General features: G+C 36.3%; 1 protein-coding gene across 6 annotated transcripts; it reads right to left on the bottom strand.

Moving 5' to 3' along the window:
- Window positions 1-20213: 20213 nt before the first annotated feature.
- Window positions 20214-52508, bottom strand: LOC101598721 (putative P2Y purinoceptor 10). 6 transcript variants are annotated; one of them, XM_045140678.1, is made up of 3 exons: window positions 52454-52508; window positions 30156-30206; window positions 20214-21886 (listed from the first exon to the last, which is right to left on the bottom strand). In XM_045140678.1, the coding sequence occupies exon 3, from the start codon at window positions 21872-21874 to the stop codon at window positions 20822-20824; it is 1053 nt and encodes a 350-aa protein (XP_044996613.1). In that variant the 5' UTR covers window positions 21875-21886; window positions 30156-30206; window positions 52454-52508; the 3' UTR covers window positions 20214-20821. The 6 variants fall into 6 exon arrangements, with proteins under 6 accessions (XP_044996613.1, XP_044996609.1, XP_044996610.1 ...); XM_045140674.1 differs by having other exon boundaries at window positions 20214-21914; window positions 52454-52474; XM_045140675.1 differs by lacking the exon at window positions 52454-52508 and adding an exon at window positions 51956-51985 and having other exon boundaries at window positions 20214-21914.
- Between the last annotated feature and the right edge of the window lie 19581 nt (window positions 52509-72089).

Below are 72089 nucleotides of genomic sequence, written 5' to 3'. Positions count from 1 at the left end.
TGTCTTGATTTTCAGTGTTTCTTGTGTTATAATTTATATATTTTTGCATCCTGGATTATTTAATGATTGGGTTTTCTAGTTAGCTGGGTATTATTAGATGTAGCAATCGATCTGATGTTATATAACTTCAGGGTAGGAGCTTCAGGTGCTAGGTGTGGCTCTAAAGACTCTCGGAGTATCTACAGAAGTGAACCTAGGTGTTGGGTTTACCTGCTATGAGAGTATTCAAGCAGGCTGAGTGGAACCAAATACAGATAGTTTCTAAAATTTACCTAAACAATGTACACTTTCATTGAAAAACAGCTCAGAGTATTTATCCAAGAGTAGGTATTATGACAACCAGATCCTCTATCCCTTAAGCTGTGTGGTGCCTCACCCACTCCCTTAATCCTGACAACAAGGAGGTTAAGATTTCTGATCTGTTGAGGGCTCCAAGTCAGCTTGTGACCAGGTGAGACCCTTCCCTGGTGTAATCCCAGTTACCTCTGCTCCTGCTTGGGTCCCACTGTCTGTTCAAGTATGACTGGCTGGGTCCCTGGACTGCTGCTCTGTTTGCTGGAATTGGGCACTGGCGGTGGGGGAGGGAGGCTGCCGATGCTGTTCTAGTTCTCTTGCTGTTCCACATGTTCATTCTTCTGCCTTGTGATCTGCTCCTCCCTCCCTTCATGTTTCTTTAGTTTGTGGAGAGCTCTGGTGTGAGTGGAAAATCCCCTCACCTGGCTTTTCCTGTGTCTCAAGCTGAGTCTGTTTGCTGGCTAGCATGCTGCCACTGCTGCTGCTGTGTTTTGTGGACCTGCTGGAACCTCTTCTGCTGGCCTTTGTGGGCTCTGGCTTCTCTAGATCGCTCCTACTTCTCTGCTGCCATTTCAATTTCTTATGCACCTCATTTTTTAGTAAAAGTGTGTACTTTGTTTGTTTTTTTGTTTTTTGGCTTTCTCCCCCCAGGCTGCTTTGGCATGGTACCTACACCACCATCTTAACCTGTTGTAGCATTTTTTTTAATATAGATCTATATTTTATTTTGTATGAGAGAGAGAATTGGCACACCAGGGCCTTAACCACTGCAGTCAAACTCCAGATGCATACACCACCTTGTGTGCATGTGTGACATTGTGCACAAATGACATCTTGTGCATCTCGTTTATGTAGGTTCTGGGAGATGAATATGGGTCCTTGGGCTTCACAGGCAAGCACCTTAACCAGTAAGACATCTCTCCATCCCAGTGAGTGTGTTTTAAGTCTACTTTAGTATTGATCTCTCAGCAGCTTCTGGATTTTTGCTTTGGTACATTTGGAGTATCCTCAGTGTCTGTCTCCATCACCTTGGCACTGGTTGTCAGGCTCATTGTGGAAGCAACCCTCTACAAATAAGATTACTTTCACTTTTTTCTTCCTATTTGTATACATTTTATTTCCTTCTCTTCTATTATTGCTGTAGCTAATGCCAAGTATAATGCTAAAGAGGAGTGGACAGAGTGGACACCTTCGGCTTGTTCCTGATATTAGAGGTACTGCTGTTTCTCCATTTAGCCTGATAATGGGTGTAGACTTGTTAGAGGCTTTATTATATTGAGATATGTTCCCTCTATCTCAGGCTCTTATCATGAAGGAATGTTGTATTTTGTCAAAGGCCTTTTCTCCATTCATGTGATGATCTTGGAATTTCTGCCCTTGACTGCATTTATTTGATGAATTGGACTTACTGACTTACATAAATTGATCCATCTTTGCATCTCTATAATTAAGAAAACTCTGCTGAAGTGAGTAATTATTCTTTATGTTTTCATTGAATTTGGCTGGCAACTATTTTATTGAGATGTTTTGCATCTATCTTCATCAATAACATTGGTCTATGTTTTTCTTTTAGTGCTTGTGTCTCTATTTGGCTTTCCAAAAGTATAATACTGACTTCATAAAAATAACTTGAGAGTTTTCCTTCCTTTTCTATTTTTTGAAAATTTTAAGAAACATTTTTTATTTGTTCTTTAAATGTCAGTTACAAGTCTGTGGTGAATGAATCTGAACTTGGACATTATTATTTTTATTTGGGAGATACTGCTTCACTCTTATTGTTTGTAATAGGTCTGTTCAAATAATTTACTTCCTTTTGGTTTAATATTGGTAGGTCATCAGCATCTAAATTTTCAAATTTTGTGTAATATAGGTTTTAATATATGTTCTTATTTTCTGGATTTCATTGTTATCTGTTGTAAGGTCTATATTTTCATTTGTAATGTTATTAATTTGTGTCTTCTCTATTTCTTTTGATTAATTTGGCTAAACATTTGTAAATATTATTCATTTTTTGAAGAGCCAACTTTCCATTTTATTGATTCTTTGTATTTTTTAGTTTCTATTTTACTGATTTCTGTCCAGTTTTTTTTTTAATTTAGTACTTTTGGATTTGATTTGTCTTTGCTTTTCCAAAGCCATTGAGTGTATCACTAAAGTGTTTGAGATTTCTCTGAATTTGTGATGTAGGCATATATAACTATGAACTTTCCTCTTAGGGCTATTCATTGTATCCTATAGGTTTTGATATGTTGTGGTTTTCCTTTTCATTTAATTATAGGAACTTTTTGATTTCCTTCTTGATTCCTTCATTATTCAATACTACGTTGATTAATCTTTATGAGTTGGTATACTTTCTGTTTTCTTGTTTATTTTTTTTTTTTATGTTTCTTATGCTTTCTATAGGACCTGTGCATCTGGAGATAGTTAATTGGTTAAATCTTTCTAGCATACCTGTGCTGAGTAAGCATTTGGGTCTATGCTTGGTGGCCCATCCCCTCTGCTCAGTGGTACTTGAAGTTCAGTCCTATAGACACTTGATGTTTACTTGTGGATGACGTAGATGAGGTGATTACGACTTGGTTAGGGAGTCATATACATTGCTTCTGACCTCATTAACTGAGATCCAAGCAGGACAGTGTTCAAGAAGAAGGGAGTTGTATATCCTATGACCTCAGGAACAAGGGTGCATACATTGTGTTAGGGTGTGCTCGGCATGAAGCCAGAGGTTTTCTGGCCTCTGACCTCATGGGAAGAATCTGTATGGTGTGACAAGCAAAGCCTTGAAGTGAGTAAAGGGGTTGCAAAACCTCTGATATAATGTATGGTGCATACATGCTGTTTCAGGGGAGTCAGAGAGTAGTTACATGAGTTGCAATGCCTCTTTATACTTTGGCAAGTACAGGGATGGAATAGCCTCTGACTTTACTAGTGGAGTCCACATGGTGAGCTGAGGGAAGGAGCATGTGAGGAGGTTTTAGGGGATCTATCTGTATGGGCAGAGTCTGTGTAGTATGGCAGGGGCCTAGGAAGTGAACAGGGGTCATTTTTCATCTTTGTACAAAAGTAATATATGTTGATCAAGTGAATTATTCATGTAGTTATCATTCAATGAGTATTAAACTCCTATCATGTTCTATGCATAATTCTAGACATATTAGCAAGTGTCTACTGAGAGGAGCTTGGAAATTAAGGGCAGATACAAGAAATAATAAATTTATCGTCTATTGTACTTTAAAGGTATGCAAATATGTATGTAGAAAGAGCATAGAGTTTTGTTAGAGACTAATGTAAGCTAAGAGAGTAAGAAATGCCTCTACAAAACTGAGAATGACAGTGACAGTGAATTAATTACATAGAAGTTTTCAGAAAGATTATCAGATGCAAAGAGGGGAGAAAACATGGGATCTTAAAGTGAAAATATTTTTCAAGGATCCCATGCAGAACTGAGAATAGGCCAGAATGGAATGTGCTAGCAAGTAATGATTACATATAGTTTGATGCCAAATAATAGAGACTCTATCATAATGTATATTTAGTTGGGTCCAGAAAAGATAAATAGTACATGAATTTCAACCATATATGAAATCTAAAATTACTAATCATATAGAAGTTGAGAGTAAAATGGTGGTTACCGGAGACTCAAAAGAAGAGGGGATAAGAAGAAATTTATGAAGAGGTATAATGTTACAATTAGAAAAGAGGAGTAAGGTCTAGTGTTCTGTATGCAAGGGGAGCATGGTTAATGATAACTCACTGCCTATCAAAAAGTAGTTACAAGACAGGATTTTGAAAGTTAAGCTGGTCATTACTTACATATACATGAAAAGCATCATAATTGAGTACAAATATATATCAATAAAAACTAATTTTAATAAAATATTTATCTGTATTGTAAATGATAGGATCCCACTATTAGCTAATAAAAAAGAGAATTACATGACTTGAATGTATATGTTGGTCAGAATAACCTAAGATTTCTATAAAGAACAAGTTTGGTGATCAAGAAAGTAATAAGCCTGTAAGAAAGTTATATACTTTTAAAATTAGTTCTTCTCCTTCTTTTCTTCCTCCCATTCTTCCTTCTACAGATTCTCACTGTATAGCCCAAGCTGCCCTGGATCTTAGGATCTACTAGCCTCCATAGTACAGGGGTTATATGTGTGCCAAGACACCTGGCTGAGAGCTATGTTTTTGTTGTTATTGTTTTTGTTGTTGTTTTCTAGTTCAGGAAATATATAATAACAAACAAACAAGCAAACCATTTTTTTGCTCTGAGGTAATGATTACTTTTGCCCTGGTACATTTTCTTCCTATTTCTTAAATGAAAAAAAAAAACATGAAATTGCAATTTGTGCATTGATTTGCAGCCTACTCTTTTCAGTAAGGTTTTGGAGACATTTTCAACACAAACTTCTCATAAGAGAAGAGGGAAAGAATAGGCATTTTCTATTTCCAAATTTGAATGGCTTGGATTTGTTCCCTATTTCCTCCTTCCAGCCAAAGAGCTGTTCCATTTTGTCTACAGATAAACAAGGACAAGGGGGCCTAGCCCAGGAGTTAGAAGGCATAAAATATCATGATTTAATTTCACTTTTTAGAAATCCTAGCCTTTTGTAGCCTTCATTCCTCTACACCCAGAGACATTGTGATTTACTGTTTCCCCACCCCCATCACACTTGCATCATTTGCTTGGAGTTTGCTGAAAAAATCTGATATTCATTTTTAGAACAACCAAATGACAGAAATAAAACAGGAAACCAGAGACCATAAAGTTCAGCACCCTCATTTGGTAAAAGAGGAAGTTGAGGACCAGAGTTAATGATTTATGTCAGGTCCCAGCAAATGACCAGGAAAGCATAATGTAGATTTTGGGACCCCAGGCCAGTGTTCTTTATTCTACTGCAACAGTACTTCCTTTCCTAATTATCAGCTAAATCCAGCTACCAGCATATGTTATAAGCAAGAGATTCAGAGCAGTGGATGGAAAATACATGGGCCAGAAGTCAGTGTTGGTGAATTGAAAACAATTTGAATTCTCATTAATTATTGCCATTTTACAGGATTAAGATTTGCTTGGACTGAAGTATATGGTGTAAATGTTACTGATTAATTGGTTTCTTTCTACCAATTATTACCAACCATCTCAACTGGCTTTCTTTTCTTTCCTTGTTCTTTGTCCCTTTCCATTTTCTCCTTTCTTTGTCCTCCTCTCTTATTTCTCCTCTTTCCTCTTCTCATCCTACTTGTTTCCTCTATTTTCTTTCCTTGCAATCTTTCTCTCCTACCTTCCTTGTTTTCATTTCCTTCGCCTCTATAAATCTCTTCCATTCCCTGTCTTTGCCTAACAAGCCAATTTTTTTTATTATTTGTCAAAAATCAAATTTAAACAGTCAAACAAAGAAATGAATACAATGATGAAATTATTGATGGAACTCAGATACTTAAATCAGTATAAGTTACAATTTCCCAGGAAATAATTGTATCATCCAGAACTTATAAATGATCAAGATTAAATATGTTCATCAATCAGTGTCACTGGATATTGAAAAATATATTGTTATGAATGAAGCCTGCTTGCTCTTATAGTTACTCATAAAAATAGTTGTTTTACCTTTTTACTATTTGTTCTCACACTTCCATTTCATTTGTAGTCACCTCCCTGATGTACAACAATTTGTATTATGTCTCCTGTTCCTTGTATTGATTCTAAACCTGAATTGGTGTACAATTTACCAAAGAGTGAAAAATTTTCCATGATCTGTCCCTGTTCCCATCTTGTAACTTCAAAATTTATCTAAATATATATAAAAAAACTTTATTAACAACATATGGAAATATGACAAAGCATGATCTGTGGCAATACTGGTCACACATGATGTATAGTACCATCACTAAGATGTATTTTGTATGTAATAGGTACCATATGTGGTAGAAAGAGTTTTTATGTAGTTTCTCTCTGTTCCCATTGTATTGCTATAAGGGAAGATATTGTATTTTCAAATATCTGTGAGGAAATCAAATATTTAAAAAATTGACTCACAAAAAGTCAAATCATTAATGATAAAGCTGACATTAAAGCAGATTGTCACCCAACTTTAATTCCCACAGCCTCTTTTGTGACTGTATTGCTAAGAAAGGGTACGATAATGCCTCACTTTCAGAATACAAAAATAATGGAAATATTGCTAAGTTGACCTGCTTGACAGAATGAAGTTTGATTCACCATTTTGTTGTTCAATCAGCTAAACTTGATATAATAAGAACTCTGGGGTTTGTATATTGTTAGACATTTCTTTTTTGTTTTCTTTTTTGTTTTTTGAGGCAGGGTCTCACTCTAGCCAAGGCTGACCTGGAATTCACTATGGAGTCTCAGTGTGGCCTTGAACTTCCTACTTCTGCCTGCCAGTTTCTAGGATTAAGAGCATGCACAAGGCCCAGATTTGTTGGTCATTTCAGTGTCATGACTTGCACATGGGAAGTATTCTCACATGAATTAATTTTTTAAGTATTTTATTTGAAAGAGTGAGACAGAGAGAGAGAGAGAGAATAAAGAGAGAGAGAGAAATGTGCAGACCAGGGCCTCACAGCCACTTCAAGCAAACTCAAAATGCATGTGCCACCTTGTGCATCTGGCTTTATGTGGAGACTGGAGAATCAAATCTGGGTCTGTTTGCTTTGCCATCAAGTGTCTTAACTGCTAAACAATCTTCCCAGCCCTAAATTCTAAGGAAACAATGGAAACTTGAGCAGTCTTAGGAATTTAAAAATCAAGAAGGAATTATGAAAGTATGTTTGGCATGGTCATAACTTAAAAAAATGTGAGGGAATGTGACTCACAGAAGGTTTCAAAGAATGCAATTGACACCATCTATTTTATAATGCCAGCATATGTATATTGTTGATCATGCCATTGGCTGTTTAAGCCTTTATTCTGGTTCAAATTAACATGAGATGACTAATTACAAAACAATATATAAACAAATTGAGAACCTACAGAATAAATGTATTAATTAGCAAATCAGAAACCACTAATAGATTTTTATTTGGCATAAAAGTTCAGTGCTAACCTATTTTGTAAGAAATAGAGATAAATATGACTCCCTTTCTTCCATGCCTTTAGGTAACTCAGAGATCAGGTTAAAAAAAAAAACAATAAAATACACATACATACCTGAAGTAAAATAACTCAAAAGGCAGCAAAAAACAATGGAAAGAGAGCCAGAATGGAAATCAGCATATCTAAGTCTGAATCCTTATTTTAACATACAGAGTTTAGCATCACTTTCAGTGTGATTAAGGTAATCATATGGCTCTCTCTTTTTCCTCTCCTGAAATGAATTTACCAATGGCTACATTAAAAATGGCATAGGAATTTGATAACTCTCTTCATATCATTGGGTGGCTCATTCAAGTGTGTGTGTGTGAGAGAGTATAAACATTGTCCCCACTCTCTTAATGTTTAAAATACAATTTCAAGTCATATTTTCTAAGGATTTTCCCAGTATTCCCTGACCCTTTCAAATGGTATTTCCCCCATTAACTTTTTTTAATGTATAAATAGTTTATAAAATCCCTTCTCAACTTGGCTTTTAAGTCAGGTGTGTTACTGATGATAGAAAAGACATGGCAAGTTGGTTCTACTATGGCAGGCAGGAAAGAGTCATCATTGAGAATGGTCCATCAGGTGGGACATGTATAAAAGGATGCACAATTAAAATAGGATGTGGGACTTCCGGCCAAGATGTCCATCACCTAGCTGCCCTGCAAATCCCGGGGAAAGAAAGGCAAGACATTAAGGGTTTTCTGGGACTTCTTATCAGTTGGAGGGCACCGAGGGTGGGAACAGTGAATCGTGGATCCCCTCGTGGGTGGGTTGACCACCCCTAAAACCTAATAGCCTTCACACCCCTACGCTGTGGCCAGGCGACCCACTGCCACAGCCCTGGACGCCCCTCTGCTTCTTTGCGCCCACCGCCATGGCTCAGCGCCCACCACCGGGGACCTGCGCCTACCTCTGCTGACCCGCGACCTGCTGTTGTGGTCCCACACCCAGCGGCCACCGCCACACCCACTTCCGTGCCCACATCACGTGCACAGATCGATTCCTGCTTGCAGAAGCTTAAACCGCTCTGCACACTTGCCCACACTACTGTTCAGCAAGCCCAGTCCCACAGCAATTGCCACACAAGCCCAGAGTGTCTCTCACTTGCTCAGGTGCCCTCTTCTACCTGTCTGCCATGTCTGCCATCCTACATGCTCCCATGCTTCGAGGGAGTGCAGACTGTTTCCAGGACCCAGGGTTCCCAGCCAGAGTTTGGGCTGCTTCAAGGCTTTGTAACTCAGTACCCCTCCAAGCTTGAAGGCAGTCAGCTTTGGTGCATTACCACTTTAGAATTCAGGTAACTTTGGCACCCCTGTCAGGCAGTAGATAGGCAGCTTGGCAATTGGGAGCTCCGGGCTGCCTCAGATTCCCATTACCCTAGAGCCCAGGCTGATACACCCACCTACCTGCCCATACACTGTCATTGGCAGACCACAGAATAAAAGAAATAACATGAAAAATCAAATGCAAGAAAACTCAGTTAGGCCACCCAGTACTACAATGAATGCATCTAACCAAAACATAGAGGAGTTATTAGGATCAGAACATCAAACTGAAGCTATGAGCAATGCAACCCTGACCAACCTACTGAGAGAACTTGTAGGAAAGCAAGAAAGGACCGATAATCCTGTGGATGCTATCATCACTAAGCTAGAACAAATTGATAAGAGATTGGAAGGAGTTCAATCTTCCTAAAACTGTGCCCCACAATTGAAGAATAGGGAAAGCTACCCAACTCCTTTTATGAAGCAAGTATCACCCTAATCCCAAAACCAGGCAGAGATGCCACAAGAATAGAAAACTACTGGCCTATTTCCCTAATGAACTTAGATGCAAAGATCCTGAACAAAATCCTCACAAACCAAATCCAACAACACATCAAAAGCATCACTCACCTTGACCAAGTGGTATTCATCCCAGGAACACAAGGGTGGTTCAACATACGGAAATCTGTCAATGTAATACACCACATAAACAAGGTTAAACATAAAAACCACATGATTATTTCAATAGATGCAGAAAAGGCCTTTGACAAGATACAACATCACTTCATGATCAAAACATTGGAGAGAATTGGCATATTTAGTAATATCTTAACATAATAAAGGCAATATACAAAGCTCCAAAGGCCCAAATAATACTTAATGGAGAGAGACTGGAGGAATTCCCATTAAGATCAGGAACAAGACAGAGTTGTCCTCTCTCACCTCTGCTTTTCAATATAGTACTGGAAGTCCTAGCTCAAGCAATAAGACAGGCAAAGAAACTAAAAGGGATACAATTTGAAAAGGAAGAAGTTAAGTGAGCCCTATTTGCTGATGACAAGATTATATATGTAAGATACCCGAGAGAACAGGCAGTTCGCAGAGGAAGAAACATAAATGGCAAGCACACATTTAAGAAAATGTTCATCATCTCTAATCATCAGAGAAATGAAAATTAAAACAACTATGAGATTCCATCTTACCCCAATAAGGATAGCAAACATCAAATAATCAAACGAAAATAAATGCTGGCGAGGATGTGGAGAAGCAGGAACACTCATCCACTGTTGGTGGGAATGTAGGATGGTACAACCACTTTGGAAAGCAATATGGAGACTCCTGAAAAAGCTGACTATGGAGATACCAACAGACCCAGTTATTCCCTTACTGGCCATCTACCCTAAAACCTTCAAACCACAGGCCAGAGAGATTTGCTCAACGATGTTTGTAGCGGCTCAATTCTTTATAGCTAAGAGCAGGAATCAACCCCGATGTCCATCACTAGAAGAATGGATAACTAAGATGTGGTATATCTACACAATGGAATTCTACACAGCTGTAAGAAAAAAATGACACAAAGAAATTTGTGAGAAAGTGAACTTACCCAATGACAGAAAAATCGCGATATAGTCTCACTCATCTACAGCACATAACCTGAATCTACCCAAGATACCTTACACAGCCAGAAAGCATCTCACGGACTAGACACTAGGGGGAATGGGGAGGGAGGGAAGGGCATTGAAGGGTTGGAAACACTAATCTAGACCCAAACAGCAATGGTACCATAAAATTCTACTTCCTAAAAGGCAGACCAAATGGCTGAACCTTCACCAGGACCTTACAGGAAACACCTGAACCATAAGACACTGGAGAGGGTAGGATCAAGTCTAACCTAAATCCTCTACATCTTCCCTCCCTCCCTCTCCCTCTCTCTCTCTCCTCTCTAGCTCCTATATATTAGTTACCTCTTTTCCTCATTTTCTTAGGGGACACTGACCTGTAACTCCCAGTACCAGCATGGGGCTATCACCCACAATGAGCTTTTGATCAGAGAAACCTACAAGGTTTTCTAAAAGAATGACAGATTTCTGTCAGAGTACTTGATGACCCACCAAAGGTTAGTGGTAAGACCCTATTGCTGAAGACACTATATGCAGCTGACACCTAAAATGGCTGGAAGCCAGGAGAGAATCAGTCCCCAGACAGTCAGTGTACCTAGTGCCAGAAGGTGCTACATGGGTGACTGGGGGAAATGACCAATATCTGTCCAAGCAACTCATGATCTAAACTACTTAGCAACAAATAACCTGATGTGATGCACACACAAGTGCAATAGTGGCACACAGCCATGGTGGGGAACCAACTCCCCTTGATTCAGCTAACTGATCCCCTCAGTGGTGTGGGATCCATAGCTGGTTCTGGGAAACAAGTCAGAACCATATCCAAACATAAGACCACTCTCCAATATCAAGCTACCATCAATCATGGGCTACAAGAGGGCCTATACCTATTAAACTCTCTATAAAATGTAAGCGCTGTCTCATTTGTCCTGTTGCTAACTTACTCTCTGTTGGAGAATCTGCTTTTCTTTTTCAGATAGATGCAGATCCAAAGGACAGAGCCACCCCATCATATCTCAAAAAGGCCCCAGCCGAAACTAAGGAACATTGGCGAAACAAGCAAGGGTGCTGTTTTCTTGATGAACCGGATACCAACACAAGGGGGAAGGAGACCAACACAGAGAAAAATCAATGCCTCCCAAATCAGAGAGCCAGAGCCCCGAGGCCCCCAATACCTCATCACTGAAGCTGACCAAAAATCAACCTAACATGGCTCAGGGAAATTTTGCAGAAGAGGGAGTGGAAAGAATGTCAGAGCCACATATAATAAACATATAATCTTTGGAATTTTCCACTGAAAAGGTATGTGTCAGGCATCCAACATTTATATCTGCTCACAGAACAATATTTGTTGTTTTCAGCCCATATGAATGTCAGAGCCACATGTGGGTCATGATATGCAGAGGCATTTATCATACCAATAACTGTGGGCTAACTACACAATGTATAACCCATATACCTCAACAAGGAGGGGCCAATGGGGAGGGGGTAGGTCATTGATGAGCCTAATAATTGTACCAAACTGCCTGTACTTGCATAATAGAAAACCAATAAAAAAAAAGAAAAGAAAATAGGTTGAGGAGTACATGATATATTTTAAATGAGAAGTTTAAATAAAAAGAGGTGCTGAAACCTAAGTGATACCTAAACAAGAGTAGAAAGAAAATAATGATTTGGCTGGAGTAGAAAAATGGATGGATAGGGGGAAGGATTTTGTAAAGTAGGGTTGGTTTACTAAATATACTAAGGATTCTGAGTTTTCTTGCCATTGATATTGTATATAAAAGGAGTTGTGCTGAGGTAGGGAAATAGAAAATGATATTTAGTAAAATTTGAGGATCATAGCCAAGCTCATTATAAGCTACCATATGAATAGCAAATGTTTTGACTTCCTTGTATGTCCACTTATATCCCAGTGCTAAAGCAAGGGTGGTTCTTTTGTGACCCTCTCCTCCATCCCACATTTTATTTTCTGTTAACACAGTTGATACTTTCATCTAGAATATGATCTGGAAAGTAAATTTTTATTGATACCTAAGTGAGAAAAAATACACAGAAGTCCAATGAGAAGCTATCCAGGTAGTCACCAATTGACAAGAGTAAATATGACCCAGAAAAGACAGAGTGACCACAAATGGGTAAGCTACAGTTGTTGCTAGAGTGAATTCCAGAATAACAGCAGGTTCTTGGCTTAAAAAATTAACACTAAAAGGTGGTGCTGTGAACAACTTGGATAGAAGTCATGCACCTTATTTTGTAAATATTTTATTGGATTCACTGGAAATTTAAAAAATAAACTAAAAAGAATAAATGAGAAGTAAAAGTGATTGATTTTCTGAGATACTATTTTATACCCACCCCTTCATACCTCTATTCCCTACTGAGACATGAAGGCATAGACTATCCTTTGTTAATAACAGCAACCACAACATCAAAACAAAAATGAAGCCACCTTACTGAAACATTCCTAAAGAATAACTTATAAACATCTTATAGGGCATTAAAAATCATAGTTTAATATAATATGTTTACTTAGGAAATCTGGGTACAACAAACTTTGATCCACTTTATAAATTAATTCTACTAATTTTCCAAAAAATAATGGTGCTAATGGCAGATTATCATGATAATGATACTTTTATAGGTTCTAAGTGATTGAAGGGTAAGTGAAGGCAAAGGGAATAAACATATAATCTTTGTGATATTTATCAATGACACACTGTATAAAGTTGTGCTTAGGCTAACCAATCAATATGCATTTTCTTTTAAAACACTGAAAAGGTATGTGTCAGGCATCCAACATTTATATCTGCTCACAGAACAATATTTGTTGTTTTCAGCCCATATGTACTTTGTAGTTTATCTTCAAAATGTAGTCTCTTTTAATGAGAGAAATGCCCATCTTGTTTAATCGAGTAATAAAAGCTATCTATCAAAATCTTACATGCAAAAATTAGTGTTCAAATTTAAAATGCCATAGAGTAAAATTAAATGCCTTTAAAAATCCATTTTCTGGGGAAGATGATATGGTTGCTGACTTTAAGATTAATCTGAAAATATTTGTGAAATTGTATGAATAGAGAAGAGAATAAAAACATATGTGCCAGAGAAATAGCATCAGCAAAACCATATGTGTTCAAATCTTTTTGAGAAACTACATTTTTGTGTATTTCATACTCATTTATATTTTGATCAGACCAGGAACTGTAGAAACTAAGTGATTGAAGTTCTTCAAACCTTTGAAAGACACTCAGCAAATCTACCCATGTTCAAACAATACTGGTAGGTAACTATGGTTTGGAATAGACTCAGGTATTTATGTTTAATATTGGGCTTGCAACTTGATTCAATAGTGGGTGGATCCCTGCTGGCAAATAGGTGTGTTATTGGGGATAGATCTTGTATTGCAGCCCGAAGTTGTGTTCAGAGCTGTTGGAGCTCTGGCTGTTCATGTTTGCTGGCTGCTTTGATGGTGTCTCTCTGAATGACTCTGTGGAAATGAGCCAGCTTCTTCTGGCACTGATAGTGTTACCTCTGGATTCTGTAAGCTTGAAACTAATCCTTTCCTCCCATAAGCTACTTCTAGTCTGATGTTTGTCCAAGCAACACAGGTAACTGCTACAGTAACCTAGCTCTGCCCTCAGCTCACCACATCACAATACTTTCCTCTGGATATTTTTCAAAGCTATTCCTTCCCTATGTTCTGGAGAGAACTCTTGCCCACTACACAGTTTAATCCATGAAATTCATTAAAAATGACTATTGGATCCCCACTGTTTCCATAAGGTTATGATAAATTTTAGTATTTAATTTCATTAGATATCTTTGGCTATAATCATAACTCTCTCTTCTGGAAGACAAGAGCTAAGTAACTCATAATAAAGTCCTTGTTAAATAGTTCATTCTCTTAAACTCAGGTGGACCAATCCAGTTCTGTCCTGACCCTGGGTACTATGACAAACCCTCATATTTTTTATAAAATTTTGTTCATTTTTATTTATTTATTTGATAATGACAGAAAGAAGAAGAGGGGGAGAGAGAGAGGAAGAGAAAGAGGGGGGAGAGAGAATGGGTGCACCAGGGCTTCCAGCAACTGCAAACGAACTCCAGACGCATGCACCCACTTGTGCATCTGGCTAACGTGGGTCCTGGGGAATCAAGCCTTGAACCGGGGCCCTTAGGCTTCACAGGCAAGCACTTAATAGCTAAGCTATCTCTCCAGCCCTCATGTTTATTTTTTTTATCATACTACTAGATTGTTTAAAACAATTATCAATATATATGTGTGCTATGAACTGAGGAGAGTACTCTATCTCCTCTCTTTTATATAATTCTTTTTTAAATTTTTATTTATTTGACAGGGAATGAGGGAGAGAGAGAGAGGGAGAATGGGGGTGACAGGGCCTCCAGCCCCTTCAAACGAACTCCAGACACTTCTGCCCCTTTGTGCATCCAGCTAATGTGGGTCCTTTAGCTTTGCAGACAAACACCTTAACCACTAAGCCATCCCTCCAGACCTTGATATAATTCATAGTTCTACCTTTTCTCTGTGTCCTGTTTAAGTGGTGATTACAGATTTAAAAGTTTGCTTATCTACATTTCTTAGTGAAGTTTCACAATATATTTGTGAAGCACAAAGGGCAGATATTATCCCCACACTGCAGATAAAGATCTTCAGAGATAAAAATCTTCAGAGTAACAAAGTGTCTTGCTCTATGTTTCATACTTAAGAAAGGGTAGAAATGGGACTACAACCCAGCTCTAATTACTGTAAATCAGTTACAGCTACAGTCCCAATTCTTTCAAGGTACATTAAGTAGAAAGATCAGTTGACTGCCCCAGAAATGCTATTGGATCCAAATAACTTCACATAATTTTCACTCTAGAACTAAAACTAAATTATAAAATTCTGAAGAATTCCCAGAACTTTAACAGAATGCAAAAGCCAGACTATGTGTGTTCGTGCGTGCACCCATGCATGCACACACATGCACATGAGCATGCACTTCTCTAAACCTAATGAATGAAACCAGTGTTCATGATAACAATAGTTAATTTCCAAAAATAGATTAATGTTTCTCAAATATTACTTCAAATACATAGAGAAATTTTTACAAATTACTCCCAAAGGGGAAGGAAGTAATGCCTAGAGCCAGTACATATTTTGTTTTCTTTTTGGTATGGGTATGTGTCTGTGCATGCGCACACATGATGTAATTCACATGGCCTTCTCCATGGGTGTGTGTCGGTGGGGAGGGGTGTCAGAGGACAACTTTCAGGTGTTGGTTCTCACCTTTCACCTCCTGTGAGGCAGGGTCTCTCATTGTTTAACAGGTTTTGCCAGGCTAGCTGACCCCAGAGATACCTGTGGATTCATCTGTGTCCGTCTCCCTTCTTGTCCATAAGTATGGCTGGGATTATAAATGCCTGCCTGCCACTGCTTCTAGATTTTTATGTGGGTGTTGTGGTTCTGAAATTGGGTACTCATGCTTACACAGCTAGGACTTTCTCCACTGATCCATCTCCTTAACTCACAAATACATGGTTTCTAAAGAACATTATGACAAATAGAAAATAATTTCATCAAAAGTAATGAAGTATTTTTTCTATATCAAACAAGCAGTGATTTCAGAAACTTAATTACATATATATACAATAGTGTTCATACTCTAAGAAATTTTATGTGTTAAAACCAGCTAATCCAGTGAGCTAATCCTCAGCAATCCAGAGCTCAAATATCTGGAAACTTTACCTATTTAAGCACAGCTAACAGAGCAAGAACAAATGGAAAATTATCTTGAATTGCCAAAATAGCTAGGATAACGTCCATAAACTGCACCCATACACTTTGTTCCATAAGAGATTTTCCCTTCTTATCAGAGAGCCTATCAAAATAAAATAAGAAAGATTTTTCTCATTTTGTTAAAGTTGTGTTGTAAAACTGTTTATTAGCATGTTTTTTTAAAGCCATAGAACATTGGAAAGAACTAATCAAGACAGGTCTATAAACAGTGGCAAAAGTGAAAACCAACATCTTGGAAAGGAAAAGATATAAGCACTTTAAATGGAAGAAGTTAAATTCCTAAATCCATTTAGTGTATGTATGAACAGATTTCAGTAGTCCTATAAAAACAATGTATTACAGTACAATTTTTACAATGTTTAAAATGATGGCTTTTAGTGATCCTGAAAATAGAATATTGCTAGCCATTATTAAAGAAAAAAATAACAATAATAATATACTAACAGTAAACACAAAAAGTATTTAAAACTCTAAATAGAAATGACCAGAGAAGAATCTCTACACAACATATCATAGAAAACATTTAAGCAACTAAACAATATTAAAAGCTGTTAGGGAAAACTTCAGTTCCCTTACAAAGTCAAACATATTAGAACAACATGAAATCACTCCTCAAAAGCCCTAAAAGCCAGGAAACTATGGAATGGTGTACTTAAAGTCTTACAAGTAAATAATTGCAAATTGAGATTATTGTATCTACCAAGACTATTACTTAAAATGGACAGAAGAATAAGGACATTTCAAGAAAAGCACAAATTAATTCATGATCACCATCCAGAACTACAGAAAATAGTCAAAATAACACTGAACACAAAGTCGGTAGAAACTCTCAATTATGAAAATCCATGAAACATTAATTTCATGAGAAGAAGTACATGAACAAAGGATACTCAGAAAAAAAATCCATAAACTTCAACATGGTAAACCATAAATACCTCAATTTTAATATTGGAGAAAGAAAACAAACAAACAAAAACCAACCAGAAACTAAAACCAACGAAATTAAAAAATTAGTAAACATTTCTTAGCAATAACCATAAACACAAATGGCCTCTATCCACCAATAAAACAAGAGGAACTGATTGCATTAAAACACAAAATTCAGGATTGGAGAGATGGCTTGGTGGTTAAGGTGCTTGCCTACAAATCCTATGAACTTCCGTTTGAATCTCCAGTTCCCACCTAAGCCAGATGCACAGTGACACAAGTACACAGTGTTGCTCATATACTCTAGGGGGTGCATGCATCTGGAGTTCATTTGCAGTGGTAAAAGGCCCTGGTGTGTCCAGTCTCTCTCTCTCTCTCTCTCTCTCTCTTTCTCTCTCTCTCTCTATCTCTTTCTCTCTCTCTCATAAATAAAATAAGAAAAGCACAAAATTCATCTATCTGTCTGTCTGTCTGTCTGTCTGTCTGTCTGTCTGTCTATCCATCCATCCAATTACCACCAAGACACACATTTTATGTGCAAAGACACATATAGAGTAGGACTCAAAACATTAAAGTCTATTTATCAAGCAAACAGAAGCAAAATAATGCTGGCATAGCTTTAAATATTGATAAATTTGCCTTCAAACCAAAATTAGTCAAAAGATAGAAAGAAAAACTTTAATAATAAAGAGAAAATCATCAAGAATAATATAAAGATTTTAGATATCTATTTGTTGAATGTTGATGCTTCCAGTTTCATAAAATAAACACTACTAAGCATGAAAAGTCAGATAGGTACTGATACTGTAATAGTGATGTGGCTCTAACCTCACTCTCATTACTGAGAAAAGTCTCTCAAACAGACACAGAATACACATTTTTCTTAGCAACCCATGCCACTTTTTCTAAAATAGGTCACATTTTAGACAATAAAGCACTTCTTAACAAATAAAAAAAAACCAACATAATTGTTTAGGTTTCAAATCATAGTTGAACAAAACTAGAAATCAATAGCAAGAGAAACTAATGGAAATACACAATTACTCAGAGACAAAAAAAGCACACATTTTTAAGTAACAAGTAGGTCATGGGAGAAAGGAAGGGACAAGTTCTGGAATCAAGTGATATTGAAAGCACAACTCACCAGAATTGTTGAAGTACATCTAAGGTAATTCTATAAGAAAGTGGAAGGCTATGAGGGTTTACATTAAAAAAACAGTAAAGATCTCAATGAAATAGCCTAATCACATACTTCAATGTCTTAGAACAATAAGAACATGCCAAACCCAAAAGCATTGTTTGGCAAGAAATAATAAAGAGCAGGAAAGAAATTAGTGAAAGGAAAATAAAGAATAATATAGAAAATTAATAAGATAAAGAGTTATTCTTTGGAAAAATAAATTTAACAAACTATTACCCACTCTAACAAAAAAATAAGAAGAACCAAATTAATAAAATTAGAGATAATAAATTGGGCTCTTCTAAGGTTTTCAAAAAATCCAATGCATCATTCAAGAATACTGACAGGAGGTTAATATCTAAAATCTTTGAGAAACTCAGAAGTAAACCACTAAGTCAAAAAAAGCTATCATCCCACCAATAAATAAATAAACAAATGGACAAACAACAAAATGTGAAGTAGAAACGGTCAAGAATTTTCAATGTGGTGCATTCTTAGCCATCAGAAAAAAATGCAAGTTAAAACTGCTTTGAAATTCATCTAACTCCACTTAGAATGCTTATCATTAATAAAATTAAAGTCAAAAAATACTAGAAAGTGTTCAGTGATCAGTGAAACCGCTTAGTTACACTGGTGAGCAAGTAAACTAGTTCAGTGTGGATTTTCCTCAGAAAAACTAAAAGTAGAATTACCATAGCATCTAGCTATACCAGCCCTGGGCATATTCCTGAAGGATTGTTAAGTCAGGATACCACAGAAATACTTGCATTCGTGTTTACTACAGCACTATTCACAGCAGTGAAGCTATGGGACTAACCTAGAGGTCCATTAACAGATGAATGAATAAAGAAATTTATTCCACTTACAGTCAAGAATAAAATTACAACATTCATATGAAAATGGATGGAACTGAAAAATCATTATGTTAAGTGAAACAACCCAGGCTCCAAAAGACAAATTTTATGTTTTCTCTTATATGTGGAATCTAGGATGTATACACATATATATTCTTGTATCTTACATGACAGTACAGAAGGGAGAGAGACATCTAAATGGAAGAGTCAATGTAGAAAAGGAGAGGGTACTTAAATCCAAAAGAAGGTAATGTACTACATGCATTATCAAAGCCAAAGTGGGAACTGTTAGGGGAAGGAGGAGGAACAGCTTAACTAGGGGGTGGACAGTCAGAGAAGGGCAGTGAGAGGGAAGATAATAAGAAATTATAATGACATATGGGTATGAAAACATCACAATGAAATCCATTTCTCTGCTAACCACAAATAACAAAAATTAAAGGCAATTCAAAAACACATAAAAGTAAGGTAATAATTACAATTTTGTAAATCTAACTACTGCTTTTCAAAATTCCAACTTAATAAAAACCAATATCTTGGGCTGGAGAGATGGCTTAGCGGTTAAGCGCTTGCCTGTGAAGCCTAAGGACCCTGGTTCGAGGTTCGATTCCCCAGGACCCACGTTAGCCAGATGCACAAGGGGGCGCACGCGTCTGGAGTTCGTTTGCAGTGGCTGGAAGCCCTGGCGCCCCCATTCTCAATCTCACTCTCTCTATCTGCCTCTTTCTCTCTGTCACTCTCATATAAATCAATAAAAATGAACAACAACAAAAAAATTTTAAAAACCAATATCTCAAAAGGCTAAACTTCAAAATTTCAATTGGGAGTGATTTCCATCACCAATTATTTGATCACAGAGATTTTTAAATGGTAATATTTATTCTGCATTTATGATAAGATTCAATTGTCAATATATTTTGCTTATGAAAAATGAGTCCAACTTGACCTTAGAAACCTCAAAACTGGTGTGTTTGATTACTTAAATTGCTTAAGTGAAATTGTGTCTTATTTTGCATATGCATCAATCAACTTAGCCAAAGGATAACAGAGTTGATTTTAATGAGCAAATACAACAAATTATTTTCTCAATTAGTTCCTACAAATAAAAATATGAATTATATCATATACTCATAGACATTTAGACAAGAGTCATCATTTTATCCCGGAAATTTAAATTTGTGAAACATGCCACAGTTTTATGTAAAGTTTTTGTATTGAGGTTGAACTCATCATAATTCTGAGATATTTCAGGCTCTTCCTAAATGTTTCTTTGTGCAAAGTGAAAATAGGAAAGTGTCATATATTTCAAGTTGTACAGATATTAATTTCCATAATTCGTAATAATATTAAAGAACCATTCCTCATAAATATAATTTGTTCAAGTAGTGTATATTTTCTTCATAAATCTAGTCATATTATTCTGATGCATATTTTTAATGTTGGGATAATTAATGCATGTCCACTAGTTATCAATGTACGTTTTGGTTTTGCAGGTGAAATTGAAAAGCCTGGACCTCCTGCAAGGAACAGACATGCAATTCTTCTTGTTGATAATCACTTTATGTAAAGAGAGCTTTTTATTTTTCATATGGTTCATAGAAATATATGTTCCCATTTAGCAACATAATATCAGCAGGGGTAATTTCTTTGGACAAATCATTTTAAGGATGTAGTGAAGGGGATCATGATTCCTTACAACACTCATTTTTTGAAATATCATTTTGAAATGACAGAGTAAAAGTGACAGAGTATATAGATTGTTCTAGCTAGTTATTTATCACATTGTTTTGGAATCATCCAAACATTCAAGAGAAATCGTTTGAAGAGTCTCTTTTCTCTGGTGAATTTCCAAAGCACTGTCCTTGCATCGCAAACATGACTGGAGAAACAAGCCCCCACGTTCTGAAAACTGGTCACGAAATTCTGAGGTCATAAAATAATATACAACTGGATCGAGACAACAATTAAGATTTGCAAGACACAGGGAAATGATGTGGAAACATAGAGTGCTCTTAATGAATGAACAGCTTGAGAAGACATGTTGCTTCACCATCATGAAGAATGGGAAGTTGAGATGGTAAGGAGTAAAACACACAATGAACACAACTGCACACATCAGGACCATTCTCAAAGCCTTTTTCCTGTCTTTGGTATTCTGCGGAGGAGCTTGGAATTCCTGTAAAGATTTTCTCGTTTTCCATGTGCAATATGTGATAATTACAACTGGAAATACAAAGCCTCCGAGTTCAGCAGCAGTTATCATTCCAATGGAGGACGCCATGCTAATGTTTTGAAGTCCTAAATCTGCAAAGCAGGTTTCAGTGTTGTTGGCTAAGCCAGCACTTCTCAGGATAGGAAGTGGCAAACAGGCAGTCCCCACGATGACCCAGATGGCAGCGCTGATGCCCACGTCATACCTGCGCTTCCAGTTTCTGGCCCTGAATGGCTTGAGGAGAAAAAGGCACCTCTGAAGACTGATGCACGTCAGGAAGAAAATGCTGGCGTACATGTTGAGATATTTCAAGTAGAAACATAACAGGCAAAGGGCCCTCTGGAATGGCCAGTGGTGGTTGATGTAATAGTAAATCCGGAGAGGTAAGGACAGGACGTGAGCAAGGTCAGCCACGGAGAGGTTGATCATGAAAATGATGGCCTTGTTTTTCTTGCTGATGAAACGGCACAGAACCCACAAGGCTGCACTGTTAGCCAGGAGACCAGGGATGAATATGAGCATATAGGTGGTGGCATACAGGGAGTACTGAAATGACAGTTGAAGATCAGCACACCTTATTCTAGTACTGTTTGCGTTGGTACTTCCCATCTTGTGCATTTATGTTCCTTCCTTAGGAAAAACATTAGAATGATGATTTCTGCAGAAAATAAATAAAAATAGGGTCAAAGGCATGCCACTCCATGTTTAAATATACAATTTTTTCCTACCATAGAAGTATTCAAGCTTCAATATTTGTAAATTCAAAAGTTATTGTCTATGTAAAAAAGAAAATGGCACGTTGATTTACAGAACGATAACAATATTGAGGAAGATATTTTAAGAATCATAAATTTTGGCAAGGACTTCAATCAGGTGTTCCTCTTGACAGAGTAATCAAATTGGTTGTACTAGCCAACAGCCAGGATTTCATGGCAAAACAGCCCCCAGACAAATATGCCATCACTCTTGTGCAGTTCCACATTTAGTTTTATAGCAGTTTCCACCTGAATGTTTAAAGTTTGAGATTTAGTCAAGTTCCTATCATCGACCCTGGGAGAAAGAAAGCTTAATCCATTTCCTACAGCTACCTTGTAAATAATTAGGTGATAGCTGAGGTAAATTATGAACCTTCATGAATGACATATGCACTGGGGGCCTAGATTTTGTGTAAACTGTTTCTGAGGAGACATGACAAACATCTACTCACTCAGAGAGGGCACCAACTACAGAAACAAAGAAATGATTCTATGCAAGTGTAGCTTATTGGACCAATGAATTAAACTGTGGTTACTTACAGGAACACTGGGTGAGGGGTAACTTACAGGAGCATGGAAAACCACTGAAGAAAATCTCTCTCCTTAACAACTGTTAGAGAGGGGTGGGGCCTTGTGAGCTCCTCCCATTAGCAAGTGCTGTGTATAAATACATGGGCAAGAATATGGCTTTGTCTACATCTCTCCCCTTCCATGATTCAAAATTGAGCCCAGTCTCATGCAGTTCTCCTTCAAGTAATCCCATATGCTGATATTTCAAGAGAACTATGGCCTTTTCATGCCAAGAGAACAGTATTCCAAGCACTGGGTAAGGGCTGGCAGGTCATCAGGCTTTGGGGAGGATAGGTGCTTGGAAAAAGCAGTGCAAATCAAATAACTTTTATCTCTATTCTTCAAAATTTGGCTATGGGCAAGATTAATCTTGCTCACATGTTACAATAGCACATTTTAGAGGTTCCTGTGACTTAAGTTCTGTGTTCACTAAGAAAATCATAACAGCTACAATCACTCACATTTATTGGGACTATCTTTTTCACTATTTTGGGCAACCATCAGTATACATGGAGAACTAGAGTTCAGTTCATAAGTGTAGCATAAGTGGGACTGTCTGTCAGGATGAGCACAATGAAAACTTATTTGTGTCAATGATTATATTTTTATTGTCTATAATTTTTAGAAACTTCTTCCATCCACTGAGTTAAGGTCTGTTCCCCTGTTATTTCAACCTAGTTATTCCTGTTAAATAAAGCTAAGTAGTCTACGCCCTGCTAGACATAAAAGCTCCTCAAATATTTGAAGATAATAATCATGTCTTCTCTCAAATCTTCCTCATCCAGGTTAAACATTCATTTCCTAATATGACATGGTCTTTGGTCTTTCTTTTTTAAGTTAGAGCATTATTTATTTTGGTCAAAAGCCACTGAAATGCATTCATTTTTACCCTGGAAAATGAATGTTCAACTACCAAAGTTTGATAAGTATAAGAAATATGTCTTATATGTCAGGTTTCAAACAAAAGTATAAATGATATTTTAATATTTTCTTATACTTTTTATTGCTTGAAAAGCATTTAGTTTGTTGCATATTTTATGGAATTAAAAGAAAAATTCAGACAGCCTTAATGCTAACTACCTAATACTTAAGTACAAAAGTAAATACATATGTTGTAACATCTAGTAATGCATTTGGGGAGCAATATAGGATCTAAGTGAGTGTCTGTGAAAACTTTAATACAATCAATTAAAAATTGTAAAAATGTGGTCAGTCTGTGCACAGCCAGCCAGTGTCAAATAAGCTATTTGATGTCTTTGCAGTGAGTACATAGAGCTCTTGGATAAGAGCTGACCGTTCACTGGAGTCAAACAACCAGATCATTCAGGCAAATATTCTGTATTCATTACTTTCTCATTACTGAGGCAAAATACCCAATAAGAAGCAGCTTCTGGATTAAAAAAAATGAGTTTAATTCAGCTTACAGTTTTGAGGGGAAGTTTCAACCATGATTGAGAAGGCATAGTGGCAGCAGTGGGAAGTTGGCATCATATTGCAGCACAGGAAACAGGGAGGGAACACCAAATGAGACCAGGTTATAAAAAAAACAAAACAAAACTAGAGGCCTACCCTGCAGTGTCACACTTCCTCTAGCAAGCCATCACATGCTAAAAGTTCTACAACCTCCCTAAACAATGCCATCAGCCAGGGACCAAATTTTCAAACTCATGAGTCTATAGGGACATTTTATATTAAAACCAGCACATAGCTACTTTTTTTCTGAGTTCATTAAAGTATAAAAACACACAATACTATCCCCTTTGTGGTTTGTTTGCTCAACTACTGATTTAACTGAAATAACTTACATTGTGTTCTTTATATTCAATCTAAATTTAAAGCCATGTTATTAGGAAATATTAATATTCATTATCACTTTTGAGTCTATTGTAAAAATAACTACCAATTGCTGTATACATATTGTATACATTGACCAAGTGCTATCCAAAATAATGTATTCATACTCTTCCAATCTCTGCAAGCAAGCCAGTGAAACAAAAAGATATTATAGCTACTTTTTTTCAGAAGGGAATTCAGAGGGCCCCCCAAAGCTAAGGCTCACTTCTTCCATGAAGCAGTCATTAGCTGACATCTTCAAATTACAACTCATTTCTCTGTCCTCAGAGAATTCATAATCCTGACCATTTTCTTTAGTAAGAGTGCACATAGTATTTCCAGCAGGATGAGGTTACTTTCCTTTCCATGTGGTTTTGTTGCCCTAAATAGATAGCAGTCTTCTGTATATTAAAGACTCATTTTTTCTTTTTTCCCAAAGTAAAGGTCTAGTACTGTGTCCTTAATGCATTAAGGAACCATTGAGTATTTCTTTGGTAACTAATGCTGCAATAAACAAATGAATCTGGGATAAAATGGTCTTTGTGAGAGGGAAGGAATGGGTTGAAATGAGTGTTGGGGGGGGGGATTTAACTGTGATGTTTCACTTGACCACCAGGTGTCATAAGTATACCAGTGTTCAAAAATCTTCCCATTCCACACTTGATTTGAAAGCCTCATTAAAAGAGAGATTAAGAGAGCAAAATATCAAGAAGTATCTTGTGAGCTTCAGAAGCAGTGTCCTTTAAAGATTGTTTCCGAAAGTTTGGGTGTACTAAATTTTTCTCAGCATTCATACCTTCCCATATTGTTCTCTAAAGATTGCTTGCCTTCTAGATGCATTATAGATTCCTAAAATATTAGAACTGTTAAAGGCCATCAATATCCAATTCAGTTACTTTTTTATTAGACAAAACCCAAGCCAGGAAAGGGGGGAGACTGAAAGTTACAAACTCACATAGAAAATTAGTGGTAATGGCTGAACCAGGATATCTTGCCTCCCAATACATTGTTTTACTCTTCTAGTAGTTTCCAATAGGAAAACAATGTTTTGTAACTATACAACAAGTAGTACAAGTGTTCAGAAATGAAACTGCCAAATTTAAGATCAATAACCTTGACAGTGAGCTGTTACAGCAAGAGAGATCATTTCCTTCCAATTTTTGCAGGACAAATACAGTATTTTTAAAATGGATGTTTCTAGTACCTAATGGTTTGTATGTTGTTTTTAAACTCATTATTTCATTATTCATTACATAAGAAAAGGAATTCCCATTAGAAAACAGAGATAAGTGAAGAGAAAACAAATTTTATGAATAAAAAATATATTTCAATTTAAGACTCAACAGTTCTAGTTTTATACATACACATATGTATAAACACATGCCTATATTTATATAAAACAAGAGTTTCCAATAATAACATTTTGGCTCACAGCTTTCTAGATATTTTTTTCTATTCATATTTTCTTTTGTAGAAATTTTGAACCAATTTGACTTAGAGATTCATATCATTTTATAAGCATAGCTTAATGATTCAATCATAATGATTATAAATATCCCTCCATGTCAATACTATCTAAATTATCATTTCAATGGATATATACCATAATTTAGTCAATTCGTGGACATTGTAGCCAATCCAGTTTTATTTTTACTATTTGAAACATTTCTTAAAAGTCTGGAGTGGTGGGCTGGAGAGATAGCTTAGCAGTTAAGTGCTTGCCTGTGAAGCCTAAGGACACCAGTTCAAGGCTTGATTCCCTAGGATCCACGTTAGCCAGATGCACAAGGGGGAGTATGTGTCTGGAGTTCGTTTACAGTGACTAGAGGCCCTGGCATGCCCATTCTCTCTGTCTCTCTGTCTCTCTGTCTCTCTCTCTTGCTCTCAAATAAATAAAATAAATAAATAAATAAATAAATAAATAAATAAATAAATAAATAAATAAAACGTCTGGAGTGGTGGCTCATGCCCACAATCTTAGCATGCAGAAGTTCAAGGTCATCCTTAGCTATATAGCAAACTTGAGAGCTGTCTAGGCTGCATGAGACTCTGTCAAAAACATTTAAAAAATCAAAACACATTGGTAACCATTCTTGCACATGCATGTTTATACATTTGAACAATTCATTCCTCAAGTTTTAAGTGGAATAGCTAAGCTTTGGGTAATTCCAAATAATCTTCCAATAAGGCATCTTATATTAACTTCCAAATCAATATTCATTTCTATAACATCACAATGCCAAATATATTAGTTTTCCAAATATATAAATTCTGTGTAATGGTGGAAGATGTATGATGTAATAAATTGTGACTTGTTAATTTTTAACAACCAATTACATATGTTTATGGTGAACAACATGTTTTAATACAGGTCTATATTGTGAAATAGGTAAATCAAGCTAATTAACATGGCTTCATATACTTACCATTTTCATGATGAGAACATTTAAATCCACTGTGTTAGTAATTCTCAAGTGTACAATGCTTTGTTACTAATTATATTATTGTGTTGTACAATAGATTTTCAGAATAGAATCATTCTTTAGGGCTCAGGTATAGGCCCACCTGTAGTTCAAAAATTTTAACAGTTAATGTCATAATGTAAAATTTTCTTTAAAAATTTAAAACTTTTAATATTCTTATCATAAGCCAATCCAAACCGAGTTTGCTGTGTCTACCTTAACACAGTGGTTCTCAAACTTGAGTATCCCTTAGAATAATCTAGAGGGGTTTTTTTTTGTTGTTGTTGTTTCGAGGTAGGGTCTCACTCTAGCCCAGGCTGACCTGGAATTCACTATGGAGTCTCAAGGTGACCTCGAACTCACAGAGATCCTCCTACTTCTGCCTCCCAAGTGCTAGGATTAAAGGCGTGCGCCACCACACCAGGATAGAGGTTTGTTTTATCAAGAAATTCTCATTCAATCGATCTTGGGTGCGACCTAATAACATGAATTACTAATAATTACCCCGTATGAGTCAAGTACCACACTTTGAAAGTCACTACCCTAATATTCTGTTGATACTGAAGGAGAGAAATAGGTGAAAGCTAGCTTCTTTTAGGCAGTTTCAGTTAGAAACTGAGGCCCAGAGAGAACCTATGAACACCCAACCAGGACATGAATGGAACTCTTGGCAGGAATAGAACTCCTGTCTTAACATGAGACTCATTCTCAACAGTGACAGTGACCCCTGCTGCCCACAGTCTACCTACACTAACTAGGTGGGCTGCCTTCTGGGGTCTACCCTTCAAAAACCTACAAACCAATAGGAGTCTTCCTCTTGCATACCTGAATCTGACAAAAGAATCCATTTTCAATGACGATAAAGACCCGGTTAGTTCATTCTGTTTTCCAACCTTCTCTCTCTCTCTCTCTCTCTCTCTCTCTCTCTCTCTCTGTCTCTCTCTCTCTCTCTCTCTCTCTCTCTCTCTCTCTCTCTCTCTGTCTCTGTCTCTCTCTCTCTGTCTGTCTCTGTCTCTCTCTCTCTCTGTGTCTCTGTCTCTCTCTCTCCCTTTGCCTCTCCTCCCTATCTCTGGTCACATGAATTCATATGACTCTGGCTCCCCCCACCACCAGTCTGGCTGTTGGGAGAAGAGCAGAATACTGCTTCTTGGTCTGGGTAGTATTCTTCTGCTTATCTTTGCTTTATACTTTGGGGTAACTTCTCACTTTAATTACATATGTGATTTTCCTCTGGTATCTGAGTATTGCCCTTACCTTCCAGATCTACCATGTGGGTGCTTTCTCTAACTCTAGGCCTACTACCTGTGTAATTTCTTCAAACTCTAAGAAACTATGAGTGTAATTCTATTTACTACTCCTCATTTCTCATCTGAATTTCTTGGTCTCTGCTTTGATATTTTCTCTGTGCTCTTCTTCCTTAAGCAAACACCATTTTCCCTCTTCACTTTCTTCCATGGAGAAACTCAGGGTGGATGCTATGGGTGTTAATTCTAAATTTTTCTACATAAGCACCTACATTCTATCTTCCACGTGTTTATGGCTCTGCCTCAGTCATTTCCCTTGCATGAATATCATGGCCTATACTGTGTTTTCCGCATGAATACATGTTTCCTATTCCCCACACACATGACTCTGCTCTACCCTTCTTCCTATATCCCAATTTCCCTTAAATAAAATGCACAATTTGTGATTTCTCCCAAGATAAGTAATTTATACTTCTTGAGTCTGTCTTAATCAATTCTTTGTTAAAGAGAGGACAGGACCCTAAATTGGGGTTCATGAACATGGGGGACCCTTCTGAATCCCCAAATTCTGCATCAATACTAGCAAAGATTATGGCAGAATCTAAGGATTATTGAGTGATTTCCAAGTGTATGGTCACTGGTGGTCAAAACCTAAATCAATAAGCCAATGTAACTACAGTCTTTCTAAAGCCTGGAGCAGTAGGACACTTGTTCTTAGAATAAGGAGCTGTGAGACCTATCCTCGAGGCCTTGGGAACTCAAGAATCCTGAACTACCAGTACTAAGAGCTTCTGCTTGCCTACCAGTGATTTCTAGCTTGGTAAAATCTGAGAATCCTAACCTGCTAACTAGTAACATAACAACTTGGTAGAAAATTCATAAGGAATATGAAGACTTGTGCAATGCTATACACAGAAAATTATATGCTCCATTCAACAATAATAGTACATGCATTCTCAAGATCACATAGAAAAGTATTTAAAATAATGTTTATTTTAAGCCATAAAATGAGTTTTGATAAATTTTAAAGAAGTAGTATCACACAAAGCATGTTAACTGACAATAATGGAGGGAAAGTTAAAAATAAGTTAAGAGTAGGAAATTTTGGAAATTCATACATATAAAAATATTTGAAGATAAACTCTTAACAGATGAGTCAAATTATCTCAAGGGAAATAATAAACTAGTTTAATGTGGCTGAAAGAAGATAGCATACCAGAACTTAATAAATAAAACTAAAGTAATCCTTAGAAAAATTTTTAGATTAAAAGATAGAATTTTGAAAGCTATGACCTAAACTTCTACAATAGGAAAATACAAATAGAAAAAATAAGCTAAATCTAAGTGGAGCTAAAGTGAAATAAATAATAAGTATATTAAAGTATGAGCAAATGAGAGTAGAAAAATCAATGAAACCTAGACTGATTCCTTGAAAGCATTATATGAATAAAACAAACAAACCTTCAGCTATACCAACCAAACAAAAAATGAGAGAAAACACAATTTTTTAAAATCAGGATTGAAAGAAAGGTAACTCTTACTGACCAAATAGAATTTTAAAAAAATTACAACATATTCTAAAATATGTATTAGCATTAATATTTCACAAATCCTTGTAAAACTAAGATAGAATGAAGTATTTCGTAGCTCATCCAACCCTGAAGACATTATCATGATACTTAATACAAGAAAATCACAAAAAAGAAAATTTAATAACTCTGTAAGTATAAAAAATCAAAAATCCACAGCTGGAGAGATGGTTTAGCTGTTAAGGTGTTTGCTTGCAAAGCCAAAAGAACCTGATTCAACTCTCCAGGACCCACATAAGCCAGATGCACAAGGGGGCATATGCATCTGGAGTTCGTTTACAGTGACTAGTGGCCCTGGTGCCCATTCTCTCTCTCCTTCTGCTTCTTTCTGCTAGATTAATAAATAAATAAATAAATAAATAAATAAATAAATAAATAAATAAATAAGAATCCTCACAATGATACTAGGCAACTGAATTCAGCAACATATAAAATAGATTATGTACCTTGAAGAAGGAGGATTTAACTCAGGAACAACAATCGGTCAATGTAGAATACTAGAAAAACAAAAAAAGAACCACCTGACATTTCAATAAATAAAAAGACTTGTAACAACTAACACCTTTTTCATGATTAAAAATCAACTAAGGATAATCTGGCATTTTTACAACTAGATAAAAGAACATTTCTGAAAAATCCACAGCCAATATTATATTTTGTATTGAGACTAACCACATTTCCACTGAAACAAGGAACAGGATGAGAATATTAATTTTCACCATTCTACTAAATGTTTTATAGTTTAGAACCAATGCAATTAGGCAACAAAATAAAGGAAGTCATAAAAATCTTTTTTTTCTCTCTTTTTTGGTATTTCAAGATAGGGTCTTGCTCTTGCCCAGGCTGACCTGGAAGTCACTATGTAGTCTCAGGGTGGCCTCTAAATCATGGCAATCCACCTACCTGTGCCTCCCAAGTACTGGGATTAAAGGCATGCTCCATCATGCCTGGCTTTTCACATCATACAATCTTTTGCAGAGAATTTACTCCAAGGCTTTTTGAATTAATAAACAAATTCAGCATGTTTTCATGACACAAGGTCCACAAACTAAAATTAATGTATTTTATACAGTCACAATTCAAAATGAAATTAAGAAAATTTAAAAGGTAATTTCATTTAACTTAGTATCTAAAACTGAAACATCTAGAATAAATCCTGCAAAGTATTTCAAAGATTTTGTACACTGAAAACTCCTAAATATTGTGTTTATTAAAACCAAAATAAGTGCAATGGCATATCTTCTTTGTAAAATGCAAAATATATTATTGTTGAAATTGGCAACACAACCAAGTTGGTGTACAAATTAATACAAAGCCAGTGAAATCTCTAGCTATCTTATTTTCAGAAACTGATAAAGTATTCTAAAAATGTACATTTTCCAACGACAATAGCTAACTGCCTAGCATGAGAGAAGCCACCTCTAGCACATCTGCCAGGGCCCAGGAGACATTACAGAGGTAATGGCCATTTAAACATGAGTGCTTCTCTCACTGCTAGCCTGACAACCTGCTCTACAGAGATAGAGATTGACACTGAAAACACACAAAACTCATTAAAACAGAAATTGGGAGGTTGCAGAGAGTACAACACTAAAAGTAGACTTATAACACACTTATCAAAGCTTAGAAAACATTGTGGAAGAAAGGATAGAACGATTTTAAGACTTATAGTGTTGGAAGGAGTATCCTGAGGCATTGCTCTCCCCATAGACACTGACTGATGCATTCATGACACCATGGTAAATACCAATAACCCAATTGAGGAGGATCCTCAATGGAATGGGGGTGGGAGAGAAGGGATATAAGAAGATAACATGAGGGGAATGTGACAAACATGTGAATTGTTCATAAAGTTCATATTAATATTAAAAATCTAAAACAATAATAAAATAAAATTGTTGTAATGAAAAAAAGAATGGAAAAATGTATTGTTTGATATAAAAAGAAGCTCAAGGGTTCACACTTCTCCTATTTCAAAATTAATTACAAGGCTACAGTAATCAAACCAGTGTGTCTCTAGTATTATAGGCATATAGGTTAATGAAATTTTTTTGAAAGTCTAGAAATACACTTTAACAGTTATGATCAACTGACTTTTGACAAAAAAATGCCAATTAAATACTAGGAAGAAGGAATATCATTCTCAGTAATGATCAGAAGGCTACCAGATAGCCATACAGAAAAATACAAAGTTAGTGGGTATGATGATCTGTTTCATATGCCAACGTGGCTACTCCATATCATCCAGCTCTTCAATCACTAAGATATATATTATTTATTTGAGAGAGAGAGAAAGAGCGACGCAGGGAGAGAGAGTGGAGAGGAGAGAGAGAGAGAGAATAGGTCTGGTAGGGTCTTCAGCTGCTGCAAACTAACTCCCGACTCTTGCGCCCCCTTGTGTGCACATACGACATTGCATGCTTGCATCACTGTGGGTCAGGCTAATGGAGATTGGAACAAGCATTCTTAACTGTGCATACATCTTGCCCTTGACCTAATTCTTGTTCTATTTAAAACTAAAGCTCATGTCAGTTCTTCAAGCATGAGCTGAGAAAATCACTGCATTCCTTTATCTGCTCCTTTTACAAAGATGTCCACATTAAATAAAACTTCTCACCCTATATTTCATCATTACTTATCTTTTTAATTGTATTGGGGTGGGCAACCAATCTAAGTTTATTGAGGCTTTCATAGTCCAGATTTTCACCCTAAATCTCCAGTTTTAGTTGATTGATTCCAGGGTGTCTCGGGTAGCGCCTTGCAGGAGCATTGGGAGCATGTTGATGAAATAATTACAATCTATCCTTATTTGGCTTAAAATGAGGGAAATTATTTTAGTTAATATGATTATGGTCTGGGCTCAGTGAACAAGAATACTTGCTACAGAAGCCTTAGGGGTTGATTCATTCCCCAGCACCCATGTAAAATATTGGAAATGGCCATGCATGATTGTATCCCCAGTGTTAAGGAGAATAGAGACAGGCTTTCTAAGGCTGGCTGGTCTGTCAGTCCAGCCAAAATACAGTGAGATCTAGGCTCATTTAGAGACCCTACTTCAAGAAAATAAGGTTGAAATGTGATACAATGTAACAACCATCGTCCTCTGGCCTCCACATGCATGCACACATTGCACAAGCATATGCACATAAATGTGTGCACCATATGCTAACGTGTGCATGCACACACACACACATTCATGAACATAATCCGAGTAAGCCTCATTTAACTAGTTGAAACATGTTAAAACTGGATTTGAACCTTCCTCATAAAAGAATCTCTGTCTGTAGATAACTGCTCCTGCCTATGCATTTATTTCCATCTTGTGGGAGTTAGAATGTATGTCCTTCATAGACTAAGATATTTTATTAAAGCTTGTAACTTCAGTCTCCAGCCACCTCACTACAGGAGGTGTCATTGGGGGCAGATAACTAGATATCTGGTGCATGTTCATAAATAAGACACAAAGTATGACTCAGAATAAGGTATAATATACAAATAAAGAATTGCACGACTTTCCCATTTCTACAGACAATAGCCTGTGAAATGTGGGTGGGAATGGATCTTAAGTGTGTGGGATAATATGTAATAGAATATAAGTTGGACCAGTCTGAATTTACTGATAAAGATCTAATAAACAGATATTTTACATGCAATATTTTAGTTTGATGAGCACTAAGATTTTGACTAGTGGATCAGTATGTATCCCAAGGTTGTTTACACTAAATTAAATAAATGAAACAATCCAACTACCTTGGTGTACTGTAGGAAAATAAATTCAAAGACTTAAGGAAATTGGATTGCTAGAGTATATTTGTCATGTAACACTTTATCACATACTCTGGTAGGATCCAGGGAACAAACCTATCACCAGCCTATGAGAAATGCATAAATAATGCATTCTAGGATTCTTAAAGAAGTCTGGGTTGCTCTTCTCCATAAGACAGATGTAGTTCTTTGAATATAAAATGTCCCCCATAGTCTCATGTGTTTGTGATTAAATGTCATACTTGATCCCTGACTGGTGAAGCCTTTGGAAGATGAAGCCTTGCTGGAAAAGGTTATGTTACTGGGGGCATTTTATAGTGTAATCCCCTCCCTATTCAATGTTAGTTAGCTCACTCTTGCTGATTCTTCTCTGCTAATACATGACAAGATGTTACACCCAGGTGCCTGTCATGCTTTCCCCACCATGATGAAATTTCCCTTGAAACTATAAGCCAAAAATAAACCCTTTCTTTGCTGGGCATGGTGACGCCTGCCTTTAATACCAGCACTCAGGAGGCAAAGGTAGGAGGATCGCTGTGAGTTCAAGGCCACACTAAGACTACATAGTGAATTCCAGGTCAGCCTGAGCTAGAGTGAAATTCTACTTCAAACAAAACATAAATAAGTAAATAAACTCTTTCATTATGTCAGCTGCTTCTAGTTGGGTGTTTTGTTCCAGCAATGAGAAAGTAGCTACTACAACAGGAATTACAGTGAGAACCATTACTATTGAAGATAAATTTATATGTGTCATGTGATAATGTGATCCTGGAGTGGGCCAAGATGCTGCACTTACTTTTCCAACCAAGGTGGACATTAGCATTATGATATAGAGTACAAGCAAAACAATAATCAGAGTAGTTTGGGTAACAGAGATCTATGGTATTAGCTAATTGATCACTGTGACCCTACAAAAGAAATAGATTACTAAATTTTAAATAAGAGTCGAAATTGTAATGACCAGAAATTTAACTTTAAAACAAGCCATTTCTGAAATTGGCTACCAGACACAGGCTGCTTTATAAACCAAGAATTCTTTGAATGAAACTAGAGGCAAGGTCCACTGAAGGCTGATCTTACCACACTAACAAAAATGTACACAGTTACTCTTTACTCATTTTTCTGCAGAGGTCTAGTCTAGTTGTACTACAATGCAGAGTAAAGAAAATAGACTACTTAGGAGTTACCAAATATTGCTCTGAAATTATTTTAATTTCAAGATACTAAAAAGTGTCACCTTGATTCAACTGTTACAATAGAAGCTTATGAGGCCAAGTGGTCAAGGTACTTCAGCTTCAATAATCTGTGAATTAGTGTGGGATTAGTAGGTCTCCAAGCCCATGCAATAGTTACTTATCAATTTCTGGGATACACACTTATAATATACATACTTAGCAATCCGAAGATTTCCCCATATTTGTCACATGGCCAATAATGGAGGGAAGGCTGTCATGGCGAGTAAACTCAAGAGAAGCTACTAGAAATAACTGCACCTTGAAAAATAGTAAACCACAAAATTATACAATGTTCCTGGAAGGATTGCAAAATACTAGTATTACCATAAGGATTTGCCCATTTTGGACTGTGAACAGAAAGATAGATATTGGAGAATGACAGTGGATTACCTTAAATTCAATTATGTATTGACTCCATTTATAGCTGCTGTTCCTAATGTTTTCATTTTTTTTTTAATTTTGTTGCTTAAGTATTACTGTAATTCCCATATTGGCAGCTTGTTATGTACCAAACATTCTTTCTTTAAACCAGTTACTAAAGACCAGCAGAGCAGTTTGGCTCTGCTAACAAGACCAGTAAAACACATTTTTGTCCTATCTCAGGAATGTATAAAATCTTCTGCTCTATTTTATAACTTGATACATGTGAACCTTGATCACCTTTGTTTAAAAATGGGGCTATCACACAGGTCCATTTAATTGATGATATTGTGTTGGTTGTACAGTGAGCAGGAAATAAGAACTTCAAACATCTAAGACATCAGTCTAACAGAAAGTAGAAATTATATCCCCTAAAATCTTCTAGTGACTTTTTTTTTTAAACTTTTTTTTTTAATTTTTTATGTATTTATTTGAGAGCGACACAGAGAGAAAGACAGATAGAGGGAGAGAGAGAGAATGGGCGCGCCAGGGCTTCCAGCCTCTGCAAACGAACTCCAGACGCGTGCGCCCCCTTGTGCATCTGGCTAACGTGGGACCTGGGGAACCGAGCCTCGAACAGGGGTCCTTAGGCTTCACAGGCAAGCGCTTAACCGCTAAGCCATCTCTCCAGCCCTTCTAGTGACTTTTATGTCAGTGAAAGTTCTTACTATCTAACCATGTTATGGTGACAAATAAGATTGTGTTTTGAAAACAGCATATTTCACATTTGGTGCATTACTCAATTCTTACTGTGGTTTGAATATGTATGTTTCCCTAAAATCTTTGTGCTAAAGCCAACTCATTAATATGATGGCATTAAAAGGTGAGATTTGATGTGAAGTGACTAAGTCAGTTCCTTATTAAGGTAATTAGTGACTTGATAAAATATGGTCTCAGAGAACTGACCCCTCCACCATGTAAAAATATACCAAGAATATTCTAGCTATATCCCAGAAAAAGGGCTATCACTAGACATCAGGGTACCTTAATATTGTGCTTCCTCACTTCTAGCTTATGTAATACATTACTTAATTCATGGTATTTTGTTATTGCTTGCTCCCTAAATAAGCAAGAAAATCACATTTACTAAATTACATAAAGTTTCTCCATTTCTTCTCCAAGTCAAGGCTTCTATGCAAGCTTCTCTATCACATGGGCTCTATAATCCAGCAGACATGATGCTATTTGAAGTGTTATCAGAATAAAAATAATGCTTTGTGGAACCTTGTGGAAGCACCTACTGATGCACCATGTGCAAGTTATTAGAATTTGTAGTGAATTTATGCCATCCTCTTTGGGTAAATACTGCTATTTTGAGAAACATCTTTTTGTTTATTAGTAAGTCTCAGTAGAGATAGTATGCCACTTGATGTGTCCATGTGAAATTTGATATTGTTGTACCTTTCAAGACTTGTGACATGTATAATTATACTTCATTATGAAATGATAGTGACATATTCCAGGCCAGTCTTGATAGCTGCTGAAAGCACAAGTAATCTGCATGAGAAAGTAAATCAGGGACTAGAGCGATTGCTCAGTGGTCAATGTTCTTGCCTTCAAAGCTTAATGGCCAGAATTTGATTCCCCAGTATCTATATAAGTCCAGATGCACAGAGTGGCACATTCATCTGGAGTCCACTGGCAGTAGTTGGAGGATCTGGCTTGCTCACTCTCTCTGTCTCTCTTCTATCTCTCTCTGCTTTCAAATAAATTCCATATATATATATATATATATATATATATATATATATGGCATTTATATACATGTATTGGTTTATGTGTATTGATTTTTCAAAGTAGGGTCTCACTATGGCCCATGCTGACCTCGAATAAATTATATAGTGTCAGGGTGGCATCAAACTTATAGCGATCCTCCTACTTCTGCCTCCCAAGTGCTGGGATTAAAGGCATGTGCCACCATGCCTGGCCCATAAAAATAATTTTAGAAAATGAAATAAATCAGGGCTAGAGAGATTGCTTAGTGGTTAAGGTGCATGCCTGTGAAGCCTAAGGACTCAGGTTTGATTCTCCAGGTCCCATGTAAGCCAGATGCACATGGTGATGCTTGCGTCTGGAATTCATTACAGAGAATGGAATGCCCATTCTCTGTCTCTCTTTATCTCCCTATCTCTCTGTTTCTAATAAATAAATACATAAAATCTCTAAAAAAGAAAAGAAATCAAGCATCCACAACCAGAACCTTTACTCTCATAGAATTTTCTACATCCAATTGACTAAAGAAGTCAAATTTTTGGTAGCTTATAGATGGTTCTATATGATATGTAAGCTCAAATTAAGGTGGACACTGTAGCATTAAAACACTTTTCTGGGACCTGTCTAAATATTGACGCACAGGTAGATCCATGCAGCAGGAAGAACATAATTGGTGCATCTGCCTATCCATGTTGCTCTGCAGCAGAAGTGGCAGGAGGTCTGAGAATATACCAATTCCACCATAACAAAGAGGTTTGGGTAAGGTGTATCTGAATAAAACTCTCTGAATCAGTAACTAATGTGATAATATTTGTAAGATCTCACTAAAATGTAACCTCAGAGGGAAAGAGTTAGTAATAAAGTGAAAAGCTGATGAGTTCCAGAGATACTGGTCAACTTCTTCCATTTGCTATTATACCTCATGGCATAGTGGACTTAGAGAGAATGTGACCATGACACTAGAATGGTAGTGATGTGTCTGCTCTTGAGCATAGACTTCCAATAACCAAGGCTAACATGGCTGGCTATAGCCACTGATAAGTGCCCACTATGCCAGAAACATAGAACAATTCTGAATATGTTATGGCACATTACCTGAGTGCTCAAATAGCTCCTTGGGAACAGGGTATCTAACAGTGCTTCTAGTAGAATAGACATTATGATGTGGATTCATCTTCTGTGCATGCATTACTTCTATTAAAACTATCATTTGTAGATATACAGAAGGTCTTATCTACTATTGTGTTCCAAGACTATTATTTTTGTTTGTTTGCTTTGTTGTTTTTTGAGGTAGGGTCTCATTCTAGCCCAGGATGACCTGGAATTCACTTTGTATTCTCAGGGTGGCCTCAAACTCACAGCAATCCTCCTACCTCTGCCTCCTGAGTGCTGGGATTAAAGGTATGTGCCACCATGCCTGGCTCCCAGATTATTATTTTTGATAAAACAAAACACACTAGGGCTGAAGAGATGGCTCAGTGGTTAAGTGCACTTCCTGTGCAAGCATGAGGCAAGAGAAGGCCTAAGACCATCTTAGTTAAAATCAACACAAACCATGTAAATAGCTGTGTGTAGCCTTGCATACCCTGCAGCAAGGTAGTAGAGATATGAAAGTCTCTTGAGCTATGAGGGGAAAATTTTCAGAGACATTTATCATACTAATAACTGGGGGCTAACTCCACAATGCACGACCCATTTTCAATAATAAGGAGGGTCTAATGGGAGGGGGTAGATCACAGATGAGCCTTAATAATGGTACCAAACTGCCTGTATTTACTGAAAAGAAAACTAATAAATTAAATTTAAAAAAATAATAAAATAAAATAAAATAAAATTGTTCTAGAAAAAAAAAATGAACAAATAAAAATTTAAAAACTGGAAATCTCTGGGATCAGTACAAGACTTCAACTTAAATAAGAATGTGCAGCAGAAGGGCTGGAGAAATTGCTTAGTAGTTAAGGTGCTTGCTGGCAAAGCCAAAGGATCCAGGTTCAATTCCCCAGTACCCAAGTAAAGCCATTTGCACAAGGAGGCACATGTGTATGGAGTTCATTTGCAGTGCCTAGAGGCCCTGGAAAGCCTAATACCCACCCCCTTCTCTTCTTCTCAATCTCTTTCAAATAATAAATGAATAAATTATTTAAATAAAATAATGGGCAGAAGAACAATGAATCAGGACACCTGACATTCTGCTCTGGGCACCACAGGTGAGTACACTCCACCCTAGGAGGGTGCATGGGACTCCACAAGGACATATCCCCTCACTTGTACCACATTACCTACATATGTACATACCTACATATATAAAACAGGAAACACACCAATAGCAAAATTAAATGGAATAATGAATTCATCTTCATTGAATTTACTGTCATCCTTTGTTCCTCATTTTTGTCAAGTAGCTGATCAGAAATTCTTTTAAAATAAAATAATATTTTTTAAACTTGGTAATAGCAACTAGGTAGATAATTGTCTCTGGCAAGCCTATGGTTATGTTCTCAAAGAGGTGGCAGATGTTTTAAATCTTGGATGTTTCACAACCAGGATTTCTGAGTCTAATGATTGAGGATGAAAATAAAAGAAGAATCACTCATTCTTACTCCTAGTGAACCATTAGTCAAGCTTTTGCTTTCCATCTCTGTGACCTTGAGCTTAACTGATCTGGAAGTTTTATTTCCCAAAGGAATAATAATTTTGGCAGATTTATGACAGTTATTCCACTGAATTAGAAGTTGAGACTAACATTCATCCATGATGAGCTCTTCATTTATCTGAATCAATAGGCAAAGACGCTGCTGATTTCACTGACTGAGGAGATTACTTAAGATTATAGAGGTAAACATAGATTGCTACTAAAATATGAAAGGAAAAACAAGGCATGGTAGACTATATGGAGTTAGGGAACTGCATGTCTGTATTATAAAAAGTCTCTTAAGAAGTCTTGGCATGAACATGGCCTGTGAGTTAATAGAAAACTAAAGAAATCAGTCTGAGGTTAGAATATTAATGGTTTATAACACTCAAAGAAAAAGTTTGGGATACTTTTCTGGGAGAACAAATAGCACAATGGAGAACTTACCGAGGAAAAGAGGAATATTACATGGAGTCAGTTTTAAAAACCAGCTATGAAGATGTAATCAAAAGGATGGACTAAGAGATCCGAATCTTCATTGCTCAACAAAACAATGATTTGGCATCTATTGGAGTCAGGCTCGCATTGTTGGCAGAAGACACCTGACCAAGAGTAGCTCATGGGAAAGAAGGTTTATGTTGGCTTACAGATTCAAGGGGAAGCTCTATGATGGCAGGGGAAAATGATGGCATGAGCAGTGGGTGGACATGACCTCCTGGCCACCATCAGATGGACAACAGCAACAGGAGGGTGTGCCAAACACTGGCATGAAGAAGCTGGCTATAATACTCATAAACCTGCCCCCAACAATACACTGCCTTCGTGAGTCTTCAATTCCCAAATTGCCATAAGCTGGGGACCTAGCATTCAGAATACCTAAGGTTATGGGGGATACCTGAATCAAATCATCATAGCAACTATCCACAGAAACCAGCTCTGGGAGAAATATTTTTAGTTATGCTAAAAAATATTTATATTTATACTAAAAAATGTCATAGACCCATCAGAAAACAAAAGCCTAGAATTCTTTCTCTGTGTACAGCTTCTGCCTTAAGAGAAAAAGAGGACCCCAGAAATCCTCATAACCTTAGAGTTGCCTTGTGTCTTTCACAGAAAATCACATCTGGGTCTTTGACAATGTGGGACTCCAGCCTCTAGGATATCCCTAAGTGAATATATGCATTGGTCATAAAGACAAATTTGAAGTTTCTAATCCATTTTGAGCTAAATTCTGTTTGCAATGAAATCAATGTGCAATTTCTTTCAGCATCTAAGGATACAGTTTTTCTAGTGGTTGAATATTTTACTCTTTCTCCAGTGTTCTCTGCGCTTTTGACAAAGATCCATTGACCATTTAAGTGTGGATTTATTTCTGGGCTCTTAAACCTATTTCAGTGGCTTTGCAGTCAAGTGCCTTTACTTCTGAGCCATTTCTGCAGTCCCTCTATATGTATTCTTAAAGAGATTTTATGATATCATAAATATAATGGTTTTCTCAATGGGTTTTGAATCATTTGTTGTTAATGAATAATAATCGCTAATTTTATATGATTATTTTGTTCAATTCACTGAAACTCTTGTGAATTGATTTAGTGCTCTTAAAATATTCTGGTGGTTTCCTTAGGATTTTATAAACAAAAGACATGTCATCTATAAACAGGGACAGTTTTTTTTTCCCCTTGTGAGCTGGATGCCAAATATATCTTTTTTGTTTAGCTACTCTGCCTAGGGCTTACAGTGTCTCACTGAATAGCACAGGTGTCAGCAGACATCCTCATATTGTTACTGATCTAAGAATTTCCAATACATCATTCCATTCTCTCATACCCTGAAAAGTTTATGCTAAGAAGTCCACTGATTATCTTACCTGTGCTCCCTTGTGTATGAGGGTTTACTTTTTCTTGTTTTTTTCACAACTCTGAATTTTATTTCTGACAATTTAGTTATAATGTGTTTTGAGATACTTGTATATATGCTTATATTTCAGACACCAGCTCTATGACTGCTCCATTAACATTACACATTAGATGCCAAAAAGGAGCCACACCCTTAAACCAGGCCCAGTGCCAAAAAGGATCCCATTGGCCAAGAATTCCCTGATGGAATCAAAAGCAATCAGAAAGACCACACGGATATTGTCATTCAAAACTCCAAAAACCCTAGATGGCAGGTACATCTAATTCTGTTATCATGCGGACAGCATTCAAAGGAGATTGTTTTAGACCATCAAGATTAAGCTGACTCAATTAGTCTAAAGACCTTAAGGACAGAATTTAGACTTCCTTGAAAAAATAAGAAATTTAATGAGTGAATAGAAAAATTAGCCTATACTTAAAAGTACCAGTGTATTCTTTTATTTTTTTCTTCTTATGCAGTTTATTAACTTTTTTCAAATTTCCTTTATCTTAGAACAAGTTACAGTAAAATGTTAATTAAGTCTTATGAAAAAACTTCAAAATTATATTTTAACTATTTTGCAGGACCATAATGACTTCAGTTGTCCTTAAGCTCATAAAATGGCACTGCTATTGCCAGCTGTTTCTATTTTTATTTTTTATTACTACTATCATACTTAGTATGGATACATCATGTGTTGGTACCATCTCACTGAGAGCCTACTTCATCATTTTTAGTATGCCTAGCCAGTAACCAAAATAGTTAAAATATAATGGATTGCAATGGCTAATGCCCTAGCATGCCAATTCTTTCTCTCTGTCTTTTTTTCTTGCTCTCTAAAAATAAAAATAAAAAATCTAATAATAATTAAAAATACTTGTGTACAAATCTAAAAATACATATGCAGATGCTATATACTTAAATCTACAAAATTCTGATAAAAATATCACAGAATGAGCCAGGCATGTTGGTACACAATTTTAATCCCAGCATTCTAGAGGCATAGGTAGGAGGATTGGTGTGAGTTTGAGGCCACTCTGAGACTACATAGTGAATTCCAGGTCAGCCTGGGCTAGAGTGAGACCCTATCCCCCCAAAACAAATCACAGACTTGAAACATAATTTGTCACTTGATTGAGAGATTTTAAAAATAGTATAAATATAATTTTTACCCAGACTGATACCTAGGTTTCACAGGATTCATCTCAATCCTGAGATATATGTTTGATAGGATGTATAGAGGATTATTTGAAAGTATATAAAGTGAGGCAAAGTAATTAAAATTGATAATTATTTAGGAAATTCAAATATCAGAAGAATGGCTATTCATGATTTTGTGACTTCTTTTTCTTTCTTTTTTTTTTTTAACTTTGAAACAGGATCTCATTAAGTTACTCAGGCTGTCTTTAGTTTTCACTGTGGTCCAAGCAGAACATATGATCCTCTTGCTTCAGCCTCCCAAGTAGCTATGATTATAGGCATGCTCTATTATGCTCATAGTATGTGTTAGTTAATAGGTTAAAGTAGTAAAAACAGGATGACAGTGGTGGAATATTAAAGAAATTGATTAAGTAAAGTGAACGGAGAGGAAAGAAACAGATCTACATATTTAAAAAAAATAAAAATGAAAACCTTCAAAAATGACATATGAAAAATTATGTATCCATAAAATAAAAATATTTTGTTAACTCAGACCTCACAATGTGTATAAAACTGAAGTCAAAATAGATCTTATATTTAAATGTAAAGTATAATGAAAAAGTATTGGTATGAAACATAGGAAAACATCTTCCAGTCTACATTTGAGTAAACTGTTGTTACATGACACAAAATAATGTTCCAGGATGAAATATAATTAAATCAATAAATCGGTCTTCCTAAAAATTCAAAACTCTTCCCTTTGAAAGAACATATTAAGAAGGTGAAAGGACAAGCCAAAGATCTGAAGAATATGCTTAAAAACCACAAATCCTAAAAGGATTGTTATCTAAAATGTATTAAACACACACCTTAAAACCTTAAATGTCAACAAAAATACAATGCCACTGGAAAAAGACCAAAGAATACTAACAGATAGTGCACCAATAAAGCTAACAAAATAAGTACACAAATACAGTGGGGAGGAGGAATTTAAACCTAAAACTACTGTGAAGGCTGGGGCAATGGCTCAGTGATGAAGAGCACTTGCTGCACACATGACGTCCTGAAAGCATCTGAGAACATCTGTGTTTAAGTTCTCAGGAATGTATGTAAACAGTTAATCATGGCCATGTACATCCCTAACCACAGTCCTGTGGGAAGCAGAAACCAGAGAATTTCTGAGGCTCTAAAAAACCTGAAGCTCCATGTTCTGAGAGAGACTCCACCTCAAGGAAATATGAGATGAGCAATAGAGGAAAGCCATCCAAAGTTCTTCTCTGGCTCCTCAGAGCATATCTGCACACATACGTGCATACACAACACACCCACACAAAACCACAATGTGTTAAGATTGCATAATTATTAGAATGCACAAAATAAAATATTGGCAATAGTAATTGATTAGGAGGTAGAACAATTAGATCTCTCATACATTACTGTTCTTAGGGATAGTTGGAAGAGATGTTTGACAGCTGTTGACAACACGGAGTACATTTACTATATAGCCCTAGAAATTCAACTTATAAGTACCTATCAAGGAGAAATAAAACTATATCCCTAAAAGACATGTACATAAATGCCCACAGCAATTTTATCAATAATTGTCAAAACAAGGATGGAAAGAAAGGAAACAATTTAAATACCTTCAGTTGGTGAATAGATAAATAAACAAGCTGTGGTATATCTTTATGCTGGAACAGAGATCAGAAAAAAAAGAAAGAAAAAAGGATCCAACATTTAATCCAGGGAGCATGCCTAGGTTTCAAAGGCACTAGTCAAAATGAGAAAGGTCAATGTGTGGGCTTCAGATATCATTTAGTGGTTAAGGTGCTTGCTGGCAAAAGCCTAAACACCCAGGTTTGAATCCCAGTACTCATGGGAAGCCACATGCACAAGGTGGAGCATGCATCTGGAGTTCGTTTGCAGAGGCTAGAGGCCCTGGCATACCCATTCTCTCTCTACCTGCCTTTCTTCCTTTCTCTCTCTCTCTTCCCATCAAATAAATAAATAAAATTTAAAAAATAAAAAATAGAAACCTAAAAAAAGAAAATGGCCAATGTGAAAAGATTATACATTCTTCCATTTATATAACACACTCAAAATGGAAAAAGCAGAACAATAAAAACAAGTAAAAACTGCCAAGGTGTTTTAAGACTGGGATCATGAAAGTATATCACAAAAGAATTTTTTGAGTTCCAAATCTTTGTTTTGATATTAGTTACACAAATATGTTCATGTGATAAAATGTTATTGAACTATGCACACATAAACACATGCATGCAAAACATTCATGAAATACAATTAAGGTCTGTTGTCTAATTAGTACTATATTGATGTGAACTTCCTGCTTTTGATACTGTACTTTACTTTTATAAGGTCTTATCAGTAGATAAAGCTAATTAAGAATTACACAAAGACCATACCCGATATAAAGATATATTACAAAGCTATAGTAATAAAAACAGCATGGTACTGGCATAAAAACAGGAGTATAGACCAATGGAATAGACTTGAGGACCCGGATTTTGGGCCAAGCAACTATAGCTACTTGATATTCAACAAAGGCCCAAACAATATAGACTGGAAAAAAGATAGCATCTTCAACAAATGGTGCTGGACAAACTGGATAACCACATGCAGGAAACTAAAACTTGATCCACACATTTCACCATGCACAACACTCAAATCCAAATGGATCAAAGACCTCAACATAAGACCAGAAACTCGAAAACTACTGGAAGAAAATTTAGGAAGTACTTTCCATGATATAGGAATGGAAAAAGATTTCCTGAATAAAACCCCAGTGGCTCAAGTTCTTAAACAGTCACTCAACCATTGGGATCATAGGAAGCTGAAGAGTTTCTTTACAGACAAGCATATAATAAGCAAAGCCAATAGAATACCTACAGAATGGGAGAAAATATTTGCAGGTTATCCAACTGATAGAGGCCTTATCTCTAGAATTTACAAAGAACTCAAAAGTCTAAACAATAAGAAGACAAATACCCCACTCACAAAATGGGGCACAGAGTTAAACAGGCAATTCACAGAGGAAGAGATACAAATGGCAAACACATACCTAAGAAAATGTTCATCATCCCTAATCATCAGAGAAATGAAAATTAAAACAACTATGAGATTCCACCTTACCCCAATAAGGATAGCCAACATCAAAAGGTCAAATGAAAATAAATGCTGGCGAGGATGTGGAGAAGCAAGGACACTCATTCACTGTTGGTGGGAATGCAGGATGGTACAACCACTTTGGAAAGCAATATGGAGACTCCTGAAAAAGCTGGCTATAGAAATACCAACAGACCCAGTTATACCATTACTGGGCATCTACCCTAAAACCTTCAAACCAAAATCCAGAGAGATTTACTCAACCATGTTTGTAGCAGCTCAATTCGTAATAGCTAAAAGCTGGAATCAACCCAGATATCCATCATTAGAAGAATGGATAACAAAGATGTGGTATATCTACACAATGGAATTCTATACAGCAGTAAGAAAAAACGACATAAAGAAATTTGAGGAAAAATGGTTGAACCTGGAACAGATCATTCTCAGCGAACTTACCCAATCACAGAAAAAAATCGACACATAGTCTCACTCATCTGCAACACCTAACCTGAATCTGCCCAAGATGCCTTACATACCCAGCAAGCACCTCATGGACTAGACAATAAGATGGATGGGAGGGCGGGGAGGGAATCAAAGGGTGGAAAACAGTAATCCAGACCCAAATGGCAATGGTACCATAAAATTCTGCTTCCTAAAAGGCAGACCAAATGGCTGAACCTTCACTAGACCCTTACAGGAAACACCTGAACCACAAGACACTGGAGAAGGTAGGATCAAGACTGACCTAAATCTCCTACATCTTCCCTCCCTCCCTTCCTCTCTCCCTCTCCCCTCTATCTCTCTCCTCTCTAACTCTTGTATATTAGTTATCTTTTTCCTCAATTTCTTAGTGGACACTGACCTGTAACCCCCACTTCCAGCTTGGGCCTACCATCCACAATGAGCTTTTGATCAGGGAAACCTACAAGGTTTCCCAAAACAATGACAGACTTCTGCCAGAGTACTTGATGACCCACCAAAGGCCAGTGATAAGACCCTATTGCTGAAGACTCCATACACAGCTGACACGTAAAATGGAATGACATGGCTGGAAGCCAGGAGAGAGTCAGTCCCCAGACAGTCAGCATGTCTAGTGCCAGAAGGCGCTACATAAGCGACTGGGGGAAATGACCAAGATCTGTCCAAGCAACACATTGTTTAACCTAATTAGCAACAAATAACCGGATGTGATGCCCACACAAGTGCAATAGTGGTACACAGCCATGGTGAGGAATCAATTGCTCTTGATTTGGCTAACTGATCCACACAGTGGTACTAGACCCATAGCTGGAGTTGGGGAACAAGTGAGAACCATACCCAAACACAAGCCCTCTCTACAATATCAAGCTACCATCAATCACGGGGTATAAGAGGGCCTAAACCTACCATACTGTCTATCAAAAAAGTAAGTGTTATCTCAATTTTCCGGGTGCTAACTTACTCTCCGTTGGAAAATCTGCTTCTCTTTTCCAGATAGATGCAGATCCTAAGAAGAGAGCTGCCCCAACATGCCTCAAAAGGGGCCCAACTGAAACTAAGGACAACTGGCAAAATAAGCAAGGGTGATGTTTTCCTGTGAACCGGATACCAGCACAAAGGGGAAGGAGATCAACGCAGAGAAAAATCAACTCCTACCAAATCAGAGAGCCAGAGCCTCAGAGGCCCCCAACACCTCAGCACTGAAGCAGACCAAAAATGAACCCAACATTGCTCAGGGGAATTTTGCGGAAGAGGGGGTGGAAAGAATGTGAGAGTCACATGTTGGGTCATGATTTGCAGAGACATTTATCATACCAATAACTGGGGGCTAACTACACAATGCACGACCCATTTTCATTAACAAGGAGGGTCTAATGGGAGGGGGTAGATCACAGATGAGCCTAAATAATGGTACCAAACTAACTGTATTTACTGAAAAGAAAACTAATAAATTAAATTAAAAAAAAGAATTACACAAAGAATTTGTACTAATTTTGGAATCATTTTGTGAGTCTAAAAATTATAAGTAAATTTCTAAATATTTAAAATACTTTACTTATTTCACAGAGAGAAGTGGCGTTACATAGGTATTGGGGAATTTACCCTGAATCTATCTGAATCTATTCTTTGCAGACAAGGGCCTTATCCACTAAGCAATCTCACCAGCCCAATAAAATGTTGCTATGATCTGTCTCTGGGGTTTCATATATAATACACTTTGGAAGAAATTATTATACGTTCTCTCAAATGTGGACCATCCATTACATGCATTGTACTGAGAGTGATCCACAATTAAGATACAGATTTCTAATTTGGCTTTGTTTGGCATAAATATCATTCTCTGACTTTGGGAAGTTCAGTTAGAAAAGCTTCAGAAGTCTCTCTGGAAACAATGCAGTAATTTCACAGCCACTGGATTAAATCTCCCACCAGACCCAGCTGTCAAGTGAAACATTCAGGAAATTTGATTGTTAAGTCCATCCCAACTCTGAGCTCCCTACTTACCCACAGAAAAGCATCAACATTGTTCTGGTCTAAAGCCAGTACAGAGAAGCTAACCAGAATAGATAGAAATGTTTGTACACTGTTGGTTGGATTGTAAGTCAGTACAACCATTTTGGAAAATAGTATGAAGCGTCCACAAAAACTGAAATGTGATGTACCACATGATCCAACAATTCCAATTTTCTCTATGTATTCAAAAAATTGAAATTAATATTTTGAAGGTATATCTACCTTCTCTTGCTTATTTCATGATTATAACAGTCAAGTTATGAAAACAAAATAGGTGTCCATAAATTGCTGAATAGACAAAAATGTGGCATATATATACATCATGCAGTACTACAGAAACTTAAAGAAATTATGTCACCTATATTATCATGGACAGAACTTCAGGACAATATGCTAAGTAAAATAAACCAAGCATAGTATAAAAACGCTGCTTATAGGTAAATCAACAATGATTTCATAGAAACAGAGATATAAAGTTAAAACAGACTAAGAGGGATAGAGAGAGTGAAAATGTTGTTCCAAGGGTACAAATTTTAACAGGAAGAAAAGTTGTAATGGGCAATTTGTCTATATGATTATCATAGTAAACAATAATGAATATTAAAAAGTGCTAAAATTATTTTAAGTATTTTCACTACAGAAAGATGTTAGTCAGATGATAATGATAATTGGCTTTTGAATCTTCTTTGTTTTGTTTTTTTGGTCTTTCAAGGTAGTGTCTCACTCTAGTCCAGGCTGACCTGGAATTCACTATGTAGTCTCAGGGTGGCCTTGAACTCACCTCTGCCTCCCGAGTGCTGGGATTAAAGGCATGCGCCACCATACCCGGCAGGCTTTTGAATCTTTCTACAAATATTTAGATCAGAATATCATATTACATATCGTAAATGTACAGTTATTGTCAAATATTTTTTAATATTTACTTATTTTCAAGCAGAGAGAGACAGGCTGACAGAGAAAGAGAGAAAGAATATGGATGTGCCAGGTACTTACACCACTTTGTACCTCTGGCTTTATGGGAGTACTGGGATTTGTCAAACCTAGATCATTGGGCTTTGCAGTAAGTGCCCTGAATGCTGAACCATCTCTCTAGCCCCAAATAGATTTTTAATAGGTGAATGAATAAATGACTAAAATAGGTGTATCTATAGAAATTGCCAAAGTAAATTATTTCATATATTTGTAATTGAGCAATAAATTGAGGGCTGCAGAGATGGCTTAGTGCTTTAGGCATTTGCCTGTGAAGCTTAAGGCCCAAGTTTGATTTCTCAGAACCCATGTATGCCAGATGCACATGGTGGCACATGTGTCTGGAATTCACTTGCAGTGGCTAGAGGCCCTGGTACACCCATTCTTCTTCTCTCTCTCTTGCTTTCTCTCTCATAAATAAATAAAAAATAAAAAAATAAAAGGAAAACCTGATTTTTTTCAAACACAAAGCACATAAGTTCATCCTGTGATTGGTATTTACTTTTTTGTTACATTGACTGTTCATAGTGATGTTCATAGGTTGTTGTCTAGATGTGGGCCATATACATTAGACATTAGACCACTCCTGGTTAGTAAGTAGGCAGGATGTAGATGTGTGACGTCAGAAAAATTCTCTTTACACTCTTCTGTACCCTCTCCTATTTTGCTCTCTTGCCATGTTTTCAATCACCTATGTCATTCAAAATGTCAACCTTCCTTGATTGTGAAAACCTAGCAACTAGCTGAAAAATACAGTTTATAAACTCATCAGCTAAATTTTCACTAGCTTTATATTTTACCACTACTAGAAACATTTTGATTTTAAGAAATATGAATTTAGAATGCAGTAAGTAACCTCTGGGAAAAGATTATTAATAGTGACATTTCTGAGTACAAGCAGACAAACACACAGGGAGGATGAGGAGCAGATTCAGTTCAGGGTACTTTATCCCAGACTCAAAATAATGTGCTTAAGTGGTTGCCAATTTGTAAGTCTAACTCTAATGGTATATTTTGTACCACTAGAAACTACAGACAAGTATTATTTTTCCAATCTTGAGCAATAAATTTGACCAAGTGGAAAAATGTCTCACGTTCTAGTGAATAATTTCTTTCTCAGTCTTCTAGGACACACACATTCACAGCTGCAGAAAGCAAGCCATCAGCACAGAGTCAGCCAACAGAAACCTCTCCCTCCCCTCTAGGGCTCTACAATTCAGCAAATGTCTAGTTCCTACTAAGTATCATTTTTAGGCTAAACTTTGCTATTAGGGACACATAGATAATTACTATCCTCCTTCCCCCATCCTGTCTTGGCAGCTGCTTGAATAACTAACCTTCCTTCCTAGTACATTTGCTTGTTGGGTGGGGGAAGGGGAGCTGATTGGAAAGAAAAAAAAAAATCTCTTCTATCCAGAGATTTTAAGTCTGCTGAGAAGGACTTTTCATCACTATCCCACCCAAACTCAGTTTCTGAGGAGAATCAGTCCAATGAATACTGCTGACCTCAGCTCTTCTACAGGTTCCCAGAGCTATGCAGCTGCTTAGTCTGCCTGGGTTACATATGTTGTCCCAAGTCCCAGTCACACTGGGAACTACTTTGCTGTAGGAAAAAAAAAAAAAAACACCTAAACTTGTGGTCAAAGAGATTAGGCAGAGTTTCCTTCAGAATCCAACACTATGGTACCACTTGGCAACCTCAATGTGGAGATAGTGCCATCCTGTGAGTCACGCTCATGCAGTTTACAGCTGTTAGTTTCATTTTGTTTCTGGAAAAAAATACTAGCAGCACAATAAAGTATTTATCTTAATATTTCACAGAAATAAACTTCATTTAGGCATGATTTTAAAGAAAATATTAGTATCTTCAGCAGCTTTTATCTGAGAGAATCCAATATGTACAAAGCACACTGATTTGATCATCTCATGAAAAGGCAGTGGGGTGCCTAAGTTTCACTGTTAAATTAGTATGGATTACACTGACATATCTAGGATCATATACAGTCTTATATATTGTCAATAATCTCACATATTAAATAATCACACTCTAAGTGTGAAAATTTTAAACTTTTAGAAAGATTATTTTATTATTGCAAGCAAGAAAATGGACAAAATTCCTTTTTACAAAGGCAACAAAATACTTGGAACCCCTTCCTAAAATATTTCCCATGTTCTCAAATTAAAACTACATCCAAAGAAATGTTCATTGTAAGTTGAGAATCAGCCCCAGTGAGATTTGACAGCTGTGCTTGCATCCAGGGCTCCATGAAAATCCTTTGTGCTATTTGAAGCTATCATATCCCACCGGAAAATGCACACATGGAAAATGTCCCAATCTAAGAAAACATGTCAAGTTTCATCTACCAAAAGATTTAGGCACTTAGATGTATTTACTATTTGAATGCTGCTTAATTCAGTTGACACAAACCACAGACTTAAAGCATCTAAGTTTACCCCCCCCACTATGGCTCACACTGATAAAAATGCATTTATTGAAGCACAATCTTAATTTTAACATAGAATGGTTAGGAGCAGTGTTAAATATAAATCTGGACTCCTGGATTTTGTCAGTGGCATATTAAATTGTAGAGAAAGGAGCTTTCTATGTAGACAGTCACATTTCCTTTCAGAAAGCCTACAGCAGTTTCAGCGAACATTTTCACCACTTAAACTTATAAATAGATATTACCTCACTGAAGTCTCCATTCTTCATAACAATATATCCCCCAAATGTAAAATATTAGCTAACTCCGAATTAAGTTTACAATGGAAGCGGCAGAAATTCACACTGTCATTTTGAATTTACAGAGGCTCTTTAGTTCTATTTTGAATGTATGAAAAAAAAAGCCAAGAACCTTACCCTTTCTACCAGATATCCTGTAGTGAACGGCAGTCTTGTACAGCTACAAGAGGAAGTAACGTAGTTTTTTTCAGCAAAACAGGAAAAAAAAAAAAAAAAAAAAAAAACCCTTTACCTCTAATGGGAGGTAGAACAGTCGTCAGCATCACTCAGTTGTTTAGGAAAGCATTCGCCTCAGAGGATATTGTGGGCAAAGTAAATTCAAATTTTGGCTTTGATAAATTCAGAGTTTCCATGATTTGTACACTTCTTCAATCAGGAACAGAGTATCTGACTTTAATTTGCCACGTATTACCATAGTTTTTTTTTTTTCAGTCTATTCTGAACATTTAATGTGTGGGCTATGCAAACACCCAGCTTAACTATGATAATTTTATTTTGCCAGTTAAAAATAAATTGTGACATTATCTTTAATTCTAATTACTTTTTACAGAAAGCAATACATGTCAGTTTATACACTGATTTCCCATTCTGTTCCCAGCATATGTTGTTCCTTACCATGACTTCTTCTGGCTTCTGTCTTGCAAGGCATCTACTTCTTAAGAAAATTCATTTTTAACACTCTGAAAAATATCAGGTAGCTCATCCTGAGTTTGCTAGACTTACAAAAGATGCTATGCTCCCAGATATCCTTACATCCTTTGGATACAATGTCTGATGTTTCCATCTAAAGACAAAAAAGGTCATGTGCCTGTGCTATGGTGCTTAGATACAGAATATGTCAAAAATTCACTGAGCTTCCTGCTAAGCACACGCCCATCTTATTCTTTCGTCGTTCTTCTTCCTTTTTTTTCTTTCTATGCATATACATTCATATGTGTGAGTCACATATGACTCTCAGGCTGGCTGTATGAGGTAAATGTTTCCAATTCAGATTGTAGTGTTTAGGCCATATTGCTATGGTTTGTCATATTTTCTGTTTTAAGAATTTAAGGATGATAATAATGAGAACTTTTTTGAGAATCAACCAAACATTTTTGGATGGCTATGTTCACTTCGGCTTCATTCACAAGACCTAGGATATGGAATTAACCTAGATGTCCATCACCTGACGACTGGACAATGAAACTATAACACATAAACACAATGTTTTATTCAGCTGCAAAGAAAAATGAAATTTGAAGAAAAAATTGACAGAATGGGAAAGTTCTATGCAGACCCAGAAAGACAAATAATTCATGTTGTATCTCATATTCAGATTCTAACTTCAAATGTTTAGCTTTGTATGTTGAAGTTAAAGTGAGCATCTGTAGAGACCCAGAAGCCAGAAAGGGTCCATGAGAGTAGATATAAAAAGAGGCATTAAGGGGGTGATGATAGAAAACATGTGCTGTAAAAGCAGAAGGGAGAACACTGGAGGTTGTAAGGACTAAGCTAGGATGGGGAGCAGGATGTGAGGGTGATGAAAGCATGTATATGAAGGAAGAAGAAGCATGACTGTATCATCCACGTCCTTTCACACTGGAAGATAGATTTAGTACCTACAAAAAAGAAAAGATGGGTTTAACAGAATTTATAAAGGAAGATACAACCAGATTTTTTGTTTGCCTAGTATCAAAGACTAAAATAGAAAATCAATAGGCACTATATTTGGGTTTGTTGATTATATCATGATGGGAAGTAAAATACTACTTCTCTATTCAACAAGTATTTCTTAAACAAGTACCTATAAGTGTTCTTTTCAGTGGTGTAATAATGAACAAATCAAAGTTTCTGTTCTCACGTATTTTTTCAATGTATTGTTATTTTTGTTCCTATTAGATGGGACATTAATATAAAAGAAACATCATTTTTAGACAAGTAGACAAGGAAGAAAGAAGAAATATAAGCTCAAGGCTAACTTTCCTAATAGCCTAAAGCTACTTGTTTATAAGAATGCATTGGGGGTTGGAGAGATGGCTCAGAGGCTAAGGCACTTGCCTACAAAGCCTAACAACTGGGTTTGATTTCCTAGTACCCACATAAATCTAGTTGCACCAAGTGGTGCATTAATCTAGGGTTCATTTGCAGTGGTTGGAGGTCCTGCATCAAGGCCAATTATCTCCATCTCTCTGTGTTTGCCTCTTTCTTTCTGCTTACAAATATTAAAAAAGAAAAATGTATTTGCTACATGAATTGATTTATTAACAGGATAATTTCCTCTGATTGTTATGAATTATTGTGATTATTATTAGTAATAATATTTCTCTGACATATCTTGATATGTACATACTCTATCCTTGTGTCCACAAATTGACTAAAAATAATTTTGAAGATGTCTTCTATCCTCCTTTAAACAACATTCATTTCTTCTTTGCACCATGAAACAAAGAGAATCACTATTCAGAGAAATTTGTAAAAACACATTAGTCATGGAAGTTGTTCACTAGAAGCTCTGGTCTAGATCTCTTGACATTCTAACCATACTAGAACATGCTAATAAATAAACAAAAAATATATTTAAAAAAAATAAAAAGCCTCAAAGTTATTTTAAGTACTAATCTGTGATTTACATGGAATGTTGATGACCTCATATAGGTGTATAAAGTAATTAATTCAGGCTTTTAAGAAATTATTTTAGAATGAGGATCTGCTAAATTGTTGTCTGGGCATTAAGTCCTATTTAAGTGCAAAAGCTATTCATTTGCTTTCTTTTTGTTATTTGGGAAGCTTGATGAGAGGAATTTCTTTCTTTATAAATACACTTAATTTGCTAATTAATTCCACAAAAACTTACTGACTACATATTTGAGACTTTTAAGTGCCAGATAGATACAAAAGTTAATATCAGAACTTTTGAAGAAACTCAAAGTCTAGCTCAAAAATGAGAAAATATATATTATCTCATATAAACATTAGAATATTATTGAGTCAATATTATCCTCATTTTACAAATCAGGAATCTGAGGCTTAAAAACTTCCTCAAACAACTTGTTCTAAACAATATGGCTAAGTAATTTAAGGATTTTTGGGTCCATGAAGATGGCTCAGTGATTAAGAACATGAGTTGTTCAAGCATGAGGACTTGTGTTCAAGCCACAGCACCCATGTGAAAAGCTGGACATAGCCATGCATACCTGTAACCTGAGCTTTGTGGGGAGGGGTAGAGACAGGAGAGTCACTGGGGCTCACTGGTCAACAAGTTTAACTGATGAATAGTGAGTTCTGCATTCAGTGAGAGACTCTCAAAAAAAAAAAAAAAGTGAGAAGAGCCATAGAAGAGAATATCGGGCATCCTTCTCTGGGGTCCTCACATGTGTGCATTTGTTAACACATATTTCTACAGACATGTACATGTACCACACACACATACCAAAAGAGGACTTCAAACTGTGTTCATCTAAGGATTTTTTTTGTTCTTGTTACTAAATTATACTACCTGTCTTATAGAAGAGATTCTTTATTTTTATTTTTTTAAATTTTGTGTGGTTATATGAAATTCTACCAAGTGTTTCATGTATGGTGACTAATTTATTAATATCTATCAATTACATTAAAAAACTCACTTTGGCATGTTAAGCCATTTTTGGTTACATACCAGCTGCATAGCCTCTTTTAGCTTAGTGAAAGACTATCTCCTTGTGGATGGGGGTGTATAATGTGAAATTTAAGGCCTCAACAACAGTGACAATGGATAAAGGAGACATCCTCAGAGTACTGTCTCCAGGTTGTCAAGATCCTTAAGCACATTTGTTTTTGAGGCAGCTGGGATTTTATATAGCCTGTATATTATTTCATTTCTCCCAAGTATCCACTTCTGAAGTCAGTGTTTTCTAACATTTTGCAATCTGGTATTTTATGAATATTATCGATAGAAACTGCATTGGCCTGTCTTTTTAGAATGAGCTGACTTTAAGGAAAGTAATGTTAGTGTCCTTTAAATCATTCAAGCAGTATCTAAACTACAGAAGATTGGCATTTCAGACCATCAGTTGAAAGTAAATTTCAACAAAAATGGCAAAGACTTTAGGGCAAATCTTTAAGCTGTGGTCTGCAATCCCCTTGCAGGGAAATTTAAAATCTATCTAATTCATTTCTGTATCCCTAATATGTAACCCAGTGCCTTGCATGAGGTAAGCACTCTATAATTGAGGGATTAATAAATCTTTCATAGCTCAGTATAAATATAAGTTTTGAATATGAGGAAATAGTAATAAAAACCCTTTGAGAAGGTAAGGAACAAGTAATACTGAAAATCTTGAGACAACATTAGTGTTATTTGCATTTTGGCAAAAGTTCAAATTTGGTTTGCTGAAGTGTCTCAAAACTTCTTTAAGTTCCTTTAAATCTCCCTGCTATGTCAGTATTTTTCACTGTAGTGTTGTCAGATTCGTGTTCTGTACCCTAGTGGCCTTGATCTACCCGAGAGAGACCTTTTTTTATTCTTTCCTAAGGAGAATATAGTGCAAAAGGATACAAAAAAGTAGACCTCAATTAAGCATACCCTCTATTGAAAACAATGAGCTCATCATTTCCATGCCTGAGTTTGTACCTGACTGTTGTTCCAGGAATCTGAAGGGACCATTGGGTGGCCAAAATAAATGACAGAAAGGAAATAAATTCATGCAACTTTATCATTTATGAGCCTTTGATCAATTTAAGGGGGATCTATATAAGAGAGGGCAAAGAATGATAGGAGTTTATGCTGTTTCTTATTCAGAGAAATCTACTCAGTATTTCCTCTTGAGGGAAGTCAAGAAGGGAAGTGATAATTTAGGGTTCTTATGACAAGACTTAACTTGGTTTGTTCTGTTTCCACATATTTAATCTCCAAACAGATGTCAGCAGTTTTACAGAACTCTCCAAGATCCTGGGTTTTGAAATATGTACAATTCTGATTTTTTAAAATGAGTGTTAGTCAGGATCTTGGTTTTGGTAGGAATGTTTCTATATTAAGGGCCAAACCCTAATTCCTAATAAGAATGCTAGTCTGTTTGGGGCCTGGAAACTATCAGATTCACTTATAATTAACAGACTGGTAAATGTCCTGGTGACTCTGAATGACCAGGTGCTAACATTAAAATGTGTTCTGACTTTCGCAAAATCATACCAGGAAAAAAAAAAAAAAATCACGTACAAGATTTTAAGGGGCACTTTGTTATCCCAAACAAGATCAATGAATCAGGTTAGAGAGTAGAAAGAGATGACAAATCACATATAAAAACTAAGCAATAACTCATGGCATGGTAAAATGAAGATAGATATATTTAAGCCTTTGAATACAATGTAATAACATCAGAGAAAATCCTATTTTGTGCCCAAGAAAGATAATTTAGTTTTTGGTGAGTCTCAGATTTCAAGTCATTTGGAACAGTAATAAATGGATATCTATGTAATTCTCAATGTTGAACACTAAAATAGGGAACTTTAAGTGAAAATAGGTTGTTGAATACAAGTTTCCATGCATTAGAAAATATCAGAAAATTAAAAAGCAAATAACAGATATAATAAGTATAATAAGTACTGAAGTTGTATCAATAATAAAGTGTTTTATAAGTTAATAGAAAGATTAATGTTTTCGTTGAGGACTGAAGAGATTGCTTAGTGGTTAAGGCATTTGCCTGTGAAGCCTAAGGACAGAGGTTTGATTCCCCAGTACCCACATAAGCCAGATGCACAAGGTGATACATGCATCTGGAGTTCGTTTGTGATGGCTACAGGCAATGGCACACCCATTCTTTCTTTCCCTCCCCCCTCTCTCTTTCTCTCAAATAAATAAATAAAAATAAAATATTTTTTAAAGCTTTAATTGATATCTAAGCCTAATGTCTAGTGACCTAATTCAGTGGTAGATTTGTAAGATAGCATGTACAACTACCTGGGTTCAATTCCAAGCAGTGAAAAATTATTACTACCAAGTGGAAATGTTCTATTAATAAATAAACTCAGTGAAAATAATCATTTACCTATAAAACATTGTATTTTAAAACAAAAATATGAATCATGCATAGGAGAAAGGAGCGACACAATTATATATTTGTTACACATTTGAAATTAATTTTGGGCTCAAAGAAGTGAAAAGATTAAATGAGTGACTTTTCCTTCCAGCAATTTTAAGTAGATGTGTTTCTCCAAATTATCTGCACTATATAAAGCAAGAATTCCTGGATACTAAGAATTAGAAAAAAATGAGAAATTGCTGAAAAAAGAAAGCTTTAAGAACACCAGGACTCAAGGAATAATAAAGGTAGAGAAGTGACTTCCCTAGGTGTTCTTTTTGCCTCATATAATCTAAGTTTGGTGTCAGACAAGTAGAAACCTGGAAAAGTAATTATAACAGCCCAAAGAAAATTCTTTCTCAAGACTTATGACCAAGAAAGAGGGACATGGTAAAGTTAGAGAACTTGTAGGTAATAACACACTATTGTATTCAAATGCTACAGAAAAAGTATGAGACCTCTTGTAATTCCCTCCTCCTCAACATAGAGCAAGCAAGGACATTAAGTTTTCTTGTTGACCAGGCTATAAGAAAATCCTTCTATTCTCATCTGTATCCTCACTTAAATGTACTAATATCAGAGAAAAGAACATTCAAGATTTTGTTCAGGATCTTTGTATCTAAGTTCATTAGGGATATAGGCCTATACTTTTCTTTCCTTGTTGCATCACTGTCTGTTTTTGGTATTAGGGTGATGCTAGCTTCATAAAAGGAGTCAAGGAGGATTCCTTGGTCTCTGATTATGTAAAATTGTTTAAGAAAAATTGGTTTCAGTTTTTCTATGAAAGTTTGATAAAATTCAGCTGAGAAGCCATCCGGTCCTGGACTTTTCTTTTGGGGGAAGTTTTTGATTAAACTTTTTAATCTCCATGGATGGGATTGGTTTGTTTAGGAGATTAATCTGCTCTGAATTTGGTTTTTGTAGGTGATATGTGTCAAGGAATTCATCTATTTCTTCCAGATTATTTAATTTTGTGCAGTAGAGGTTTTGGAAGTATGCCCTCATGATTCTTCCAATTTCATTGATGTCTGTAGTAATCTCTCCTTTTTAATTTCTTATTTTGTTAACTTGAGACTTCTCCTTTTTGTGCTTGATCACTTTTTCCAAGGGTTTGTCAATCTTGTTTATTTTTCAAAGAACCAGCTCTTTGTTTCATTGATTTTTTTTTTAGAATTTTTTTTCCTACGTTTCCAGTTCATTAATTTCTGTTCTATTCTTGTTTATTTATTTCTGTCTGGAGCTCTTTGGGTTGGATACTTCTTGTTTTTCCACTACATTTAGGTGGACAGTCAGGTGATTGATTTGTGATCTATCTTTGTAATGAAGGCATTTAGGGCTATGAATTTTCCCCTTATGACTGCCTTCATTGAGTCCCATATGTTTTGGTAGGTTGCGTTTTCATTATCATTTAAATCTAGGAATTTTACAATTTATTCTTTGATTTATTCCATAACTCATTCAGTATTTAAAAGTGTGTTATTTAGTCTGTGGGAGGTGGTGGTGTTCTTGATGTGTCTCTTGTTAATTTCTAGCTTCAAAGCATTGTGATTTGACATGGTGCAGGAAGTCACTTCAATTTTCCTGACTTTATGAAGACATGCTTTATGGCCTAATATGTGGTCAATTTTGGAAAAGATTCCTTGAGCTGTTGAGAAGAATTTGTATTCTGTAGAGTTGGGGTGGAGAGTTCTATAGATATCCTTTAAGTCTAGATGATATATGATGTTGAACTCTATTATTTCTCTGTTGGTTTTCTGCTTGGATGATTTGTCTATTGATGATAGTGGAGTATTGAATTCTCCAACTATGATGGTGTTGGTGTTTATTTTTGTTTTATTGTAGAATAGATTTTGTTCTATAAACTGTGATGCCCCTGTGTTTGGGGCATGTATATTTATGATTGTGATGTGCTCATGTTGGGTCATTCCTTTGATGAGTACAAAGTGGTCTTCTTTGTCCCTTACTTTTGGTTTGATGTCTGTTTTATCAGATATTAATATAGCAACACCCACTTACTTTTTATTTCCATTTGCTTGGAATATCATTTTCCAACATTTCACCCTAAGGATATGTCTATCTTCAGTGGTGAGGTGGGTTTCTTGAAGACAGCAGATAGAAGGTCCAGGTTTTTGATCCATCCTGAAAGCCTGTGTTTCTTGATGGGTGAAGTAAGACCATTAATATTTAAGGTTATTAAAGGTGAAGCTTGAATTAATCCCTGCCATTATGAGTTGTTTTATGGGGTTTGGTGCTTTCTTGTGTTTTGTACTGTTTGAGCCTGGTATGTTTTGGTTATTGTGATCTTCTTGGGGTTCCTGAGATGAGTTGTTGGACTGTTCTGTGTGGAGTATTCTCTCCACTATTCTGTGCATGTTTGGCTTTGTGTTCATATAATTATAGAGTTGACTTTTTTCATGGAAAGTTTTTCTATCACCATTTGTTATGAGGGAAACTTTTGCTGGGTAAAGTAAGTTGGGTTGGAAGCCATAGTTTTCCAGACTTTGAAGTGTTCCATTCCAGGCCCTTCTGGCTTTCAGTGTTTCCATTGAGAAATCTGATGTTATTCTAATGTTTATATGTTGTGAATTGCTTCTCTCTTGCTGCTTTTAACATTATCTTTTAGTTTTAATTGTTAAGGTTTTTAACTATGATGTATCTTGGAGAGTTTCTTCTTTGGTCCTGCCTGTTTGGTGTTCTGTGGGCTTCATGCATCTGGATCGCCTCCGTTTTTCAAGATTTGGAAATTGTTCTTCATTGATTTTGTTGAGTATGTGTTCTGCCTCTGGTCTGGATTTCCTCTCTTTCTAGTATGCCCATGGTCTGGATGTCTGGGCATTTTAGAGTGTCCTACAATTCTCTCATATTCTGTTCACTTGTTTGTTTGTTTGTTTGTTTGTTTTTGAACTTAGCAAAGTTTTTGGCCTCCCAACCAATTTCTTCTGTCCTATCTTCCATGTCAGAGGTTCCATCTTCCACATGAGTAACTCTGTTGTTGAGTGGTTCTAGAGGTGTTTTCATAAATTCTATTTGATTTTTGTTTTCTGTTGTGTTGTTTTATATATTGTTCATCTCTTTTTTGATGTATGGTTTCCATTCAAGTACTGATTTTCTTGATGCTTCCTGTAGTTCATTCTTACATTTGATCAAGTCTTCATTAAGCTTAATCAACTGGTTGTTGAGGTCTTCCATTTCTTGACTTACCTTCAATTTATTCATATCTCGTTGGAGGGTTCTAATGTCTTCTTTAATCAAATTAATCTTACTGTCAAAAGCTATATGCTCTAGTAGATGATTCTGTTCAATTTAATTGTTACAATTGTTTGTTTTTTGATAGTATGCTTCAAGTTCAGCATTTTTTTTTAATCAGGGTCTCATTAGTTGTTGTGTTTTCCTTTGGGGAATGAATTTCTATTGATTTCTCTATGATTTCATTGGAGGCTTCTGTAATAGGACTAGGCATCCTTGGTGGAGATCTCTCAGTTTTCCTACTTTCATTGGCTTTTTTTGCATTGTTGTCTACCCATTTAAGGAAGACTATTTTATTGAGGTGGAAGCAAGTTTGTATCCTTTGACCCATTCACCCTCTGACTCAGGTGAACACGGATGTTGGCATTTAGTGTCCAGTCAAGATAACAGCAAAAGCCTTGATTCCACTGCTCACACAGGGGCCAGGCCTCCCTGAGCAAGGCACAGTGGGGCCTACCAGGACCAGGGGACTAGGAGGAGCAAAGGAACAGGGATCTGGCCTACTTCATATTGAGCCCTCAAGGACATGAACCAGTGCAAGCAACCTAGACTGGGGAGGTGGGAGGGGCCCAAATACAGGGGTCTGGTCTACTTACTCCAGAGGGCTCTGTCTTCTCACACACTGATGTGCAAGGAACTCAGACCTATGGGGTGAGTGGGGACCAGAAATGGGTCTGGCCTACTCACTCCAGACTGCTGCACCCACCCAAAGAGATATTGACATTATATCAGTACCTAGTGTTGCCAAATTTACACAGTTGATTTTAAGATGCTATAAAAATCATTTAATAAATAATAAAAATGAGAGAGAGAGAGAGAGAGAGAGAGAGAGAGAGAGAGGAAGAAAGAAACAGAGACAGAGAAAGAAATAAAAAGGAAGAGAGAGGGAAAGCTTTGCTTTGCTAATGTCCTGGGTCATTATTCCCAGTGTTTGGTTTCCTCTCATTTTATAAGATATATTGATTTTACATGAGGTTTTAAGTATTTCTAATTTTGCATAATTGATTTTAAGTTTTTAGTATATTGTGGAAATGCTTCCTCTCTTCAGGAAGGGATTGATGTCTTTTGTTTATATAGGGGAAATTGTTTCATGTTAGGCAGGACAATGAACTTATTGTTATTGTTATTTGGATATGATGTATGAATAAAAGAGCTGCATATGGATTCCAAGTTCATAAAGGTTGATTTTGTGAGTCAGGTAGACTAGATTAAGGGAATGACTGCACAGCTGGCAAGCTGGTGAAATGTTAGTTCTCAATATAGTTTTTAAAGATATTATTAGAAGATAGTAACATTTGAAATGGTATACTGAGTAGAAATCATCTGTGCTTACTCATGTGGATGTGTATCATCCAATTTGTTGAGAATACAAATAGAATAAAAAGGAGGAAGTATAGTCTTTATCTTCTCTTCCCTTTTTCTTTTCTCACATTTCTCTTTCTTTCTATCTGTCTTTCTACATCTCACTAATCTGATATATGTATCACCTATCTTTTCATGCCTTAGACAATGGACCTCCTGAGTCTTGAGTCTTTGGACAATAGAGCTTCTACAGTATCATGGTTTGAATATCAAGTGACTCCATATTATGTTTGAATATTTAATCTCCATTTTGCAGTATTGTTTGATAACTTGTAAAGCCTTTAGAAGATAGAGTCTTGCTAGAATAATTATGTCACTGGGGTAGACCTTGAGATTTCATAGTTCAGACACACTTACAAGTATTGTTTCTACTCCTGCCCTGCTTATGTGAATATGTGAAGCTACCTGTCTGTTTCTTACATGCTTTCCATGCCCTGATGAAGCCTCCCCTCAAAACTGTAAGTCAAAAATGAACATTTTCCTTACTTAAGTTGCTTCTGGTCAGGGGTTTTCTCTCAGGAACAAGATTAACTGATATTCATACCAATCCTTTCTACTGTTTTTCATGTCTCAGGCCTTGAACTGAATTACATCATCAGCTTTTCTGGTTGTCATCAGCATATGCCTATTTAACTCTTATAATTGCATGAACAAAAATCCCAGCCAGGTGTGGTGACACATGCCTTTAGAGGCAGAGGTAAGAGGATCATCATGAGCTCAAGACCAACCTAAGTCTACAGAGAAAATTCTAGGTCAACTTGGCTAGAATAAGACCTTACCTTGAAATCCCTCCAAAAAAATCCCATTCTCACATATCTACATATACCTTATTGGATCTGTTTTTCTAATGAAATCTGGAAAATGCACTTATATTACCATGCATATTCCCCTAGTTATTTTATCTTCTCCATTTGTAATAATATATTCCCTGTAATGTTCCATGCATACTACTCTACTGGACTTACCTCTGTATAAGATGTATAATCATTATATCAGTTATTTTCACATTGCTGGGGCAAAATATCCAACAAGAAGCACCTTAAGGAAGGAAAGACTATTAAGGCTTATAATTTATAGTGATATCTATTATTACAGAGAAAGTCAGGGAGGAGCAGATAACAAGTGTCAAAACTTCAAAACAGTAAGGAGGAAGCAGAGACTGTGAAACGTCCAGTCAACTACTTTATAGAACCTCACAGCCTACCCCCATTGACATACTTGCTCCAGAAAGGTTCTAACTTCAATATCCACAAAATTTCCAAACGGGATTAACAACTGGGGATTAAGAATTGAAACACATAAGGTTATGGGGGAGGGGACATTTTACGTTCAAACCATTACAACCCTTCAGCTTTCACAAAATCTATATACATATATTCCTGTTTCAAACACACACAAGAATGGAGGGGGAGATAGGAGAGGGAAATTGAGGGAGTGTTTTCCTGGGACCTTATTCCTAGTGTTCATAATGTTTAATATGAAGACACAAAGATCCCTGAAGAATGGTAAAAGTTTACTTTGCGCCTTATTTTAAAAGACAACTGTGAATTTGGTGTTTTTTTTATGATGAATCAGAGAGGGTAGTTGAGAAAGCATATGAAGATATTAACATATAAATATGCAATATGATATTAACATATAAATATGCAATATCCTTACAGACATGCCTCATGCTTGAAATTGAATTACATTTTTTTTACATTTAGCAGAGATGGGGAAAGAAGAATTCATACCAAATATGCTTTATGTGAAAAATTGGCTAGTGTCAAATATAACTATCACAATAAATGAGATCTACTCTTAGTAGTTGTTAATAGAATAGAAAAATAGGGAAACTGTAACTTATTTTAGACTGTTAAATATGTTGGTGAAATGTTATTTTCCAGTTTTCATTTCAGACATAAGATGAACTGTTAATTAACATGCTTATGAATGTAGAGGGCTCAAAGTATCATCTTGAAAAGAAGACTTCCGTTGATAAGTCTTGCTGATTAGTCTAGTGAGGAGAACACTTTTAGTGAACAGCTTTGAAGCATTAGAAAGAGAAAAATAATTGTGAACTGTTCAATTACCTTCAATATGATCTTTCAACAAAGTTCCTTTTTGTCTTTCTTAAATGTACTTTCTGTAGTAAAACTTTTTTTTATTTTTTTAATTTGAAAATAATATTCCTTATTATAAAAGTTGTCTAATTTATTGAAAAAATTATTTTCTCCAACATGAAGGAAAAGGAAAACAGAAAGAGACCAATTAAGCAAATAAACAAGCAAAAGAAAGAGGGATAGGGAGATTAAAGAGGAAGATGATATAATGAATCTGTTTCATTATCTATGTATTGGGGACAATGATTAAAATTTGATATTGCAGTCAGGTTCACATTGCTGGTAGAAATCACCCAACCAAGAGCAGCTTTGGGGAAAAAGGGATTTATTTTGGCTTACAGGTTCGAGGGTAAACTCCACAATGACAGGGAAAATGATGGCATGAGCAGTGGGTAACCATCACCCCCTGGCCAACATAAGGTGGACCATTGCAACAGGATGGTGTGCCAAAAACTGGCATGGGGAAATTGGCTATAACACCCATAAGCCCACACCCAAGAATAAACTCCCTCCAGGAGGCATTAATTCCCAAATCTCCATCAGCTGAGAACCTAGCATTCAGAACACCTAAGTTGATGGGGGACACCTGAATTAACCACCACATTCCGCCCCTGGCCCCCATAAACTGATAACCATACATGATGTAAAATGTAATGCATTCATCTAACTTTTAAAGTCCCATAGTTTTTATAAATTCCAATGATGTTCATACATCTCCATAGTCCAAGATCTTTTTTTTTTTTTATTTGAGAGCGACAGACAGAGAGAAAGACAGATAGAGGAAGAGAGAGAATGGGCGCGCTAGGGCTTCCAGCCTCTGCAAACGAACTACAGACGCGTGCGCCCCCTTGTACATCTGGCTAGCGTGGGACCTGGGGAACCGAGCCTCGAACCGGGGTCCTTAGGCTTCACAGGCAAGCGCTTAACCACTAAGCCATCTCTCCAGCCCAGTCCAAGATCTTTTAACTGAGCCATAATACCAAAAAATAACCTCAAAAAACCCATAATGACACAGAATAAATATTCACACTGCAAAAGATGGCACTGGACATAGCAAAGAAACATTCAACCTATACAAGATTTAAAACAACCAGGGCAAACATCAAACTCTGTAGCTTCAAGTCCAACAACTCTAGCCAGTGACAAATCTCCAAATCCAATAATTGTAACCAGCACAAAGTCTCTGGCATTCCAATTCCGCCCCTCCAGCTAGGCTACTGCACAGTCCTGGAAAACTTCATTGGGGCAGGCAGCTCTCCTGTGGTCCCAGCATCTCCACTGGGTCTCCACTATAAGCCACTGTTCATCCTCATGGCCCCATGGGGTCTCCATGCAGGCAACCAACAAAACCTGCTTCACGTTGCCCATGGCCATCTCCAATACACAAGACTGTGTTGCAAACTCAATGACCCTTTCTTTCCTGCATTTGTTATACTCCACAATACCAGGTAAGGTACCAATTTGTTAATCCAGAAGGGGAAATAAAGCAGACTTCGAAGAACAGGACACCCCTTGAACACTCAGGCCCCTTCAAAAGAATCAATATTCTTCTTCTTGTGCCAGCGCAGGTCAGCTAGCCCAATCTCAAGGGTTGTAATCTCTCAGTTGCAGCTGAATGGGCAACAGTTCACCCAAAGATTTTTCTTTCTGTGCCATATCCCTCTGCACACATCAGTTCATTTCTATGCAAAGCAACCCTGCACAAATCAAACGATGGTATGAACAGAGGGTGGACATCACCCCCTGACCAACATAAGATGGACCATAGCAACAGGTGGGTGTGCCAAACACTGGCATGGAGAAACTGGCTGTAACACCAATAAGCCCGCCCCCAACCATACACTCCCTCCAGGAGGCGTTAATTCCCAAATATCCATCAGCTGGGAACCTAGCATTCAGAACACCTAAGTTTATGGGGGACAACTGAATCAAACCACCACATTTGATATATACAATTTATAATTCTTTATATTTAGCTTGTCTTGATATCAACATATTTAGATTATCTCACCTTGTGTAAATAATTATTTATAACAAAATTCAAATGTATTTGCAGAGCAGGTTAGGAGTTTAAGGCCAGAATGAGCTACACAGCAAGATCCAGGCCAACCATGGATATAAAGAGAGAATCGGTCTCAAGAAAGCAAAACAATTTTTTAAAGTTAACCTTTTAATTGACTGCCTAAGATTTATTCTTTGATTCAGTAGGTTGCAATTTATGTTGCCATTTGTGTGGTCACCAATATTTCATTTTCCTTAACTATATTGACATGAGTACTCATGTGGCTAAACTACATATCATTAATAATTTCTTTAGTCTAAATTCCTACATGCAATGTTAGGTTAAATACCAAAATGTTAATTTTAGGACTTTTGAAACATAACATTACCCTCCAAATTTTGTAGTACTTTGATTTTGAAAGGGCTAGCTCATTTAATACTTAACTAAAATCCTAAAATGGATATTGTTATAATCTCCATTTTCTTGATTAGGAAGTAAGGTCACTTCACAGAATTGAAACAAAACAGAACTGATTAGAATATTAGTAATGCCTCAGACTCATATTATCTGGTTCCAAAATCTAAGTTCCTTCAATGAATTCAAAGTCAGTATTTATCAGTTTCCACATTTTGGGTTGTCTGAAAATGCAACACATGATACCTAATCATGTCCACATCTTCATGATCAAGTTAGTCAAATACATTCTTGCTCCCAATATAACACTAAAGTGCATTTGTTCATTCAAACCTTAAAAAATTTCTGTAGAGATGGTGACAGCATACAAACCTGGACTCTGTTTGATCACTATTGTATTTTATTAAAATATATTTTTAACTCCTAAAGTCCCCAAATGAGTATTTAACTATTTTAGTATGAATTTATTTGGTTTCTAGAATTGTTTAAATAGTGTCATTTCTTTATATTCTGTTACATAGTGTGTTTGTTAGACACAATGACTGTGTATTATTATTCTTTCTCTGACACTACCAGTCTCACAGGACATGTCTGCCCCATATCTCTCTTTCTCACAAACACATAAATAGACCAGCACACTTCCACATAGCTCTATCATCACAGTACAGGAGACTTTTATGGCCTCAATGACTAGAGTCTAATGTCAAGTTTAGGAGTAAGAAAATACCTGTTGAACTGTTTCACTAAAACATGCACATGATTTGGTTCAATGTGCTGTATTTTAAGGATATCTATAGTAACAAGTATGAATCATGAAAACAACATACAATTAGAAACTGATAATCTAAGTCTTGCTAGCTCTCTAGTCATGAGTTTAATTCCACCTTACTTCTCTGCCTATGCTATAGTTAGTAGAGATAGCACAATATAAGGCTCAAAGTAGTTTAGTAAAGGTTAGGTGAGTTTATTGGATATTCCATCAAAAATAAGCTACTATAAAAGTTTTATACTCATTATCCAGTGTGAGAGAAGTGTGCATATTCCTGGGACTCAAAGCCTGACTCTATCACCTATCTATATGATGCTTGTAAAATTATTTACTTCTGCACATCTTGATTTAATTATACATACAATGGAGATTATATTTTATGTCATAGGATTTTCAAAAGTTATTAAATACCCAAGTTACTATTTCTATTTTAAGATATAGTGTGTTTCTCTTTGCTTTTATGCCTCCCAACCCCCATCTTTCTGAATCTCCTGTATCTAATAGCATTCACTTTCTCATTGCTGGGACAAAACACCCAATGAGAAGTAGTTTATGGAAGGAAAACGTTTAGATCTGAGTAGTTCTGACTTGAAGTTTCAAAGCAACGTTTTACCATGGATAGGAAAAGCATGACAGAACAGAGGCTGGGCATCAATTCTTTTCACATCATCATATAAATATCTGTTTTTTTTAAATTATTCATCCATTGATAGGCATCAAAGTTGGTTCCATAACTTGGCTATTATGAATACTGCTACTAAAAATATGAATGTAAATGTATCCCTATCATATGCCAATTTTGAGTCCTTAATGTACATAATATACATGTGAATCATACAGTATTTCTACTTTTATGTTTTTAATGGACTTCCACAGTGATTTTTATAGAGAACTGTACTACTTTGCATTCTAAAAAGTAATGTATTAAGTTTCCCTTTTTCCTGCCTCTTCACAATCATTTACTATTTTTGTTATGGTTAATAAGAACCATTCTGACTGGGGTCAGATAGAATGGCAATGTACTTCTAATTTAATTTCTAACATGATGTGGAAAACTTTTTACTGAATGATTGGAAATTTTTGGTTTTAAAATTGTCTGTTCAGGGCTAGAGAGATGGTTTAGTGGGTAAGACATTTCCTGGAAAAGCCAAAGGATCCAGGTTCATTTCTCCAGTACCCACATAAAGCCAGATGCAAAACATGGTGCATGCATTGAGTTCATTTGCAGTGGTAAGATACTCTGGCACACCCATTCTGTCTGTCTCTATTTGTCTCTTTCCCTCTCTCAAATAAATGAATGAATGAATGGATGAATAAATAAATAAATAAATAAAAATATTTTTAAATGTCTGTTGAGGACATTTGCCCCTTTATTGATTGGATTATTTGGGGAGATTTGATATTTATTTTTATTTCTTAATGTATTTCGAATATTAATTCTTTGTCATAAGAATAACTAGCAAAATGTCCCTCATTCTACAAACTCATCAATCTGTTGCTTCTTTCGCTGTGCAGAAGGCACTTCCATTTGATTATTCTTGCTATTATTTCCTGAGCTAATGGAATTCTGTTTATTAACTTTTGTATGCTTATATCTTGAAATGTTTCCTGTATGTTTTTCTCTGGGAGTTCTAATTTTTTAGATGCTATATTAAAGGGCTTTAGCTTTCTGGAGCTAAGTTTTGTACATGAAAATACATATGGGTCTACTTTCAATATTTGTCATGTGATTGTATGATTGTTTAAGTAACTTTGTTACCATTGACTGTCTTCTCTCCAAGGCATGATTTTGGTATCTTTGTCAAGAATCAGATGTTTCTTTTTTTGTTTGTTTTCTTCTTTATTTAATATTTTATATATATTTATTTTAGAAGGAGTGAGAGAAAAAGGTGAAAAGAGAGAGAGAGAGAGAGAGAGAGAGAGAACGGGCATATCAGGGCCTCTAGCCACTACAAACGAACTCCAGATGCATGTACCACCATGTATATCTGGCTTACATGGGTCCTGGGCTTTTTCAGGCAAGGGCCTTAACTGCTAAGCAATTGTTCCAATCTCAAGAATCAGATGTTTTTAACTATTTCTGAATCTCCTATTCTATCACATTGGTCTCTGTCTTCTTTTATTCCAGTAGCATGTTTGTTTGTTTGTTTGTTTTGTTGAGGTAGGGCTTCCCTCTAGCCTAGGCTGATCTGGAAGTCACTAGCTAATCTCAGGCTGGCCTTGAACTCACAGGGATCCTCCTACCTCAGCCTCCTGAGTTCTGGGATTAAAGGCATGCACTGCCATGCCTGACAACATGCTGTTTTTGTTACTATGACTTTGTAGCATAATTTTAAATTAGATATGGCGATACTTCTAGAGTTGCTCTTTTTGTCACTTGATCATTACATATGACTTTTTTGATGTATCAATGAATTTACTTCCCATGTACTTTAAAAAAAATTGTTTATTTTTATTTATTTTTTTCATTTGAGAGCAACAGACGGAGAGAGAAAGGCAGAGAGAGAGAGAGACAGAATGGACGCACCAGGGCCTCCAGCCACTGCAAATGAACTCCAGACGCATGTGCCCCCTTGTGCATCTGGCTAACGTGGGTCCTGGGGAATGGAGCCTCGAACTGGAGTTCTTAGGCTTCACAGGCAAGCACTTAACCGCTAAGCCATCCTCTCCAGCCCCATGTACTTTTAATAGGGAATTTGCTTTTATGTTCCTCAAAGAATTTTGCCTATTGTTTGTTGCTTGGTAGATTTTATCCTAATTCTGTTTTGGTATATTAGTAATGTTGGCTTCACAGAAAAAGTTTGGAACCATTTTCTTTCCTTTTCTTTGCCATAGTGTGAGGACATCAGTATTTGCTTTTCATTAAAGAATTGATAAAATTCAGCAATGAGTTTATCTAGTCCTGAGCCTTTCATTGTTGGGAGATTGCTTACTACAGCTTTAATCCTTTTGCTTGCTATTTATGTTTCTTTATTTATTTTTAATATTTTATATTTATTTATTTGAGAGAGAGAGAGAGAACAGGCATGCCAAGGCTTCTAGCCACTGCAAACGAACTCCAGATGGCATATTTGCCATGTTATGCATCTGGCTTACGTGGGTCCTGAGGAACTGAATCGTGGTCCTTTGACTTTGCAGGCAGATGCTTAACCACTAAGCCATTTCTCCAGCCTCATGTTTCTTTCTTTCTTTCTTTCTTTCTTTCTTTCTTTCTTTCTTTCTTTCTTTCTTTCTTTCTTTCTTTCTCTCTCTCTCTTTCTTCTCTCTTTCTTTCTTTCTTCCTTCCTTCTTTTCTTTCTTCCTTTCTTTTTTGAAGTCTTTATTTGTTTATTTGTAAGCAGAGAGAGGCAGAATAGAGATAGACAGAATGAGTGTGCTAGGGCCTCCAGCCACTGCAAATGAACTGCAGATATATGCACATCTTTATGTATCTGGATTTATGTGGATACTGGGGAATCAAACCTGGATCCTTAGGCTTTTCTGGCAAGTGACTTAACCACTGAACAATCTCTCCACACCTGTTTCTTTTTAAAAACATTTTCCTTTATTAGTTTTGTACTCAGTGGATACAGTCAAGTTGGTACCATTGTTAGCCTCCTCCCTGACTGCCCCTCTCTGCAGTGATCCTCCTTGATGTGGAATATGGGTCATGCTTTTTGAGGTTAGCCATCAGTTATGAGCAGGAAGCAATGTCTCTGTGTATCATGTTGTTTCAAGTGTGGTAGGTCATATATGTCTAACATTTTTTTGTCTATTTTGTAATTTGTAGAATATAAATCTCAAAATATGCCCCCATTATCCTTTGTATTTCAGTGGTATCTATTGTAATATGCTCCTTTAATCTCCAATTTCATTATTTTGGGTAATATTCTTTTTGCTGTCTTATAGATATTTAGCCAATGATTTTTCAATCATGTTAATCTTTTTCTTTCATTGATGGCCGATATTTTTGTTTTGTTGCTCACTAACTTCAATTCCAGATCTAGTCATTATTAATTTTCCTTTTACTGCTTTTGAGTAAGGATTGTTCTTGTTTTTTCTGCGTCATTTATATAATTCATTATGTTAGATATTTGAAATATCTGATTTTTTAAAATCTTTTATTATTATTATAATCAACATATTTGTATGTATACATCATGTATAGACACAACTATAAACTTTCCTCTTAGAACTGACTTTATTCCACAGAGCCTCATATATTATGTCTGTATTCAATCAATTCCAGAATTTTTTTTTTATATTTTCCCCACCCTAATTTTATCAATTATCCTATTGCATAAGACTTTTTCCTGGGGAGAAGCAAACACTTATCTATCAC

The sequence above is a fragment of the Jaculus jaculus genome, chromosome X (genome assembly GCF_020740685.1).
Source record: "Jaculus jaculus isolate mJacJac1 chromosome X, mJacJac1.mat.Y.cur, whole genome shotgun sequence".
NCBI lineage: Eukaryota > Metazoa > Chordata > Mammalia > Rodentia > Dipodidae > Jaculus > Jaculus jaculus.
This window is presented reverse-complemented; position numbering and strand designations above follow the sequence as displayed.

Excerpts from the sequence above, each read along its gene's own strand:
- LOC101598721 (XM_045140678.1), bottom strand. The coding sequence starts at position 21,874 with ATGCACAAGATGGGAAGTACCAACGCAAACAGTACTAGAATAAGGTGT.